At 43.0% G+C, this 67,125-nt stretch overlaps 3 protein-coding genes across 4 annotated transcripts; 2 read left to right on the forward strand and 1 right to left on the reverse strand.

The window, feature by feature from the left end:
• The first annotated feature begins 11,211 nt into the window (after positions 1-11,211).
• On the forward strand, positions 11,212-22,540 carry LOC130208549 (SAM pointed domain-containing Ets transcription factor). The gene is made up of 6 exons (XM_056437740.1): positions 11,212-11,521; positions 17,312-17,744; positions 18,394-18,591; positions 19,252-19,299; positions 19,531-19,665; positions 20,286-22,540. The coding sequence occupies exons 2-6, from the start codon at positions 17,321-17,323 to the stop codon at positions 20,462-20,464; spliced, it is 984 nt and encodes a 327-aa protein (XP_056293715.1). The 5' UTR covers positions 11,212-11,521; positions 17,312-17,320; the 3' UTR covers positions 20,465-22,540.
• A 4,212-nt stretch (positions 22,541-26,752) lies between these two features.
• pacsin1b (protein kinase C and casein kinase substrate in neurons 1b) lies at positions 26,753-47,906 on the reverse strand. Of its 2 annotated transcripts, none has more exons than XM_056437990.1 (10): positions 47,803-47,906; positions 34,600-34,729; positions 32,762-32,918; positions 32,422-32,657; positions 31,655-31,810; positions 30,248-30,423; positions 30,025-30,145; positions 29,319-29,443; positions 28,170-28,408; positions 26,753-27,665 (listed from the first exon to the last, which is right to left on the reverse strand). In XM_056437990.1, exons 2-10 carry the CDS (start codon positions 34,657-34,659, stop codon positions 27,556-27,558), a joined length of 1,380 nt encoding a protein of 459 aa, XP_056293965.1. In that variant the 5' UTR covers positions 34,660-34,729; positions 47,803-47,906; the 3' UTR covers positions 26,753-27,555. The 2 variants fall into 2 exon arrangements, with proteins under 2 accessions (XP_056293965.1, XP_056293966.1); XM_056437991.1 differs by lacking the exon at positions 26,753-27,665 and adding an exon at positions 27,695-27,743.
• A 908-nt stretch (positions 47,907-48,814) lies between these two features.
• rps10 (ribosomal protein S10) lies at positions 48,815-53,501 on the forward strand. The gene is made up of 6 exons (XM_056437992.1): positions 48,815-48,892; positions 49,335-49,484; positions 50,348-50,522; positions 52,590-52,667; positions 52,964-53,019; positions 53,418-53,501. Exons 2-6 carry the CDS (start codon positions 49,335-49,337, stop codon positions 53,457-53,459), a joined length of 501 nt encoding a protein of 166 aa, XP_056293967.1. The 5' UTR covers positions 48,815-48,892; the 3' UTR covers positions 53,460-53,501.
• Positions 53,502-67,125: the final 13,624 nt, after the last annotated feature.

Below are 67,125 nucleotides of genomic sequence, written 5' to 3' on the forward strand. Positions count from 1 at the left end.
ACAGAAGTCCTTTCAATAATATTAGTACACGACCAAATATTCACATTCCTCTGTTTGTTTAGTATGCGAGACTCTTTATACATTCATCGATATCCAAAGAAGGAAAGCATCACCAAACGTGAACAAGTATCTTTGAAATGAAAAATTGATGGATTTTGAACCAAGTATATTCATCTCTTGGTGTTTTTAAATGCACTTCCTGCAAAACCAGGGCTAACCACTCAAATATCAAATAAGAAAATGGTTCCTTTACAATGAACTCTTGGGTAATGTACATCCCTCAACTTAAACAACACCAACAATAAAGTTAGTTGACCAATTTATCTTCTTCAAATGTGGTCATATGGGATGAGTCTGAAGGTGCATACAGTAATACAGCCATATGGTATCTGTGTGCGTGTGTGTATGTGTGTGTGTGTGTGTGTGTGTGTGTGTGTGTGTGTGTGTGTGTTCATGCAGGTGGAGAGCACTGAGGCCTTTATTTGAGTGGGTCTTGTGTCGACATCGTGTGACAGGGTAACTGAGAACAAATATTGACTTTTGCTTCGGCGAGGGCTCTCCAAACCTCCCGTCGTATACGAGATCCCTCATCGCACTTGAGTCAACAGGTTTGTTTTGTTAATGGTGGATACCTACCCATCGTTTCTGCAAAGACAAACAGACCTTTAGCTCCAGGCCTCGAGAGCAGAGTGAAGGAATGAAACACAGGTGTCGGGGAAGGACGGTGGAGAGAAAACTATAACATTACTGAACATCCGTCTGTTTGTCAGCAGTACTGTGGAAAGGAAGGATTGTTCTGCTGGTAAAAAAAAATCATCAAATTGTGCATATTTCTATAACTTGGGATTACAGGCGATTTAAGATTCTAAAGTGAAATGATAAGGAAAGAAGTGGTTCCTGTAAGACACTGTGGAGGGGGGGGGGGGGGGGGCGGTGCTTGAGGCTAACTATATTGTTTAAATTAAATCTCTCCCGCTGATCTTTATCTGTCGACACTGAAACTCCGTACTTTCTTGCCCCGCAGCAATGCACAGCAAACAACCACTCACCTAATACACAGCCGTGATACTCGATTTCACTTCCTCGAAATCAGCACTTCTGAAAAAAATCTAATGTTCCAAGACGACTCTAAGACAAGGTCTAAAGACTGTACGGGGACACCGACGGGGGTCAAAAAGGTTCAGACCGCGTCGGAGACGGGAAGCAGCCGAGTGTCGTCGTACGCCATCTGGTTGATGGAGTTCCTTCAAACTCGGAAGTATCAGCGTGATTAGATTGCGGAGGTTATTTGTCTGGGTGGGGCATCATAAACTATGAATAACGTGTGCCAAACTTTTTGGATACTGTGGCTCATCGCGAACAGTAAGAGATCATATATACTATGAATAATACTGCATTGCAAACAAAATTACTCATTCAAACATTCCTAATAGAAAAATGTAAAGAAGAATTAGCATCAAAATGAATGAAAAGTAGAAGTATAATGTTTAAAAACTGTCCCCTTTTGAAATATTCTTGAATACTTAACAGCATTTCGATCTTGTAACTGGCCCAGGTGCCAAGTTTTACAATGTTATGGACTCATCAGTCGCAATATACAAGGCAACATATGTTATGAGACCATGAGAAGTTCTGTCTGTGAAATCTTTATCTCCAAAGGTAAATATATTCTCGACAGCTGTTGGGTAATCAGAGTTAAAAATTAAAATGCAGATCCGTCTTAAGCGAAGCAGAGTGCACGTATAAAGTTGCACAAGAGAGGAATACTAAAGCAATTAAAGTGCCTCAGACGCTTTATTTCTGGATTTAAAGTTGAACTGTGTGTAATACAATTGGATTAAATGACATGTCCAGCTCTGCAGTTTGCCTCATCTCGTGTTTGTATCTTCTTTTATTTACTTCTGAAGACAGCATTAAAAAAAATTAGAAAAAGCTCAAATAAACTAACTGTCTACTTCCTGTCCAGCACCAAGCAGCAGATAGACACAGTTGGTAACTAACAGGTAAACATTGTGCAGCATTTAATGGGCCAAATATGTATACCAGGAGTTAGTGGAGACGAAAACAGAGCTAAAAGCAGAATAAAGTGAATATTAAGCTGCATATATGTGTGTGTTAATGCATTAGAGACTCTCTCACCGTTGAAAAGTAATAAAACATCGTAAATATGTTTGACAATGGTTATTTAACTCACAAGTATAGCTGATGGTATTCAAAATATTACCAGAGCACATGTTGGGCAATGAGCTTAAAATCCATTCGTTAGTTTATTATGTTTTGAACTAAAGCACAATCAAACATATTTTGATTCTTCTGATTGTTTTTGTAATGCATTCTGACTCAAATGTCACGTCCATGTCCGATTTGATAGGATTTTACGATCAATAATCGATACCAAAAGTAGACTAAGGTCAAAAAGGAAGGTCGTCTCTGCCGCTCTCGCAGTAATTATCAACTGCTCGTTGTCTTCATGCAATGCACCGGAATTAAGAGCCGTGTACGTTTGAGGTTTCAGGCTCCTTTGACTCGGATCCAAACCACATCAGAGACCCGCTTCCAAAAACAAGGGGGAGAAGCTTTTTGAACAACGCCTTGTTTTTCCAATGAACCGTAATAAACCTGTCTGTGTCTGCACGGTTCACCTGCAGAGACAGTTGCAACTTTAATAGGTGCCCTCCCCCCAGGCAGGAGGGGTCCCTCCCTCCTCTTCAAGTGTTGGTGAATACGGTTGCTGCACGCTGGCTGCTGCGTGGGCTTGGAACCAACTATTGTTCTCTCAAAAAGGGTTTCTGTCGTTGGGGAATTTCTTCTGTTGGAAAAAAAAGCTCTTCCTTCGACTCCCGAGATTCTTAACTTCGGGAAGATTCCTTCAGTCGGATGCGTGTCATGCTGCAGGACGCCATCAGAAGCCTCCAGCGTAGCTTAGCTTGTTTGCTTGCTTTGGTTAAAATGCATTCGATAAAAGTGTGACGACTTTCGAGGAGGAACAATAACAACACAAACAATTCAAATACAAAGACAAATGTATATACAGCTTTCGTTGTTCAGGTGACGCAAGCGCGTCGATTTGTATTTAGGAAGTCGTTCCTTGCCGTTGGTCTGTGGGACTTTATAAATGATTTAGCCCTGTCAACCAAACACAGATGAAACCCCCTTATTAATAATAATAATAGAGTAAAGACAGGGAAGAAAATATGAAGTGATTAACTAAAGAGACTCATTTGCCTTTAGGGAGGGGGAGGGGGGGGGGGCATCTCAATACTTCTTTCTTCATTGTTTGTTCCTGGCTTGAGGGCATGTCAATGTCAAAATACTAATACTTGATCATTTAGGCACCATTTGTTTTTAGGCTAATTCTTTATCACTTCATACATTTGTATTTTCAATATCATGAAAGAGGCTTTCATCAATATATTTCTATTCACGGTGTATTTGCATGACGTGAATGTGGAACCCGACTCTGCACTTTACGGAGCGCTTCAGCGTCCTTAGGCTCATTGTTTTGTTTGATCTCACATCAGCGTTCTTCATGCACATTGACATACAGTAATCGTTTAGGCACAGCGGATGTTTTTGTGAGTTCAAAATGCCGGATGAAAAAAAAATTACGCGCTGTGGCAAATCACATATTTTCTTCAAATTTGTTGAAACAAGTTCCCGTTGTGTGAGGGCCAAAAAAACCTCTTCTTTTGGTTCGCCTGCTGATCATTCAGCTTGTTACATAGAATACATATATAAAACTCAAATATCCTATCTCTAAATATTAGAATATCATGAAAAGTATACTAGTAGGGTATTAAACAAATCACTTGAATTGTCTAATTAACTCGAAACACCTGCAAGGGTTTCCTGAGCCTTGACAAACACTCAGCTGTTATAAATCTTTTTACTTGGTCTGAGGAAATATAAAATTTTATGAGATAGGATTTTAGAGTTTTCAATCAGCAATATTAAAAGAATAAAAGGCTTGCAATATTTCAGTTGATAATCCAGAATGCAAAATAAAGAACTTTATCACAATATTCTAATTTTCTGAGACAGTCCTATATACACTACCGCTCAAAAGTTTGGGGTCACTTAGAAATGTCTTTATTTTTCAAAGAAAAGCACTGTTTTTTCAATAAAGATAACATTAATCAAAAATACCCACTATACATTGTTAATGTGGTAAATGACTATTCTAGGTGGAAACGTCTGGTTTCTAATGAAATATCTCCATAGGTGTATAGAGGCCCATTTCCATCAACTATCACTCCAGTGTTCTAATGGTACATTGTGTTTGCTAATCGCCTTAGAAGACTAATATCTGATTAGAAAACCCTTGTGCAATTATGTTAGCACAGCTGAAAACAGTTATGCTGGTGATATAAGCTATAACTGGCCTTCCTTTGAGCTTGAAGTTTGAAGAACAAAATTAATACTTCAAATAGTAATCATTATTTCTAACCTCGTCAATGTCTTGACTATATGTTCTATGAAATGTTCAATTCATTTGATAAATAAAAGTGAGTTTTGATGGAAGACACAAAATTGTCTGGGTGACCCCAAACTTTTGAACGGTAGTGTATATATTTAAGCGTTCTGATATTTTTAACTTTAGGAGCCGGAATTTTATAAACTCATAACAAAAACCTTCATCCTTACACATCCATTCAAAAAACTCCACACACTTCCCTCACTGCATGTCTACAGCCTTCTATGACATAACATTTCACACCATTCACTTCGCCCTCACATCTGGTCGTTTGGTTTGTTGCACATCTGCAGGACCGGGCACGTCTCCGCAGCGCTAACTGTTTTACGAGCGTCGCCGCACCCTGGCAAGCGGCCCGGCTGTTGAAATGAATCGTAACTCGATCTCAAACTGTCCTCGAGGAGAGCAACGTTGAAGTTGAACGCAGCGCTGTCAATAAACACCTCCGAGAGGAAGACATTTAAAAGCGCTCCATCATTCAAAATGTACAGTTGAAATTTAATTCGCTTTATCAGTGTTGTTGGTCAGGTCCATTCATCCCATCATGTAATCTATCAAGGCGACGGGCATGATGCCACATGAAGGTGACATCATCATTTTTGACAAACTGACTCGGAACAATCGCCAACAACAGTTGGAGGAGTTGTCATAACGATCTCCCACTTCATACTCACATTCTAACAATAGGACTCTCATTCACTCAACAAAGCTTATTTAATAAAGTCGATATAATATTGACTGCCCTGGATGGACTGGCGGCCTGTCCAGGGTGTCCCCTGCCTTCGCCCTATGTCAGTTGGGATCGGCTCCAGCGCCCCGTGACCCGAATGAGGATGAAGCGGTATTGATGATGGATGGATGGATGGTATAATATTGACTTTGCTCAAACAACTCGGGTCGCTGACACATGTTTACGGGAGGAACGCCTGCACAAGCGTCACTCGCTCGCCGATCACAGTGGGACGGTTGTGGCTTCCAGTGTGTTTCTTCTCCTCGCTCGTTGTCTCGTGTGTTGTTCCGGACCCAAGGTAAAGGTCAAACACTTGATGAAACTGCCATGCAAATTTTAGTGACGGACTGGATGCGCGTGAAGCCGAAAGCAAACAGACGTTTTCTCCCCGTAGAAATATGTCAATATTTAGTCTTATTTAAGTCTAAAACGGCTTTAATTACAAAGAGATTAAAGTGTACCATGTCATAAATTACAGATGTGTGCGCGTAAGCACGCCTCACAAACGAACTATGTGTAAATTAAACACACGCATGGGGTTCATGCACAAGCACGCACAAATACATATATACGTTCAGTATATATACATATAACTGTCCAATGAAAGGACTTTGTCGTCGCTCCCAGTTTGATTTGGTGTGTCTACAAACACTGACTACCATGACGCAGTTCGTGCTCACCCTCCCAGTAGCTCACAATTAGTCCATTCATACTGGAGCAAACAATATTAAACCCACAGTTCATGAAGTGGAGAGAATAGAAAGTATGGGCAGGGCGACTGTGGATAGCAGGTCCTTCTGTCAATCAGAGGGTTGGCGGTTCAATCCCCGCCCTAGTCGATGTGTCCTTGAGCAAGACTCTTAACCCTGAATTGTTCCCCGTGGGTCTGCGGTGTATAAATGTAACATGTAAGTCACTTTGGATAAACGCGTCAGCTAAATGTAATGTAAATGTAATGTGTTGGGAAACAGGAAAAGAGAAAGAAACTTTAGGCGGGCGCGATGGTTGGTCAATTAAAAGCAATATAAAAAGGAGCAGATTAGGGGTGCAGTAGTCTTAAAGTACTTTTATTGTTGTTGGTTACCACAGTTTCTCAAATAACAAGCCTTTTTATACAAACACCTGTTCTTTCTCTGCTTTTGACGGAGCCAGATTGTTCAAAATGGGTTAAACTGTAACACCCGGTTCTGTTTCTCCTGTGTTCCGTGTCTCCTGTGTCTCCTCTGTGTCTTCTCTGTCTTGATTGTTTCATTCCCTGCACCTGCCCTCAGACACTCTTGTCTCGTTACTGTCTGATGTCGTACACCTGTTTCCCCCCCTATATATTGTGTCAGTCTTTCTCTTGTCTCCTGTTGGATTGTTGTCTATATTTGTTGTCTTCGGTTCTGTCGTCCCTGTGCCCTGGATATTCCTGACCTGCCTGTTTGACCCTGCCTGCCCGCCCGCCCGCCCTGACCCCCGATTCTCTGCCTGCCCCTTTTTGGACCTTATTGTTTTTTTGGTAAACTTTTTGGCCTCAGTAAAGAGTGTTTTTTTGTTATTCACATTGAGTCCTGCCTGTTTCTCTGCGCCTGAGCTTCACCCCCTGACAAGAACCTGACATAAATGAGGCATTACAATGAGACAAAGAGCTCCTCTAAAACAAGCGGTTCAAATAGAAATAGACAGTTTCCACATCTCTAAGATATAATTAATTTAAGGCAAATATTCAACATTTCAGAGGCGTGATGGTGTTGTTGACAACACTTTCTTTGTCTGTATAAAAGTACATATTTTAAAGTACTGCGCAGTTATAAAGATCTCACAATATATTCTTTTCTTGTGTTATTGTTATTGCCAGTTATGAAATGATCCATGCAACTCAAATGCTTCAATCTTATCATCCCATCGTCTCTAATGGAGTCACTTTATGATTATAGCCTGTGCATCATAGAGATGATGATACATCTGAATGTAAAGCATATTATTATACTCTTTTTTTAAAACAAGTTAAGACACCATTTTAACAATCATTATCAAACTTATATTATGAATAATTACAAAAACAATAATGCATAATTTTAAAACATAATATAGTCATATAAGCACAGGACGTAAGTCAACATGGATGAGAAGTTTTGCCAATTAATGTCTCATTAACAACATACATTGTTTTTTAGCTGTTTAAAAATATATTTTTTTTCATGCAAGCAGCTCTATGAAATAATTATTTCTGTGTAGAAATTTAATAAAGTGTATATTTTTCACTTAAATCGTAATATCCGTACCTAACATTTGATAACATATAAATGATTATCTAATAATGTATAACCTATAAGTTAGACAAGTTGACACTAAACTAAACTGATAAAATATTGATGATGAACAGCAAACCGTTCAAAGAAATAAAAATGTAATGTTTTTTTGATAAATGTAACCATAATAGTCACAATGACGAAACATTAAACAGCTAGCTGCACGTTAACTGACTAAGCTGACACCTGGTATCTTAGCTCACACTCATCGGTCCCTTGATGAATCGTTACAGTTTTCAAGATGAGTAACTGAACTCAACTAATAATACATTGTGTACAGACGGAAACGAAAACAATAGAGTAAGTCATGTAATGTGATAAATTTAACTACTAGCTACATTATACAGCTACTCGCACGTTAGCGGCTATGCTAGCGGCTATGCTAGCGGCTACGCTAGCAACCCTAACCGATGCAAAGCTAACGCTGACCGAAGATGTTGATAATAAACATTAAACTGTCCCAAGAAGCAAAAACAAAAGCAAGTTGTGTTGTAATAAATACAGAAATAGTCACAATGACCAAGCAAGCAGCATTGTTACATTACATTACATGTTATTTAGCTGACGCTTTTATCCAAAGTGACGAACAATAAGTGCATTCAGTACAAACTCAGGTTACTTCCTTGATTATAACACGTGATGTGGTTAAAGCCCTTTCATTACCAGATACGTTCACATACATTCACATATTTTCAAGTCTGTCTTAAAACCAGTATACACAGGAGGAACAGTTAAAGCAAACACTCGGGCCGATAGGTGTTTTCATTTCAGCGCCATGGTAAGACTTCTTCTCTTTCACTTTTTAAGTAGTATATTAAGTTTGGTGACCGTGTGTGATTTCCAAAAGAACTATAGCCAACTTCACATCTTCAACTTTTTATGTTCATTTCACCAGGATAAACCACTCAGAAACAACACTTCTTTCCAGGGAGTCCTTCAGGTCCTGACTCAGCTGATGTGTCATCAACAAGTAAAAACACCTGTAGACTCAAGAAAGTAATATTTCTTCAAGAAAGCCAAACTACAATAATACCATAAGTAAGTGCCACTCAAGCGCACTGAAGTGTGAATCTGTTTAGCAGCACAATCTATAAAAGCATCAGTAAAACATTCCTAATATAAGCTGCACAGTAGTTGGAGATATTTTCTATGGTCATGGGGAACTTGTTTTTTCTATGTTTTTAGACATACATTTAGACTGAGCACAGAGACTATATAGGCGGCTCCATAGGATGGAATCTACTGACCATTTAAGTCAACAGGAGGTATATTTTTAGCCTACTGACACATGCAAGCTATATATTAAACTAAATAAAATTTTGAGGTTGACTTTCCATGTATTTGAATAAATAAACTGCATTCTACTTCCCTTTAAACATTTCAGGGGATTTTGTATGTTTAAATTGAGTACTGAACATATGCAGTATAAAGCAGTTTGAATTATCTCCACCTCCATCAGCTACAATATTAAAAGCATGGCACACCCACACAGGTGTTTTTACTGGTTGATGACACATCAACTGAGCCAGGACCTGTAGGACTCCCTGAAAAGAAGTGTTGTTACTGAGTGGTTTATCCTGGTGAAATGAAAATAAAAAGTTGAAGATGTGAAGTTGGCTATAACTATTTGGAAATCCCAAAAGGTCACCAAACTTTATCTAGCCTAAAAGTGATTGTAACAAAAGTCTTGGGACAGGGATGTCTATGTGTACAGATTGTAAAGCCCTCTGAGGCAAATTAGTAATTTGTGAGAATGGGCTATAAAAAATAAACTGAATTGAATTGAAAAATGATCATGAAGCTGAAATTAAAATACCTATAGGCCCGACTGTTTGCTTTAATTGTTCCTCCTGTGTATATTGGTTTTAAGACACACTTGAAAATATTTGAATGTACAGTATGTGAACGTATCTAAGGCTTTAACCACATAATGTGTTTATATTTAATTTTAGAATATTTAATATTTAATTTTAAAGCTAGTGTATCCAAGTTTTTTAATTACATTTTAATAGTTTTTAAATATATTGTATAAGCCGAATCCCCAGCTATTTATTTCTCGTCACTGTACACCTGATGGTCTCTGTGAAACCAGAAACCTGTACTGACATCCAGGCAGGTATGAGAATGTAACAACTCAAAGTATCAATTCCACAGAGTAAAGATAGTCATATACATAGAATAAAAAGGTAAAGCTGCATTCAAAATCCAACTTTATACGAGATAAGAGATTGAGAGTATTTTGATTGCCTCTCGATGGCTCTCAACACGGATACGCCTGAACTCCGAGCTAACGGTGCTAACGACGCTAACAAAACAGACTCCGGTAAACATGCTGACAGCTAACCGTGTTTATCTGCGTCAACTGTAGCCGCCGGAGCCGTGCAGAGCGGGGGCCGTGAGCGAGCCAGTGGGCCACGCTGACATGCACTAACATGCACGCGCACTAAGAGCATGCTGGCTCGGCTATGTGAAGGAGAACACACACACACACACACACCTACACACACACAGCGTCATTCTTTGCTCAGGTAGATGTTACTCCACTGCGTCTTTACTGAGCTAAGAGTGATCTGTTGCTATATTAATGTTCAGAATGTGACATGTTGTTTGTCTGAGTAATAATGCAAAGTATTGTCAGCAAATTCTACTTAAAGTATAAAGTAAAACATGTAAAAATTACTTGTTTGACAGAAAAAAATGGCTCCTGTGACTAATATATAATTATGTATGTAATTATTAGATGTCTAAATAGAATGCAGTGGTTGCCAACCTGAGGGTCAGGGCCTTCCGTAGGGTCAACACACAAAACTGAAGTGTGTTGTGAGATTATAATTAAAAAAATTTAAAGAGCCGTTTTTTATTTATTTATTTTTATTTCTCGTGCTATAATTTTTTCTTCATTTCTGTATTTTTTATTTTTCTTGCTTTTATTTTTTTTCTTCATATCTGTATTTTTTATTTCTCTTGCTATTATTTTCTTCTTCATTTCTGTATATATGTGTCTATCTGTGGTGAAAATACAAAAATAAAGTGTTAAAAAAAGAGATTTTAATTTTTATGAATATAAATCTAAATCTTTGGGCCTTTCACAATTATTTAAATTCAACCATGTGAGACATCAACAGCATCATCTGAACTCATGGATTTGTTTTGTGTGGGAACCACTTGTTTAATCTTTAATAATGTAAAGTATTTCATAAGCGTATGCTTTTTAAGTTTAACATATTATTTTTTAGGAACAGGTGAATCAGCTGTCAAATATATATAGTTGAGTAAAAAGTAGAATATTTCCCTCTGAAATGTTGTGATGTTGTAAATGGAAATACTGGAGTAGAGTGTATCTACTTTAAAAGTGAGATTAAGGAGGCCCACATTATTCATTACGTATTAGAAAGTTTTTTTTTGTATAGACTTAAAAAGAAAGTGTTTTTTAGTCTCTTATCTTGAATTGTCTGGCACCTAAGTACTGAGGTCAACTAGTAGTGTTTGAGGAGGTCTCAGCTCAAGCTGCAAGACACATGGCACTTAACACACATGCACACACACACACACACACACACACACACAAAGTAAACACGACGGGCCTATAAATATAAATTGCAGTCAATGGTAACTGGAATTCCTTTGCACTCACTCACTGAGTCACTTGCTTCTTTCCTCTCGGTACACACCCCCAGCAGGTGCTTTCACTTGAAGTTTAGTTTGCAGTTGAGCTTTAGGCTGGGACTTTCAGTTTAAGTTGGAATCCACCAAAGAGCAAGGGAGGCTCCGAGGCCTCGAGGCTGGGGGCTCTGCGACACCCGCTGTGGAGGGGTTTTGGGGGAGGGAAACATATTGAAGGGTGCCCACAGCCCTACTGCACCTCCGTCCTGCAGGTAGCGCCCGGGGCGGCCCGTCTGAGCTGAGCGTCGGTCTGCGAGCGGGGGCCAGAGGCCATTCTTCATCCTTCAACCCGGACAAGAGCTGCTTCTCATCTTTTATCTTCCGGTCGCCGCCTCTGTCCATCAGAGCATCTTTGCCTCGGTAAGAAGACACCGCTTCACATAATCGTCATGGTATTTTTATGGCATCTTCTGTGCAATTTATCATCTGTGTTTATTTATTTATGATTGTACAAACTTAAAACGTCGGCAGTGAGTGACAACATGATATAAATAATCAGATTTATTGACAGAATTGTATAATTTCCGTGAGAAAATGGTCTTTGGCTTCGCAACACAGGATTATAACCAACGCAAGACACATGATGAGGGTAGAAAAACTGTTATCTTAATAATTTACCAACTCTTTTCAGTTTAGTTTTCTTTGTGTTGTGCAGAATCTTTGTAACGCTTACCTGTTTTTCTTGTTTCTGTACGTGTAGAATTTGTGTCAAAATGTGGTCAGATAATGTCTGGTGGTTTCATGCCCAGAAACCACAACGACAAACCGGAACATTTCAAATAAACAGTTCACTGCTGTGAAGGGGGATCACATGAATATTGTGAGGTGTAAATTAAAGATGACGGATCAAGACAAGACTCTAATACGTGTAAACTACAAACACAGAACTGTAATACAGAACTGGACTGTTGTTTTTGCGCAGGTCTCTATTCCCCCTCTCACTCACATCTATTATGTCAAGCTGATCTTTATCAATACTCAACAGCATAACTCTGGTGTACGCTATTTGGATCTCCTTCATGGAGTGTGTGAAGCTGACTCAGTAACAGACTACTTTATGTTATACTCACACACCATGGAAGGCCAAACCTGAAGTTTACAGCAGCATCCACCTTTCCTTAACCCCACTTAGCCTCTGATAACTTTTGTACCACATGTATACATATATATATATATAGGAATATATATATATATAGGAATATATATTCATATATATTCATTTATATACATTACTGTTCAAAAGTTTGGGGTCACTTAGAAATGTCTTTATTTTTCAAAGAAAAGCACTGTTTTTTCAATAAAGATAACATTAATCAAAAATACACTCTACACATTGTTAATGTGGTAAATTAATATTCAAGGTGGAAGTGTCTGGTTTCTAATGAAATATCTCCAGAGGTGTATAGAGGCCCATTTCCATCAACTATCACTCCAGTGTTCTAATGGTACATTGTGTTTGCTAATCGCCTTAGAAGACTAATATCTGATTAGAAAACCTCGCGGCATTTTATGTTAGCACAGCTGAAAACAGTTATGCTGGTGATATAAGCTATACAACTGGCCTTTCTTTGAGCTTGAAGTTTGTAGAGCAAAATTAATACTTCAAATATTAATCATTATTTCTAACCTTGTCAATGTCTTGACTATATTTTCTATTCATTTGATAAATAAAAGTGTGATTTTTCATGGAAGACACGAAATTGTCTGGGTGATCCCAAACTTTTGAACGGTAGTGTATATATATATATTTATAGATGAATATATATATTAATATATATTTATATATATATATATGATTCTATATTTATATGTATATATATAAAACAAAACTGATGAGTAAGATAAGCGTGATTAAATATGACATTTATGTTTGTTTCATTAATTGGGGGAATGTGTACATGTGCATGTTTCTCTCTTCAGTGGACGTTAAAGTCACATTCTTCATGCACATCATGATTTATTTGGTTCAATTCTCAATTTAGCTGTTTTTATGACATTTTATAATTTACAGCATCTGTAAAATGTGTAAAAAGAAAAAAAACATCTGAAAAGTGACGCGTGTCAGTGTGCACTATTAAACCACGAGGCGACACATACAGTTAGATTCTTCCCTTTCATCTACACACATCACCACACTGCTGTGAGCTCAAACTGGGTTTTACATGGCACTTCTTTAAAGCAGCTGCCGATTATGCCGGATAATGTGTTTTAAACCCCCAATAAAACCTGCTCTTTTTGATCTTCTGACGATCAGCAAATTAAATCCAGCTGCGTGAGCACAGGCCCGAGGCCTCACGCGACTCCGTATCTTCACTATCTCTGTAAAAACAGGTGACGGGTTCACTTCTCCATCCATCCGTGGTACAACTTCCAAATCTCTGGTTCCAATCTCAGTTCATCATCTGCACCACGAACTGTGACTATAGCCCTCTGTCAAAATTAGTTTTCACCAACAGCAAACGTTTTTTTGGTTTTGTTGCACCGGTACGGAGGATACTGGCACGATGCCAGTGCACCTGACTAGCAGCAGAAATCAATCATCACCGAGTGTCAAAACTCCCAAAACCCCCAAAACCTCCAAAACCCCCCCCACTAGCAGATAAACGTGGATCGTGGAGATCTCCATTGTGGAATAAGCCTACTACGAACTATTCATACACTCTGTCATATTCATTGAATGTATTTAAACTCTAAATCTGTCCTTCTGTACACATGACATCTATTGTTCTGTCCATCCTGGAAAGGGATCCTCCTCTGTTGCTCTCCTGAAGGTTTCTTCCCTTTTTTCCCCCTGAAGGGTTATTTGGGAGTTTTTCCTGATCCGATGTGAGGTTTTGGGGCAGGGATGTCTATGTGTACAGATTGTAAAGCACTCTAAAATTTGTAATTTGTGAAATTGGGCAATACAAATAAACTGAATTGAATTGAATAATACAACCACTATAAAGATAGAAAAAGTTAGAAATAAAATGTTATTTGAGTTTTAGAGATGGGGAATGGAGAGACTCATATTAACCTGCTGAACATCCACTCTGGTCACTGCCTTGTGTATGTGTTTAGTTTCCTCTGTATAGTTAGTATTAGTATTGTGTTTTATTTGTATCTTTTAATTACAGCTCTAATGTGCGCCCGCTGCTGTGATCCTGCAATTTCCCCACTGTGGGACTAATAAAGGAAAATCTAATCTAATCTAATATTGTAAATAACGATAAAGAATAGAAGCCTTTTATTTGCAATTCATAAAACAAGCAGCAACCTTCACCTAAAATAAACCACTAATGCACCTCGAGCGAGTTTATAATGTGACCGGAGCACCTGCACATGTCACTGCTGCCATAAAAATAAAAAGTCGTCAGGCAGCAGATCCGAGCCTGAAGACTTTCTTCCCAGCAGTAGTGAGGCGTGTGGTTCTCTTTGTTGGTGGCAAGCAAATGACTCTTCTAGTCAGTCCAAAAAAAAGTAGTGAGAAGGCGGTGGTGTTCTCCTCTTTAGGATTAATTTGACCCATTCAATGTTTAATGTCGGTGTTCTTTCGGTAGTCAACAAACAAACATAAAGTGCCTCACACTTAAACTTGGAAAACAATATTAATTTTTAATTGCTGGCGTCAAATTGAACCCAAAGGGTAAAATATGTTAGCAAATATAAAGGTAACAGGAGGGTGAAACATTGAATCGGATCAAAATGACCCAAAGGCGGGGGGAGGGTGTAATATTGATTCGGGTCAAAATGACCCTAAGGCAACACAAGGGTTAAACGGTATTAAGGTAGATAGATAATCCCAAAATCTCACTTGTGAACTTTTCTTTTTTCTTCTCGCTCAGACTGATCCAGGTTAAACAGACTTTTGCTTCTTTTAATCTCTTCTCATTAACTTTAATCTCAACACTTCAGCCGACTGCTGTCGCAAAACGGCTCCAGCAACAGTGACAAATGGGCTCGCGGGTTCATTTCAGGCTCAATTAGCTGTACCGATCTTCCACTTTCACGTCAGGAGAGGGTTCGGAAGGCATCGCAAACTCTTTTTACTCAATTAAAACACTTATTTCCTGACCGGTCCCTCGTTTTATTCAGTTTTCGTTCATTATTCCCGATAACACGGCTCCAATAAAAATCCAAGGTGACCATACCCCCCTTCAAATAATCACACCTCTCCACGTTAAATGGGACCAAGCATGTGTGAGAAATACGGTTCCCAGGGTGGACGCCGGCTCGGAGGGAATCCTTGGACTTTGCTGAGTAAATGGAGCGAGCTCTAAAGCTCCTGAAATGAATATCAGCGATTTGACCAAACTCATTTAGAGATCAGTCAGGATCTTAAATCCCTCTCTGCAGGGGGGTGGGTGTTTGGGTCTTTCTAGTGTGCTCCCTCTTCCTTTTGGAAGAAGGTAATATGGCTAAATTTGCTTTGCTAATGGGCTTAGCGCAAGCTGTTACAGACGAGAAGTAGCCGGCCTGGGATACCGGCGGCTTTTATTCTGACTCCTGATGGAGTGAAAGGGAGTGTGGGTTATAGTTTACGAGGAATTTGGAGATAAAAGGACGACTGGGAAGGAGGTTTTACAGCGGGGGGGGGGGGGGGGGGGGGTTCAGGACCAAAGTCTGGGAGGGTAATCTGTTTTTTAGGGGCAGGGAAGATTACTTCATTTAACTTTTTTTTTAAGATTTATTTTTTATTAACAAAAATGTTGTTTTACAGAATATTTGTAGTGAAATAGCATTTACAGTTTGTTATGCTGAAAATATTATTTTACAAAATAAAATATACAAATGTATAACCTTATGGAAATCACCACACAAGGATGATGTTGTTTTTTTAATTTTTAAGTAAGATGAAAACAAGGAGGAAAAAAAGAAAGAAAAAAAAAGACAAAACAAAACAAAAACATTACACAAGATAACTTCATTTAACTTTTTTGAGGAGGTTTGGTAAATGTGTCGATTTTCAAGAAAATAATCATCTTTTTTATATCAGGATTGTTAAGTGTTTGGGCTTAAATCATACCAAAAATTAAGAAACTCATGAGGTCCAATGAGCAAAAGAATACGAAAATCTTCTCATTTTTTAAAAACGTTTGCTTTGTGAATTGATAATTTTTGCATCTGTAGATTATTTCCTTTCTAATAAAGTTGTAATCTCGTCCCCTGGATTCCTTTCTAACTCCCTCACAAATGATCTTGCGTCATGGGTGTCGATCATTTAGCCATTTTTTTTTTTTTCCGACGCATTCAATGTCATTGCCGTGTCTCGACAAATACAGCCGTCCCCCTCCTTGAACATGTGGCCTGTGGGAGCACACTTCCTTTACAGTGGCGCTGATAACCGGCCGCGTGACAGCGGTGCGCCTTCCCGCGTGCCAGCTGCGGCAGGTACACACATCATGGCTGCCATATGCGAGCTCGCCCTGAGATTACAACACCGGTGCCACAGCTGACGTCCATAAATGGACGCTTTATCGCGGGCAATTTCATCTACATCTCCGAGGGTCTTCGTGGTTGGGGTTGCTCCGACATGCGTTTTTTTCGGTGGACGCTCGTCGCCGCATTATCTAACTTGATTAAAAACTCCAGCTGACAGTGGAGACAGAAGGCTGCAGAGACGGCACCTTGAAAAGCAGGCCTCAATGCAAGTCACCCACCCCCGACGCATCAGCCCATTCTGGGCCACTGACCCACACATAAGAGACTCAGTCAAATCCATTTTGCCCCATGCCTGTCAGCGCTGTGTGTGTTTTAACTCTCTTAAAGGGTCATTTCCCCCGGTGTCTCCATCAGCCTCGGGGTTCTTTATAGAGCATCGAGCAACTCAACTCACTTGTGCTCATCGCGTTTTACGGAGAAGAGGTCTCCGGCCTGCGGCGGCCCGGATGGAGTTTATCACGAAACTAAAACAATCGCTGGTCTAGCAGCCGGAGAATTGCAGGAGAGCAGCTGTCTGAGAAGGTAGCGTCTACATTTAAAAACCTACTCTCCCATCCGTGTGTCACGTCTAGATCAGTGGATTATTTCAGATCTTTTTTTTTTTTAAGAAGCAATCCGTCACAAAGACTTTTCAATGCTGAACGGATCCTTTAAAAATGTTTGCGTGGCTCTCAGTTCACGTGCAGGTTAGAAATGTCGGGTTTGAATGTGTTTTTTTCTTGTCTCCAGGTACCAGTTATGTCACATTCAGTTGGTGGTTTATCGGAAGGCGCAGCGTACGGGACCCGGATCGGGATGACGGAGGACTCCCTCGAGCTGCTGGAGAGAACCAGAGGCTCTGCAGAACCCTGGGACCTCGGCGACACCAAACAGGGCGTGCCGGGCCTCTACCTGTCCTGCTTCGACATGCTCCTCACGGAAGACGCCACCTGGCTGGTGAAGGTATCGGAGGCCTGCCCGGCGCTGGCTGCACCCATGACTCGCATGGAGCCCGAGGACGAACCAGAGCAGTGCCCCGTCATCGACAGCCAGGAACAGGGCCTCTCTCCTGGGCTGGAGTGTCAAGAGGACGAGCGCTCTCTGGAGCAGGTGCAGAGCATAGTGGTGGGAGAAGTGCTGAAGGACATCGAAACTGCCTGCAAACTGCTCAATATCACCGCAGGTAGGCTCGTCTTCCACCACACCTGTCACGGCAGCTCGTCAGTCCTCAGGAGAGGGTATGATCGTACTTAGTATATCAGCTGCGGAGAAATAAATCTTTAACAGAGTACACACAGCACTCTTCATGCCAGAGAAAAAGCCCGTTATTTCCAAATCAAGGGATATCAACTCAACTTCAGCTGCTGGATCTTGACCACAAAATCCGACACGTACATGCGTGGGTAGCCGAGACAACACGACAGGTCTCTGAGATCACGTCCGTCGTGGTTGGCTGCTCCAGGATCTGTTTAATCCTGACATTTGCATGAGCTCGTCTGGAGTGGGACAGTGATGTTTCTCCCCTGCCAGTGAACAGTGTACTCAGTCTTAAGGGCGAGGTCTCTCTCTCCGCCGCTTGCCAAAAGCAAACAGAGGAAGCATTATGTATTGTAAGGCATCCCGGCTGTCATAAAGCAGGCATCTGATCCACTGATTGGAATTGAGCTGGCATGAAAGGGTGATTACCTTGTGGTTTCAGTATATTTATAATCTGTGAATGAAGCGGAACATGATACACCTTGACTCTATTTGACTTGGATAACATCACACCAGGGTGGTTCTCTAACCGTTTTTTTTTTTTTCCCCCATCGCGCTCTGGTTTTTCTTCTTAGACCCCATCGAGTGGAACACGGGGAACGTCCAGAAGTGGCTGCTGTGGATCGAACATCTGTACCGGTTGACCCACGCAGGAAACGCCTTCGAGGACCTGACGGGGAAGGACCTGTGCGCCATGAGCGAGGAGGAGTTTCGCCAGCGCTCGCCGCAGTGCGGAGACACGCTGCACGCACACCTGGACATATGGAAGTCAAGTGCGTGGTTTTTTATTTCGTGTCACGTTTTGGCCGTTTAAGTGTGTCTTTGTGTGTTTGTGGAGGGAACCGTACATTTTTTTGCGCTTTATTTTGTATTTTTTCTATTTTTTTATAATAAGACAAAAGACAATACATAGACATAACACCTAGAGGACGACATAACATCATAAAGTCAGAGCGTGTGAGCTTTTTTCATTTTTTATTAAAGAAACAAAATACATCGATGAAGGCAGATGTATATGTACGAGCGTATGCATGTACGTGGAATTGAATTGGTTGTCAGGCAAGGGGAAACAAAAAATAAAGGAATTAAGATTAATTAACTAATCAGTAAGATGAGTGGTGTCATGTTTGTAAAAACATAGTGAATGATGACCACATGTCGTGGTGTTCTGTTGTGTTGTAAATGAGAGATGAGGTTTTTCCATTGAAATATATTCTGACATTACATTTCTCCAGTGTGTGATATGTGTGTTATTCCTTGATTTCCAGTTCATGAGGATTGTTTTCTTGGGGATAGTTAGGGCCACGAGAAGTATTTTGTTTTTAAAAATATATATATATAATCTGTACAATAAAATAGTGGAACGAGTAAGAGGAAAACAAATTAAAGTACTTTTGTTTTTTAACTTTGATGTCTTTTTTTCTTCTCCACAGCTGCCTGGATGAAGGAAAGGTGTTCAGTCGGAGAGACAAAAACTACAGGTATGTTCGGTTTCCTCACACACCAGTCAAGTCAAGTCTTTTATTGCCGTGTAATGACGATAATTCAAAGTGAAATGCCAAGAACATTTAGCACTGAACATTTTTGGTAATTTGATTTGATTTGGGCTTTCCTGGTTAGTTGCTTCGTCATCCGTTGGGCTTCTGGCCTCGATGTGTGGCTTTCACTGCGCCGTGGCCTTAAAGTCCGGATGTTGTTTCTGTGTCCTTCAGGCGGCGAGGACCTTTGGTCCGAGGCAGATTCCTCTTGTTCCGGTCAGCCCATCCATCTGTGGCAGTTCCTCAAAGAGCTGCTAAGGAAACCTCACAACTATGGACGCTGCATACGCTGGCTCAATAAAGAAAAAGGTATTTTCATTTTTATTTTTTGTGGCTACAGTATCGGGAAGTACTCTGAAGTTTCACTTTGGAGCATCGTTCTGCTTCATTTCAATTTCAGGATGCATGTTGGAATAAAGGGAAAAGATAAAATGACAACAGTCTCATATTCATTATTGTATTTATTTAAATGTGAGTATTTCAGCTGTGCTTAGCTTACTCAACTGACAGGAGATCAAACCTCAACAGATTTGTATAGGGTATGGTGTAATAAAAAACACAAGAAAAAAAAGAAAAGATAAAAAAGCAGGCCATAGAATATTTTATTTAATCAAATGCCAGTGTAAACAGGTATGTTTTGAGATGGAGTTTAAATGATACCATTGAATCAAGTTAAGTTTAACTTGTTCACATTGTTTAAAATTGTTTAAATGAAGAAAAAATATTTGAACACAAAACCAGGAGGGAGAACACGAACAACATGTGAATAAAATACATTATTTAAAAGATAAATGTAATGCTGCCTTCGTAAAAACAGGTCACATTGGCTCTCAATTAAGAATACAGTTTTAATTCAAATAAGCGTGCATGTCAAGTTCACTTTGTGGCGCCTCGTGCACAAACGTCGTGTCTCTTGTGATTCCCACCAGGCATCTTTAAAATCGAAGACTCGGCCCACGTGGCCAGGCTGTGGGGACTCCGAAAGAACCGACCCGCCATGAACTACGACAAGCTGAGCCGCTCCATACGCCAATACTACAAGAAGAACATCATCCGCAAGCCCGACGTGTCCCAGAGACTGGTGTACCAGTTCGTTCACAAAGTGTGAGGCGGCGGCGTAGTGAGGAGGAGGAGGAGGAGGAAGAGGAGATGGTGATGACAACGTGCCAAACTAAAAAGCCCCACTGTCTCGCCGTGCACTTGAACCCCGACGCCGCAGATGAAAAGGTGACAGTAAACTTGTGCACTGACCAACCCCCGATGGTACACACTTCCACCGCCAGCACTGAGGCAACAGCTGCCGCTTGAAGGCCGATCCGCGCCGAGAGGAACGGGACGAAACCGTGTGGCCGGTGAGACCACACATTAAAAAAGAAGCAAAAGCTAAAAAAAAAGAAAGTAATTTATTCTTTCCATAATGTGATTCTAAAATGATCCTCACTGCAGAGTTCAGGAAAACGCCCACGGGGGCGTGGGCTTTGTCTCTTCGTTTCGCTCACCTTGACCGGTGTGTCTGTTTGAGTTGGAGCCCGTTGTTCCGGCCTCCGTCGGTTGGGAACATCTTAGCGTCTCCTTGTGTTTGGTCCTAAACACACAAGCAGTCCGACGACTCCTGTAATTCATCAATCATATTTTTTTTTCTCATCTGAAACGTACAAAGAGAGAGAGTGAAAACCTATTATCAAACACCGATAAATATATATGTGTTTTTTTTTTTATAGGTGTAACTTGGTAAGGAGGGACACATTTCCTAAATATTGTTTCACCTGGCTTTATATTTCACGCTGTAAACTTGAATGTATTGCTTTTTAAAATGTGTTTGTATTGCTGTATATTGCATTTTATGTCGTGGATGTTTTTTTATTACAAAGCCCCCAAAAGTTCAGTAAAATAAATAATCATCTAAATAAATACAGGACAAAATTGATGAAACCATAAAATTGTAAAATAATCCAATGAATTTAATGTTAATTTAATGGTCGTTTAATGGAGTGAAATATCTTGACAATATCATAACGTTTGGCGGCAGCCTGCAGGTCTAAAAGAAAAACAATACAACGTTCTTTAAACTTGCTTTTTCTCAAATAGCCAAGAGCGATTTCTCTGGTTACAACAATAAGACAGATTGTAAAGAAGTTTATGAGAGAATGACTCGACTTCTCACATGATTAGTAACTGTTGACTTGATGTTCTCTTTTCTAGTTTCAAGTCTTCTTCAATGCAGCGTGATGTTCATTTAGGACATGAGAGTCCCATTTAGAGTGGAATAGACCCTAAAGTATGCTTTAGGGTGGGGCTGCCTTGTGATTGGTCATCGATGTCTCCTTTAAGTGTGTTTTCAGTGAGAGAAGGTTAACTGTAACGATTTGGTGTCTTACTCAGCTTTTAGTTCTACTTAGCTCCGCCCTCTTGTGTCGCTTCTGGTTGCAAAAATACCAAGATGGCGACGGCCAAAATGCCAAACTTAAGGCTTCAAAACCGTAGTCCACAAACCGATGGGTGACTTAGACCATATATATATATATATATATATAGTTTATGACTCAGACGTTCATGGTCCCCAGAGGATGATTTGTAATCACTCTGCCGATGAAGTCTTTAGGTTATAAATCTTGCGCCGTCCTCAGCAGTACTTTGTGTTTTGCGCTAACGAGCTACATTTTGCACATTAACACGCTAAACTCAGAAGTTGAACATGCTAAATATTATATCTGCTAAACTCAGCTCAGTATTGTGAAAAATGACACAGATTTCAGATCATTTTCTCCATTTCACAACAGTTTTTTCCCCGTTTTTAAAAAAATGTCATGTGTCATCACACACAGGGCAGTGTGCACTGTTTGTGATCACAGACAAAGTAATCAAAACATGATTTATCAAAGTGCTAATTGGGGAACAATATTGTTCTGAGTAAGAGCAAACTTTGAAAAGAAAAGATTCTGAAAGAAAATCTGCAATAGTCGTTTTATTGGATTATTTCACAACTTTATATGTCTTTTGTTTGGATGTATTCATATGAATATTTATTTCATGTTTTACTTTTTTAAAGCTTTGTGGCTGCTTATTACTACTTTCAAATATTTGATTTCTGTAAATTGCCTAAATGTCTGCCTGCCTGAGCAAGGAAAGGCTTTATCCAAGCTTCAAGCAGAACTCAATAAACTCTATTTTTCAATTGAATACACATCTGTGTGGCGTCTCTGACTCGGATGTGCAGCGCATGTACATGCAACCAAATGGTCTTTAAAAACCAGGCTAAACAACATTAAACGGTTATTAGGAAGCACTATAACAAATAAAAACTGTTTTCTGATTCATGTCTTTTATTGACATTTTCTTCTCACAACTAGCCGTCTCTTTCAGATAGTCCAACGATTTCTTCTAAGTGAGCCATAAACTGCATTTCTGCCAATAAAAGATGTCCTTAAGCAATGATGAGCGGTTTAATCCTGCAGGTAAGAGTGTTTTGTGGAAGGTATACTTGTCTCTGTATACAATTTACTTCTTTTTTAAAAGGAAATATGGATCTAAGATTTATGTTTTAAGGTGATTGTGTGATGTATGATTATTTAAGTTATCAGAGCCACTGTGGTGTAATACCTGTAAAGCACACTGCGGAAAAACAACAACCGTTTTCAACATCCACCCTGCAAAGATCCATGCCAACACACATCCTAACCAACTCAAACACACACACCATTATAGGAGAATAATCTATCCAGAAACCCTTTTTAAAATGTTTAATTTGAATCACTTTCCCTGCATTATCTCATTCCTGTCTTGCAGAGCTAAACCGGCGTTGAATTAATTATACCTTCCGATTGGTTGAGTAACTTTAGCTGAAAAACATTCTGCTGCTTCAGCAATAGATCCAACGGGGCAACAAGATGAACCTTTTGCACTGACTCTCAGAGACGTCGTGAGGCTTTGGGAGGTAAACAAAAATATATATATGTTAAAAGTAGCAGCTAGAACTGTCTGTTTAGAAGAAGAAAAGAAACACACACACACACACACACACTCCACGCAACCACAACATGTACTCTTGATGTCCCTGTAATACAATTAAATACCAACATATCAACTAGTAATAACTGCAAATGTAGTCTAAAACAATCTGGATTGGTTGACTGGTGTCCACACCACAAACAAGTAGGATGTTAAAAAAACCAATCAACAAATCAATCTGTCCTGAGGCATTGTGGGAAGTTTGTTAGCTTGTGTATGAGGTCCATTAACGGGCAGCAGGTGTGTAGATTTACTGGACTGAAGGATTGTTGTTATTTGTGGGAATTTGACTTAAAACCTGAGGATGAAAGGGTCAACGAGCTGAATGTGGTTACTGCTGCCCTCTAGTGGCAGAACCGGGTATTACGCTTGAAGTTAAACTCAGGAGATTAAGGGATTTTAAAACTCACGGTCAACACTAAATACTCGTTTGCTTTGGTCCCTTGACTTGTTAGTACTCCTTTGACCTCGTGGTTTGGTTTTTGCTCCAACGTGCATTATTGATCAAGAACACGACAATCGGGTCTGATTACTTATATAAATGGTATTTTCAGAGTGTAGATCATCAAAGGAACATTTAATTCAATACAAGTTTAGTAAAGGCTGCAACAAAACGGAGAGCTCTGAATAATTTTCTTATGTACTGTTGATTATTGTTATTGCTTTTACTATGTCTTTATTGTTTTTAACGTTTTTGTTTTAATCATGTAAACTTTTACATTGTTGTATTGGTACTTTTACTTAAATTAAAGCTCTTACTACTTCTTCCACCACTGACCCTAAATGTTTTCTTGTTATTTGTTGTATAGCGAGGACAGATTACGACTCAAGGATGTTGTATGCAGAGAATATAATAAAAATATTTTTAATTAATGAGGAAAACTGCTTTAACCAAGGTCTACTCCTTTGAATGCCCCATATTATTCTCATGTTTAGATATGAATCCTTTTTTAAAATCTTTGTTAACAGATCGGTTTGGGTAGGAGATACATGGTAAAATAGAACTCAGCGCTTTTACTTTGAATTTTTTTTCAAGTAATGTACAATTTTAGTGACTTTAGCATTTCTATTTCCTCCTACTTTACACTTCACTACAATCCTAAGGCAAACACTTTTAAACTCCATTTAATCAACAGCCATATTTACTTTACTGGTAAAGAAGAACAAAAATTACAAAAATCTAATTTACTCGCATACAATTATTTTATATATCTGACTATTTTGTAAAGAACAAACTACTTAAAAGGCAAAATAGCTGAGTGTAGACACATTAATCAATGCATCAGCAATAATAAACCAATAATCTGATATTAAATAGTATAGCGCAGAGGTAATTCTTCTGCACAATGGGTTGTCCGTCACACTTGTTTCCCAGTGTTTCCTTTCTTGTTTCCCAGTTGTCTCCACGTGTCTCCGGGTCGCCTGATTGTCTCTGTGTGCTCAGGTGTGTGTGTGTGTGTGTGCGTGTGTGTGTTTCCCGTCCTTTAGCCAACCTGGGGCCCAGTCTACCTACGCACCTGACATCAATCAGCTCGTCACCGCTCCCGCTCTGCACACACCTGTCAGCAATACACCAATCAACTCCACAGTAACTTGGCGTTCCTCCCGAGTCTCGGTCTCAGTTGCTATAGTTACTATAGTTAACGCCTCAGGCCGCAGTTCTGTGTGTGGTTTCTTAAGATTAATCCTCATGTTTTTTACCTTTTTTTCCACCATTGTTTGTTCACTATAACATCAAACGCTACGTGTTTTTACTTTTTTTTCAGCTCACAGTCTCATATCAAATTTTTCTGATGACATCTTTTTTTTAATTTTCACGTATGAAGATGAACAGGCACAACACAGTTTATAAATTACAGCGCTATGCTAAAAAAGAAGAACAAAAAGAAGAGAAAACCCTCTCAAAAGTCCTTCTCAACATTGCAGATCAATGTTCCCGGACAAAAAAAATAAAGGAAATAAAAAACAAACATGATTTAGCGTCCTTCAGTGTATCACTGGAGTTCACAGTGGATGCCGCAGTTGAAGCTTTTACGTTCACAATACACTTGTTTATCGTCTCTGTTTAAAATAAAGGAAGCTGAAGTCTTTAAATTCATATCTCGAGTCAAACGTGTCGTGTCGGTGTCTGTGGAGCGAGCTCTGGTTCACTTTGTTTAAACAGGACTGTTGAGAGTCTTTGCAGTGGCAGATTTTTTCTTTCATTTATTTAGCCTCCTTCTGAATCCAGTGCTCACAACAGTTTTCAAAAGAGCATACCGAAGCACAAGCGCTGAACAAGAGACGGTTCCCTCCCGGCTCTTTTCAAAATGAACTTCTCCTCTTGCAGCAGAAAAGGCAAACGGCTCATCAATGTTTCAGACGCGGATCTTCTTTCCGTTTTTTTGCTGTCGAGTGCAGCCCATCTCAGGCTCGGTCAGTAAGACTACACCTTACTTCCTCATCGACAACAGGTGTCATTTTCACCTCTACACCCGTGGTTACCAGGGGCAACAAACCAAACGACGGCGTGCCGCGCTGCCACGTGCGCTCCAAACATGTACATTCTCCGATTAAACCATAACGATGTATATTTAACACAGCCTGTACTTGAAATGACCAATCAGGATTCATTATGTTTCACACACACACAACAAATAATCAAATGGCATCCCCATCATCATCCTGATAAGTTTTAATGCGATCAAGAAACTGTTTAGAATCTGGAGGAAAATTAATTGAGGCCTTGTGCGGGATCATCAGCATGCACACAATCACATGAGATAAGAGCTGGAAGCTGATAATGCGGAGTCACCGACATTGACTCACAGTCAACACGTAACGGCCAAACTTTAAAAAGAATACATTTAAAAAACCTCGGTGGGGAAATGAAGCTCGTTTCTGCGTTTGTTCACACGATGTGACCGCAAAGACAACAGGAGGAGCGGCTAAATGAAATGCAGCAGAAACGGGCAGCTTGCCAGCGACGGGTGGGACGGCGGGCGGTTAATGTAAACAATCCTTGCACGTTTTTTGCTAGAGTACATATTTCCACTTCAAAGAGGAGAGCTCTGCTCAGTGACAGTGTGTGTGTGTGTGTGTGTGTGTGTGTGTGTTCATCCTACTGATGGGGAGCAGTCTTCTTTTTGTTTATCTTGGCTCGAAATGCTAATTCAGTGACATGCTATGGAGGCAGGAAAACAACTAAATGCATGAAAGGAATATTTATAGTGCTTATGTTAGGATAAGAGATATAGATTGATGCCACACTTGTTTGTTTATGTGTGTGTGTGTGTGTGTGTGCACATTATGTAGCTACATATGAAGCCAGAGCAGCTGGATAGCTTAGTTTAACAAAAAAAAGACACGGTATGGCGAAAGAAGCCGTCTCTGTCGCCCACTAAATAACAACTTGTATCTTGTTTATTTTCATTGGTTCAAAGAAAAACAAGTTGTATTGTTGGGGTTTGTGCTGTACTCCTTTCTTGGCTCTTTGCCAACAATAACAATGGCTGCAAAAACCGCCATCCCTCCTCCCTCTTTGGATCAACATGGAAGATCTAACAAGTGAGCTTCAGAGCGGGCAGATTGTTGTTATTTTCCACGAGTCAGGCTCGCCGTTTCCTCTTCCTGCCCGTGTTGATGCTAAGCTAACCAGCTCCTGGCGTCATATTTACTGTACACACACACACACACACACGAGAGCGATAATCCGTCTTCACATCGTCTCTCAGGGAGAACGCGAAGAAGCACATTTCCCAACACTATCCCTCTCATGATAAACATGTACACAGTTGTTTGTTTTTACAGAGAAAACACTGTATTCAATGAGGAAAAACAAAAACTGAACAAGTACCCAGACTGTAAAAAAAAAAAAAGATTAAAATATATACATGAAATGCACACTGCTTAGCTCATTCCCGCATGTCATTACGATGAGGACACCAAAGACACTGAAATATGTTTTGTTTTCCTTCAGTTGCAGTGTTTTTGATGATGATGATGATGATGATGATCTCGTTTCAGTAAAGTTTTCTCTGATGTGTGCCGAGATGAAGACAGATCACCGTGCCCGACGGGAAGAGGCAGCTTTGCTTTCAAGTCTCTGGCAATGTGCAGTTATGACTGGACGGTTCAGTCGGGGTTTTTTGTTGTCGTTTTTTTTTTCTTCCCCCACCGCGATGACACCGGCGTCCTCAGCCGGAGCGTCGGCTACATCGGCTCCACGTAATTGGCCGGGTAAAGACCCAGCTTCCCGTTGTCTAGGCGACCTTTACACCAGCCCTGCTCGTCTTCGTCCTCCAGCTTCAACAGCTCGTCCCCTTCATCAATCAACGGAGAGAAAGATTATGTAATTCTGATTAGTATAACACAGAGTCCATGTTACATGGATCCTTTAGCTGCAAGCAAAAAGAATGAAGAAAACACAAATAATCAAAATATTAAAACCAATTTTTGAGCATAATTCACCAGTCGTTTTGTATCTTTTCAAATAGTTAATCTAATTCAACGTCGGATGTTATTTGTACAGAAACGTATTACATTTTTTGGTAAATCTAGTGAGTTGAAGGAATAGTTTGACATTTTGGTAAATACAGTTAGTTGCTCTGCCGTCAAGCGTTGGATGACAAGACGGAGACCCACTGTCTGTTAGCCGCGGGTTAGCTTAGCATAAAGACTGGGAACAGGCTCCAACAGGCAACTAAATAACCGCCATAAAGCCGTCCTGCTTACAGAGTTTTAAGTTTTTCTTTCACTATGTATCGGAGTATCGCCAAACCCTCGTGACTCGTGGCAGTAAACACGCAGCTTCTGCTCACGCTCACCGGCTCTGAAGCTGAGCTCGTCCTGCTCCTGGCCTTCGTAGTCGTACAGCGCTCTCACTCTCACGCCCTTCAGCGCCTCCTCGTCGAAGGGGTTGGTGCCGCCGTTGGTGTCGTTCGCAGAGTCCGGCGCCGTCTGGTCCGAGTCCGGAGCCGCCTGGTCCTCGTCGGGCGCCGCCTGGTCCTCGTCCGACCACTCCGTGGAGGCCATGAACGCCTGGCCCTTCTCGTAGCTGCCGACACTGAAATACCAAAGTGTCCTAATGTTGGGGCTATTCTCATTCTTCTTCCTTTATCCTCTGCAGGGTTCTTACACATTTTGACCAATGGATTTCCAGGACTTTAAACCAAATTTCCATGACCAAACTGAAATCTCGGTATAAACATTAAACATTTAGAAAATTGTGCGTATTGAGAGCGTACGCCGGCTTATTTTTTGAGCGTCTTTCTTTAACCCTTGTGTTGCCTTCGGGTCAATTTGACCCGATTCAATGTTTCACCCTCCTGTTACCTTTATATTTACTAACATATTTTACCCTTGAGGTCAATATGACCCCAGCTATTAAAATCTCCAGAAAATTATTAGAATTAATATTGTTTTCCAAGTTTAAGTGTGAGGTACTTTATGTTTGTTTGTTGACACCAAAAGGAACACCGACATTAAACATTGAATCGGGTCAAATTGACCCGAAGGCGACAGGAGGGTTAAATATTGAATCGGGTCAAAATGACCCGAAGGCAACACAAGGGTTAAAAAAACATTAATTATTTCAAACTTGGCGTAAATGAACATGTGATTTTAACACATTTCCATGACTTTTCCAAAACTTTTATGATTTAAGTTTTTTCCATGACTTTTTCCAGGCCTGGAAATGACCATTTTAAAATTCCATGACTTTTCCAGGTTTTCCATGACCGTACGAACCCTGCTCTGCTATCACTGCTAATACGACCAATATTGTAAATATCATTATGAATTCAGTACAACAGCTTTATTTGTTGTGATTAAAAGATGACAATAGTTCATACTCATTTAGAAAAGACCACACGCCGATTATACTGACGATTCATCTCTGGAAAAGTTGCGACATACATTTTAGGAGATGGAAATCTGTGTGTAAAATGTGTAAATGTGTGGGCGTTCCCTCTCACCTTCCCCGGTCTCCAGCCTGAGCTTGGTCCACCGCGGTTGTGATGTTAGTCAGCATGACTCCATCGGCGCCTTTCTTTGACTTCTCTTTCTTTGAGATGTTGTGGGTGAGCTCCGGGTTGTATTCCTGCACAACAGAGGATCGACGGTTCAGTTCCAGGTGCATCGCTCAGTGTGTCATGTTTAAGTAACACTTATAGTGCGCGACACCAATCAATATGATGCTAATCAATGCTGGATGCTGCATGAATATTTTACAAACAAAATTTCTCTCCTTTTTCGTTTCATTTACAGAAAAGACAAGATCATTTCTCTGTTATCTTTGTGTTTATTGCTGTTAAACCAGGATGGATAGAAAAAATAAATATTAAAGGAATATGTAAACATTATGGAAAAATGCCAATTTGCTCCTGTGCCGAGATTTAGATGAGACTTATACCAGCGCTGCATATAAACTTCGATTAAACAAACAAGATATAACAAGTTCATTAATTAGCATTTGTTACCATTGATTCAGGCTAGCAGTTTCCCTCCGTTTCCAGTCTTTATGCTAAGCTAAGCTAAGCTAAGAGGCTGTGCCATGAGTGGTATCAACCCTTTCATGTAACTCTCAGCTCTCAAACTATTTTTTAAACTACTCCTTTTGATGATCAGCCAATAAATATGGTAGGATACTGCAGCTCTCCAGTGATTTTGCAACATCTGTACCTCAAACTGTGGCCAGTTCATATGCATGCCGGGGCCGTGGGTGTTGCTGAACCACTGCAGATCTTCCTGCGGGCTGGACGACGTGATGGTGCGTTCAAGTTCTCTGTACACTGTAGCATAGCTGTAAAAAGACAGCAGGGTGTGTGTGTGTGTTAGCGTACAGGTAAATGATTCTCCGACCGACGCCTCTCCTCGTACAAACTGTTTTATGACCGTCTCGAACCTTTGGTCCTCCGTGAGGTTGAGGTGGCGTTTGACGTCCAGCAGCACCTCCCTGAGGAAGCTCAGCCGCTTCTCTTCAAACTGCTGGCACTGATCGAACACCTGCTCCATGTTCTCCATGTACTGCGGAGTGCACTTACTCAGCTCGTCCAGAGCCTTCTCGTACTTCTCCTTCGCCTTGGAGGGGGAACACACACACACACTCATTTAATGGGAGAATAAAGATCACCAGGACAAACAAATGTATAAATAAAACAACTTGCTGCTGGGATTCTCCAAAACAGTTATAAGCGCCTCTCTCTCTCTCTCTCTCACACTCTCTCACACTCTCTCACACTCTCTCACTCTCACACTCTCTCACACTCTCACACTCACACTCTCACACACTCTCTCACACTCTCTCACTCTCTCTCTCACCTCACTCTCCTCTCACACCTCTCTCACACTCACTCCTCACACTCTCTCACACTCACACTCACTCTCACTCACTCTCACTCACACTCACACTCACACTCACTCTCACTCACACTCTCTCACACTCACTCACACTCACACTCTCACACACTCTCTCACACTCTCTCACTCACTCTCACACTCACACTCACTCACACACTCTCACACTCACACTCTCTCACACTCACACTCTCTCACTCTCACACTCACTCACACTCTCACTCACACTCTCACACTCTCACTCACTCTCACTCACACTCTCACACTCTCACACTCTCTCACACTCACTCACACTCCACTCTCACACTCACACTCACCTCTCACACTCCTCCACTCTCTCACACTCTCTCTCTCACACTCACTCTCACACTCTCACTCACTCTCACACTCTCTCTCTCACTCACTCTCACACTCTCACTCTCACTCTCTCACACTCTCTCACTCACTCGCACTCACACTCTCTCACACTCTCACACTCTCTCACACTCTCACACTCTCACTCTCTCACACTCACTCTCACACTCACTCTCACACTCACTCACTCACACTCACTCTCACTCTCACACTCTCACACTCACACTCACTCTCACACTCACTCTCTCACACTCTCTCACACTCTCTCACACTCACTCACACTCACTCACACTCACACTCACTCACACTCACTCACACTCACTCACACTCACACTCACTGCGGTCACAAATTAACCTTGAAAGCTTGTTTTCAAGCACAAAGAGGATTCAGAGTTCAAGTGTGCGAAGGTCACGGCGGTCAACAGCCATGTCGGCTGAGTGAGGGAGACACACGGACACGGAGAGGGGGAGGTGTGGTATTCAGTCGCACATTAATAATGCAGCCGAGATGCCTTCGGGACACTTGGCCCGGCGCCACATCTTAAGCGCGCAACGTCGATTTGCCTTCTTCCCGACGAGCTGCAGCGGCCGACGCTCTCACCTTCTGGGAGTCCTGCTTGCATTTGTCCACTTTCTCGTGGAGTTTCTTCAGCTGGTCGGCGGTCACCGAGGCCTCTTCCCGAGCGTTGGCCTCTCGGGTGGACGCCAGCTTCTCCTCTTTGCAGGCCATGTGGTAGGACTTCTTGGCAGCCTCGAGCTAAAAAGGGACGCATTCAATCCGATTTGATCGTGTGAGAAATACACATGAAGGAAAGCAGGGCTGCGACCAATGATTATTTTCACAACTGTATATTCATGCTAATAAAATGAGTCGTGTTAAAAATCTGAAGTTGTTCAGTTTACCGTCGCGTAAGATAAAGAAAAACAGCAAATGATCACAATTTGGAAGCTAAAAATGACGAATGGAAAGAATTATTTCTTTAAAAAGATTTTAATAATTGACCAATAATCCATATAGTTGATTATGTTCTCAAACAACCAGTGGTTGAGTCTATATATAATTGTTTCATGATAAGTAGGTATACCAGTTTTTTTAATTGTAGAAAAATTACTTGAAAATATTAGTTTCAGCTGATATTAAAAGTAACATAAATGACCTGAATGACTTTTATTTGTGAAATATCTGCTGCCACTGGAATTCAAATTGAGGTGAATCGAACTCCTCAACAACACATCTCCTCAGAAAATCATAGAGACATTCACCTCTTATGGCCCTCAAAGAAACAACAAACTTCAAACAATTTGACCCTTTAAAATGAGTTAAATGAAAACATGTCCACTTAAGAGTAAAAACTAAAACCACCGTACCTCTTTCAGCTTTTTGGCCCACGGCTTCTGGGCCTTCTTGAAGCCCTCGTCCGTCTCTTTGGTTTCCTTGAATCCTCCCATCATCTGTTTGTGGTACAAGTCTTTCTGCCAGTTCTTCACCTTCTCAAAGTCCTCGTTGATCAGGTTGTTCTTCACTTCCTGGTGAAGCTCGCTCACCTTCTCCGCCTCCGTCATCACCCCCATCCAGGCTCGCTCCACTGTGCCGTACTGAGGCCCTGGAGGGAGGAAGGGAGGGCGAGGTCAAAAATACAGACTTTGTCATCGGGAAAAAAACACGACGCGGGTGAGCAGAACCTGCGGCGTGTGACGCGGCGCTTACCTTTGTCTACCAGCTGCCTCCACCTCTTGGACCAGTCCGTCAGCTGCTGCGAGTAGGCTTTCTCGATTTTGGCACGCTCCTGGATGCAGTTCATCAGGTCATTGCAGAGCCGGTGACCGTCGTCGATCCGCTTCACCGTACGTTTGTAGTTCCCGACCTGCCACAGACACAGAAAAGGGTAGCTTCGGTAAATGTACATGACCCCAGAAAATCAGTCGTGTTAAAGCAATGGGATTGACATTATGGGACATACACTACCGTTCAAAAGTTTGGGGTCACTTAGAAATGTCTTTATTTTTCAAAGAAAAGCACTGTTTTTTCAATAAAGATAAATAAAAAATACCCACTATACATTGTTAATGTGGTAAATGACTATTCTAGGTGGAAACGTCTGGTTTCTAATGAAATATCTCCATAGGTGTATAGAGGCCCATTTCCATCAACTATCACTCCAGTGTTCTAATGGTACATTGTGTTTGCTAATCGCCTTAGAAGACTAATGTCTGATTGGAAAACCCTTGTGCAATTATGCTAGCACAGCTGAAAACAGTTATGCTGGTGATATAAGCTATACAACTGGCCTTCCTTTGAGCTTGAAGAACAAAATTAATACTTCAAATATTAATCATTATTTCTAACCTTGTCAATGTCTTGACTATATTTTCTATTCAATTTTCAATTCATTTGATAAATTAAAGTGAGTTTTCATGGAAGACACGAAATTGTCTGGATGACCCCAAACTTTTGAACGGTAGTGTACACGTTGCTTTCTTGCTGACGGTAAGAGAGGATCGGTGGAGGCCATTAGCTTAGCATGAAGAGGCACCTGGTTCTAGGTGGGTGCAAGGCTAGCTGTTTCCCCAGGACTCCAGTCTGCAGGCTAAACTAAGAACATATTCTCTTAATTCCTTTGAGATAAACAGATCATTAGCTTAGCTTAGCATGAAGAGGCGCCTGGTTCTGATCAAAGGTCACAAAACCCCAAAAACGAGGTGCTGGTTTTAAAAGTTTCCCCAGGACTCCAGTCTTTGTGCTCCACTACATTTCTTTGAGATAAACAAAAGGTAATCCGTCAGGTTTTGATGTGTGGACATCAGTGGAGGACTTTGACACTGATGCCCGTTTTTACAATCGGGAGTGACTCTTGAGAGGGGCGTGATTTGTGTTCCGTTACCGAGGAAACCGCTAAAACACCGTTTGGCTGCGACAGGAATCGTGGCGTGTGACGGCGCCCGCGACGAGTCGGCAGGTGGGAACAGCAGGCGGTGGGCGCGTTAATGTCATGTAATTTACGACTCTCCGTGGACGCTGTGAGCTTGAAGAAGAAGAAGAAGAAGAGTATTCCACACCAGCCCTCTCTGCTTCAGGCGAGTCAGCACTGCAGCAGCTCCTTTGCTGACGGAGGGACGTGGTGAGGATGCAAAACGTGTGGAGTGACGATGCGTCTGCCTCATCTCGTAAATAATGCGTGCGTCATAAATAAACATGGCAGTCAATAACATCGGCAGCTTCAGACGTTTCCAACCGTTTCCTGGTTTCGAACACCGTGGAACCGGCCTCATATGGAATGAATGGACTTCTGGGAACTTGATCCTTGCATTACTTCGGACAGTTTGAGCTCAGACACACATGCCATCTATTCTTCTGTCCATCCTGGAGAGGGATCCTCCTCTGTTGCTCTCCTGAAGGGTTCTTCTCCATTTTGTCCCTGTGAAAGGGTTTTTTCTATTTCTTGGGAGTTTTCCCTGATCCGATGTGAGGTCAAAGGTCAGGGATGTCATATGTGTACAGATTGTCGGGTTCGGCGAGAGTTCCCCGTTAGGTCGACGCGGTCTCACCTCCCAGAAACTGTCCGTGGTCTCCTCCTGGCTGGCCGACTCGTCGTAGGTCCCGGACATGGTCTCTCCCGATTTGGGCCGGACGGCGTCGGGCGGTGGCGGTCTGCAGCAGAGTGACGCTCCTCACGCACTGCAAGAGAAGACGAGACACGGAGACGGTGAGAAGAGCCGCCGGGGGAAACGAGACGACGGGCGTCTCTGGGTATACTCGCTCTAATGTTGTCGCAATAATCAAACTCGACGGCATGCAGTTTATTTGACAGATGCTGCCATGTTTATATCTGCAGCCCATGTGATCACAGCATCGTAGACTCAGTCTGGACACTCGCTCTTATAAAATACCGAATTCAAAGTGGATGAAGAGAAGAGAGGAAGGCAGCGCGCAGGAAAGGGTTACGCAAGAGATTATGAATCGTACAATAATCAGAACTAATTAAGCGGTTATTTGTTTTTATTACAGTAGATAACGTCACTCTGTGGCTGACGAATTAGTGACATGGAAAACTATTTTTGAAATATAGTCTAAATCTGGCATAAACAATTGTTTGTACTGTTTTTCACAATTTCCTAAAGCTCAAAAGTATTCAGTTTACAATGATACAAAACGCATGCTGGCAATTTTAATATTTTAACACAATTACTCCAAAAGGTTCATCGCTGATTAAAATTGTAAGATTTTCTTTCGAAACTGTAAATGTAATAGTTCATAAACTAATCTTATTTTTCAGCTCTTGCTGCAACTAACACCCGTTTGTTTTGTTGATTAAAATATATATATATATGCCCCTCATCATATGTGGTAGCCCAAAGTAATTGTTTTGTATGACCAACATTCAAACGCAACGATAATAAAAAAACAAATGATATAAAATGGGAACATTTTATTGAAGTCGATATTTTTGCTCGATTGAATTCCAGTTCTGTTGCTTCAGACTTTCACAGTGTTGCAGACGCTGTAGACAACACGCAGCTGCATTAGTGAGGACGCCTTCGTACAAAGTACAAACCAAGTGATGAGCTCAGTGATTATCAGCGGTGGAAATAAAAAAATTCCCCTCCCAATCATTTTCCACTCGCTGATATCAGGAAGGTGCAGAACCACCTTCACCCCTCGTAGCCCGGTTCTCTCTCTCTCTGCGATATCTAACCGGCTGGTGACTGCCATCCACTCAGCTTCAGTCAGATCTCCCTCACTGCAGAGGAATCACCCCTCATTCTACTCAGTGGACGTTATCACAAGAACACACACCGTGAAGTCCGTGGAGAAGACAGAGAGGAAGAAGTCAAAACAATCCATCGATCGACCGGGCAGAGGCCCAAAGGGCTCTCGCTGGGAAGTCAGTCAACGACAAAGACACACAAAACTACCACAGGGATGCACTATATGTCATAATGTTTTCAATACATGAGCGGAAATATGATTTCAGAGACGTTTGTAAGTTTACTGTACAAAAAGCTAAAAAAAAAGATTAAAAGAAGATGTATTCCTATTGTAGGTGTCAAATTATGGAACAACGTTAAAATGGATGTAAGAATGGTCAACTCATTTTTGCTTTTCAAAAGGATTATTTCTAAAAACAATTGTTGAGGCTTATAAGTGTGATTGAAACGTATATGTATATATATTATCTGATTTATTTGATAATAATAATTTAGAATAGGAATATATAAGCGTTTTTGCTTCTACCTGTACCTTTTCAGTCTGTTTAGTATAATATTGAATTGTATTGCAATGATTGACTGAATAAAACACACAACAACTATTATCGCAGAACTACAAAGAAAAGCAAAATGACCATAAAGAGAAGTAAAATCAAGAGATGAAACGCGTCAACAAAGAGGCGCAAAATGACCACAAAGCATGAACGCATTGAGAAGCCACGTGACCACAAAGATACACGACATGACAACAAAGAGGTGAAAAATGACAAATGCACCGTCACGCAATAGGATCACAGGGCTCCATCAAATGACCACAAAAAGATGCAAAACGACCACAAAGAGACACGTCTCGAGAGATGATGCACAATGAGACGCAACACAATCACAACAACTACAAAGGGAAACGAAACGCGACTAGAGAGAGGAACAACGACCAGAGGGACGCAACGAAATAATCACAAAGCGAAGCAACAACAAAGAGACGCAAAAACGACTAATGAGAAATGCAAAACGACCACGAGGACACACACACACACACACACACATTTGTCTGTGTTCAAAGGACCATTGGCTCAAATATGTCCATGTATCCATCTGCACAGGGATGGTTATCACTAGAAAACAGCCTAAATAACAGAATAAGTGGGCAGTGATCTCCGTCTCGTGATGTCGAGCAGACGAGACTCTCAGCGTGAGAAGTGAGGAAGACGAAGGCGGCCCGAAAACAATATCCTGCTGCAGCCTCCACGCGCTCAGGTTTAGTGGACGGCCGACACATTTAAAGAAAGAGACCACGAGCCGCCGGAAAATGACGACGCGCTCCAAGCGAGAGGTAATTAGCCGCTGCTGATGAGTTCATGAAACCTAATTGCTGAAAACTTCTGTTCTTGTATTGATATTTTTTCGTCATTTACAAAACTGTTTAAGTCCATTAAATTAAATAAGAAATAAGGGTTATTACCTTCGCATTGAAAATGCGGAAGGTAATGTTTTGATCGCTATGTATTTATTTATTTGTATGCGTGTTACTCGCATAAGTCAAAAAGTATTAAACCGAATCGCATGACATTTGGTGGGATGATTGGTTATTATCCGGGGACCATTTGATTAGATTTTGGGATCGATCGGGTCAAAGGTCAAGATCAAGGTCATGAAAAGGTCAACATCTTCTTTTTACCATAGCACGGTCAATTTCTATCCAATTGGCATGCAACTAATGCCAAAATGTTCATAATTCAATGCCCAATCTTGTGATATGTGAAGGTATGCGCTCTACTGAGTGCCCGTTCTAGTTTTTGTTGTTTTACTACATTAGTTTGATTTTGCAAATTTGTTTGGCACTATTTATTCAAGATGGGCTTCGCGTAACACACCATAAATCAGCACGAGCCTCCTAAAGCTTCCCAAATAAACTTAAAGTTCACATGTATAACTTTCAGCTGCGCGATGATATGATGACAAAAGCCCAGACGTGTTGTTGCTTTTAGATATTCACGCACGCTTTAAATCACTGATGGGATACACTGAGATGAAAAAAAAGAAAGAAGATGACACAAAATATTAAGTAGGATGTGCTGAGGAAAACAAGGAAAACACACACATCCAGATGAGATGCAAATCGAGGATGCAAATGAGCCGCTATCTGACTGTTATCAGCTCAGGGAAATGCCAGCTGGGAAAACAAAATACCAGTGAACAGAAAATACAGTGAAGGCATTTGATAGACGTGTGTGTGGAGAAGTCATCAACATTTAACATTTGCACGTTAAGAGAATTAGTTTGACATTTTAGTGAATGAGCTCATTTACTTTCTTGTAGAGAGATCGATGTGAAGATCAATACCGCTCTCACGTGGCAGTACGGTGAATATGAAGCTACAGTTAGCTTAGCACAACGACTGGAAACGGGGGGAGGGGGGGGGGGGGGAAACAGCTAGCCTGGCTCTGGTAACATAAAAGTAACACAATCGGTTTACATCCACCATATTTTTATGTTTAATCTGCACAAAAAGCAAATTGTAGCACGGTCAATTTCTATCCAATTGGCATGCAACTAATGCCAAAATGTTCATAATTCAATGCCCAATCTTGTGATATGTGAAGGTATGCGCTCTACTAAGTGCCCGTTCTAGTTTTTGTTGTTTTACTACATTAGTTTGATTTTGCATACTTGTTTGGCACTATTTATTCAAGATGGGCTTCGCGTAACACACCATAAATCAGCACGAGCCTCCTAAAGCTTCCCAAATAAACTTAAAGTTCACATGTATAACTTTCAGCTGCGCGATGATATGATGACAAAAGCCCAGACGTGTTGTTGCTTTTAGATATTCACGCACGCTTTAAATCACTGATGGGATACACTGAGATGAAAAAAAAGAAAGAAGATGACACAAAATATAAAGTAGGATGTGCTGAGGAAAACAAGGGAAACACACACATCCAGATGAGATGCAAATCGAGGATGCAAATGAGCCGCTATCTGACTGTTATCAGCTCAGGGAAATGCCAGCTGGGAAAACAAAATACCAATGAACAGAAAATACAGTGAAGGCATTTGATAGACGTGTGTGTGGAGAAGTCATCAACATTTAACATTTGCACGTTAAGAGAATTAGTTTAACATTTTAGTGAATGAGCTCATTTACTTTCTTGTAGAGAGATCGATGTGAAGATCAATACCGCTCTCACGTGGCAGTACGGTGAATATGAAGCTACAGTTAGCTTAGCACAACGACTGGAAACGGGGGGATGGGGGGGGGGGTGGGGAAACAGCTAGCCTGGCTCTGGTAACATAAAAGTAACACAATCGGTTTACATCCACCATATTTTTATGTTTAATCTGCACAAAAAGCAAATTGTAGCACGGTCAATTTTTATCCAATTGGCATGCAACTAATGCCAACATGTTCATAATTCAATGCCCAATCTTGTGATATGCGAAGGTTTGCGCTCTACCGAGTGCCCGTTCTAGTTCCTGATGTTTCCGGGCTTTATGCTAAGCTAACCAGCTGCTAGCTTATATGAAGACATATTTCAAAAAAATACCAAAAACAAAGTTGATTTCAGCTCAAAGTCAACAACTTGATGAGTGACACGCGAGCATCGGGCGGCTGATCCAGGTCACAGCGCTCGACGCGGTGTACGTCCGTGTTTCTGTGGGCGGCCTACTTCCACCAGCTGATCGGAAATTGACGAGATTAAGAGAAGATCGTAATCGACGAAAATAAGAAGAAAAAAATCTCACTAAGACCAAATCTGCAGATGGAAGAGGGATTTGGCGCAGAAGAGACACAGGTGAAAAACAATAGAAGGAGAAAGGCAGTGCTGTGTTCTGATAGGAGGTCAGGGGGAGCCGCGTGGGTATTTGGGTCAACCGCGCTCCTCCGGCGCATGGAGCGACACTTTTTGAGGCCGAGATGAGATGACAGAGGGAAGTGAACGAAATCTAAAGAAATCACCCCAAAAAAAATCACGTTAATTGAGGGGAGTTTTCGCGGCGGACGAAAAACCTTCGGGCGAAAACAAACGCCTGGGCCGGATGCGGCGTGGAGCCCGGGTGGGCGTTTCATCACGGTTGGTTGATCCATCAGCTCCGTGCCGAGAGGGGGCTATTGTACGGTTGGCAGATCACAGAGGAGGAAAGCACAGTCACACACTTCAGCTTCTTCCACTTTTTCAATTTTGTTTGTCGAAATTCAGCCATCAGAAAGAAATAATGACATCATGACTGTATTTCCTCCTTAGAGTGCACCGTCTAGTGAGTTATTCACTGTGGTAAGGCAAGCAATAACCCCCCTCCCCTCACACACACAAACATTGGCAGTACCCTCCAATGTTTCGTCACCAGCACATAGATCCACTCTTCTTCTCCTCCTCTTCATCAACACAAGGGTTATACCTGCAGTCCAAGCATAAGAGCCACATCCTCAAGCACAACGAGCGCCGCAGACTCAATAAAGCACCATTGGGGATCCCCGTCCCTCGACAGCGAGTGCACACGGGGACCGGAACGCACCACGGCGTCGAGAGAGCCCGAACCCCCCCAGACAAAGACCCGCAACACACCCGAGAGAGAGGGAGGACGCAGCCCCCCCACCACGGCAACAAAAGCTTACCCCCGGTCCTCCATGAACAGCGGCTAAGGCTGCGGCTCGGAGAAAAGAGACACGTGGGCTCCCCCAGCAGTCAGCCCCTCTCCTCCTCCTCCTCCTCCTCCTCCTCGCCGACCTCTCTGACTGGCTGGCCGACGGAGCATGAGCGTGCAGCGCGGGAGAAGAGGAGCATAGATCTGAGACCTTCCTATCCGGCAGGACAAATACAAATGATGCGTGTGCGTGTGTGCGTCTGTGTGCGTCTGTGTGTGTATGTTTCTCACAATGAGTGAGGGATAATCATGTGATGCTTTGCTTGAATGGCTCAGACAGAGCAGCAGGCCAGTGAGACGGGAGAAAGAGAGATAAAGGGGGCGGGGGGGGATCTCTGAACACTGCGGATGCTGTGTGAGGTGTTTAACGATCAGAAAAAGAGGAAGTCATTTTTCTTCCTGCAGCTTCCACAAGACGAGGAGGCTCTTGTAATATTGCACGGTCATGGTGACGATGGCTCATTTTGAAATCCGCACACACACTCAGGTTGCAAAGAAACGTGGTCGGTCCGGATTATTTGGGCTCCGGTGCATCGGGTCGTGCTGATGCGGCTCATTTGGTCTGCAGAGACGCAGCTGGTTGATCTTCTGTGTGAGGACCTGAACTGTGTTTAAATACATGCTGGACTTGTGTGTATTTTTATGAATTAGATACATTTTTAGTCGTCCGACAACAGACGTCTGTGAGATCTGCTGTTGGAGATTTAAAATGAGAGATCATGAAGAGTATACATCATAAACCTTGTCATCTTAGTTTTACTGCCACTCAGCCCTCAGGGTTACCTCATCGGGTTACCTCATTGTCTCACTAGAGTTTTATATAAAAAGAGCAGCTGGTGTTTGATTTATACAGTCTTTAAAAAACAATGGACATTTTGAATGTATTACTTCGTTTCACTAAGTACGGACATTTTCAGTGAGGGAGGAAGAGAAGAACGGAGAAGAAGGTGGAATGAGAGAAACTTTAAATTGTTTGGTCCGGATAATAAAAAAGAAGCTTCATTCCAATACACCATAAATAAATATATATATATATATATACACATACATACATACACACATATATATACACACACGCAGGTGTGTGCTGTTGACATGGCCGCCATAAAAAGGGTAATAATTAGACAACTTGTCATAAAGGTCGGAGCAGTAAGTTCAGCCGTACAGCCGTAGTGTATAAAAGAGGGTAAAGCGCCAGATGCAATACATTCCTAAATATGCTGATGACAAACGTTAAGCACAAAGAAAATCGTCCTCAGGGAGAAGAACATCGTTTTGACAGATGGAGAACATAAACAAGTAGAGGAAAAGAGATTTATCAATTAGACTAAGAGTCCAAAGCATCGCTGGTCAGCCGGTGAGCGTGCCAATCTCTATAAACAGACCAGATTTGGGTATTAGAAGCAACCTGGTTTCTGTTTGTGGGCCGAGAAAAATCGACCAATCACGTTCGAGCAGGCAAAAGAGGAACGCGTGCAATCTGAGAACCCATTGGCTATCGTCCGACGACGATTTAGCGATTTGTCGGTTTAAAATGAGCCCGTGAACTCGCTACTTTCAACATCTCAAGTTGCTAATCGATGGATTCGGCTTTTAAAGTCTCGTAACAGATGTCTGGTCTTTGGGTATCAGCCGCTGGTTGTTTTTGTCAGCCCAACATTAAATGACATCTTGCAGAAAAACAAACTTTTTCCTCACACTTAACTTTTCTCCCTTCGTTTACTCCTCAGTGGAAATACAAGAGAAACCGGTTCACATTTCTTTGTATCGAATTCCTCGGCACGAGAATAAGAGTGTTTAAAGATTTCCGACTAGGTCACCGAGTTTTTGGGGGAAGAATCAAAATCTCAGCAGGTGGAGAAAAACAAACCGATTAAAGTGAAGTTCCCATTTCATACTCTGGAGTAAACAAAACCACAAAAAGGGAGGAATAGAAACCGTTTCTCTGGCTGGACGTCACCTGACTGACAATGACGCGATTACAAGGATCGCCATCGATCACCGCTGACACGCTCTTTTATTATATATCCACGCCGCATGCTTTTTCTTATCGGCGACAGATAAAAGCCGTAAAAGAAATAAAAAAATGTAGCAACAGTGCACTCAAGCTTCAGTCCATGCATCATATTTAATGGGAGAATAAAGACCACCAGGAAAAAAAAATGTATAAATAAAACAACTTGCTGCTGGGATTCTCCAAAACAGTTATGAGTGTCAAGAAAAATCTATGTTGCCTCGTAAGCGCCACACACAATTTTTTTTTTTTATCAGTTTACTATGTTTGAGGTCCAAGCTGAAACTTTGAGAGAAGCATTTTACCACCCTCTAGAGGCCATATCAGTGAAAAGAAAGTGAGGATCAGCCTAAATGTCCTCACTTTGCATTTTGGTCCTCACTCCAAAGGTTAAAACCCTCGACTGTCCCCACACCCACCCACACCCACACACCCACACACCTTGAGGACGTATCAGGGGGTCAAAAACACTACACCTGTGTACTTTGTGTCCCGTCGACTAATAAACATCGATGTGCGATGGCTATTGTGCAACAAATACACTCTCCTCCAGTTTACGATCGCACAGCGGCGAGCGTCGAAGGTGAATCAGACGGGTGAGTCACTGAGCAAGCCTCATTAAAAGGCGTTTAACCCTCAGCTGCTCTTGTGGCGTTACTCAGTAGCCACATTGGGAGCGTTGTCGTCGTTGTGCAATCACATATATTAGTGCAGCTGTGTGAAGGAATGAGGGAAAGATCAAAGACACACTTCAGGCGGCAGGATATCTGAAACGCTGCAATATTCACGTATATCATCAATAACAGCGACGCTGTGGACGCAGGCAGTTAAATACCCGCACAGTGCTGCTGCTTTATAGCTGCTAGCAGAGCACACGCGTACCCCCCTCCATCAAACTGTCAGCGCACAAGTTGCATCGTGGGTAATGCAGGATTTCATAGACTAAGAAAGGCGATATCTTTGGTTTTGACGAGTTTTTTGTGCGAGCGACAAGAGTTCAGAGCGGAGCGCCGCCGTGTCGCTCCTTTAAAGTCCATCCCGTCAATAAGGTTAGGCGACACAGGGCAAAGGTCGAGGTCCGTGTGTACCGAGCACCGCGATGACTTTCTTGGCTTTTTTTTCCCCTCCTCTTTTGCCCACGACCCGTTTAAAAATCACACACACGACAATCCCCCATTCGCTCATTCGGGTTGGAATTCATCGGACGCAAGACGGAAAGAAAAGAGGAAGCGTGGTTACGGATCGGAGAGGTTTACTGACCCTGGTCTGTCCTCTCTGCGGCCGCTCTGGTCCTCGCCGAGTGCTCTGTGACGGCCGCCGGGAGAACCGACACCCGAAACTGAGTCGAGGAGCGTCAGCGTCAACCGTGACGCAACCTGCGGCCCGCACACACACACACACACACACTGAACTTTGACATATGCCTGAGAAGACACATTAACCCATCAATCATTTGCAAGCTGCGAGGAAGGGTGGAGGCTGGAAGGTCTCTCCTCTGGCCACACACACACACACACACACACACACATTGGTGACAGGAGACTCGGAGACAGGCCGACGCACATGGACGAGAGGAGACAAAAAGTCACTCGGGGCAAAACAAAGCTACTGGCGGCAGACAGGAAGGACACCGAGAGAGGAGCGTGGAGGGCGGACGGGGACGAGTCGACACAGATGTGCCGATCAGGGATGGAATCGCCGAATCGTTTTCAGCCGAGGAGGAATCACGTCTACGCGGGGGAAAAAAGAAAAATAAATCGATTCTCTCAAAGTCACAGAAGCGACGCCACAACACACTCTTTGTGTGTATTCATACAAGGCGGACACTCGTCTCCCCGCCATGCGCCATCTGTGCGTCGTCTCGTCGCGCTCGGCCCCGCGGGGCTCGCTCCCTTTGACCCCTGGTGTTCAATCCCATTACGGCAGGAAGTAATCCACGACCCCGGTGCAGGCCGGAGGAGGAGTGAGAGGGCGGCAGGTCTGGTCTTGTAAAGGAAACGCACTCTTGAGATTGGGTCGGTCTCCCGCTGCGATTGGACAACGTGCGACATCCTGAAGTCATCAGTCGAGGTGCCCCTGCCCCGTTCCTCTGAAAAACACTCAAACGCCTTTCAAATCGGTGGGATTATTCTTATTTTGTTCATTCAATTTGTGAAAGTGTGCATTTCTAGGTAAACTCAACACCACGAAAATGAATGTATTTGTGCTGCCGCTTTCCTGCTTTCAGCCTTTATGCCGAGCTAACCGTCTCCAGCTTCGTATTTAACGGATAAAGGATGGTTTCCACTTTCTCATCTCACTTTCTGTGAGAGGAAGAATATTTTCCAAGATGATGACCTATGCGTGGTGCTGTGGTGCCCGTGAGCAAGGCCACATGTCCCTATATCGAGAAGGATTAACATTTAATAAAGTTAACAAGCTTAAGAATCTGACTTGCATACAAAATACTATTTTATATACTCTGTGTTACACATGGTTTGGTGGGTATGCAATACATTTAATTAACATTAAGAAAACATGGCTGTCATATGTGTGTGTGTGTGTGTGTGTGTGGTTATACACCACTTAATATTCTGTGTAGAGCCAATTCTCATATTCCAGGGTTTAAAACAAATTTAAATCAATATTCCAGGGCAAGTGAGGGAGACCTCTGTGCTTTTCATTTTTGTTGTAATCAATAACCTTTTTATTTGATGATTTGCTTGAGTTGCAGCCAACAATCCCTCCTGGTGAGGAGGAAACTGAGATGTTTGGACACCATCATTAATTTTTGCAGATATAGAGTATAAATAATTAAAACAAATAGTGTTAGCAGAAAGTAATTACTTTGTGCACCATAAAGTGCATTCATTTCCAAGATTCAAAAAGGTAAATGTCGTGCACTTTGTATTTAAATGCCTAATACATAATTAAATACCTTACAGGTTGCATGAGTTCTACAATGAAGTGATTATATTTTAAACTGCCGAGAAAACCAGCAGCGTGAAGACATCGGCAAATGTTATATTTTGAAATATGTACTTTTTGTTAATTCTTTGGGACCTAATGGTCACCGGATAAATCAAGAAAATAATTAGCAGATGAATCAATTAATTGTTTAAAAAGAAGGTAAAAGAAGGGCCAATGTCCTATATAAAAAACCAGCAGTAGGTTTAAATCATATATAATATCATAAACATCCTGGCTTTTCTTTTTCCATCCAGATCGGCCATGTTGCATAAACAATAATAATAATAACTTTTTTAATATAGCACCTTTAAAAACAATGTTTACAAAGTGCTCCACAGAGAGTCAAAGCGAAACAAGTTGAATAGCAAGAAACCAATATTACATTTAAAAGTATATATAAAAAATTAAAATTAATAATAACAATAATAGGCATTTATTCGGTTCCGAGACAGGACAATTATTCTTACGCAATTGGAATTTCCTGGACGTCTGCAACCCCCCACTTCATGAGTTGCATAACACCGATGACCGTGGTACGTAATGGCAGCTAATTGCATTGATCCTCAACCCGGACAGAAAGACGGCCGACAAAAAGGACTCCCAAGAAAATAATAAGTTTAATAGCGTTTTTTTAAATCCGCTCGCGTCAGCCCGCGAGCGCCAGATGTGACACGCCGAGCTCGTGAGTGCAAATGGAAATTGCCAGTTAGGAATGTCCTCGTAAAATCCATAGTTATTCATTCAGAAATAAAGAAGATAGGTTTCAGTCAAATTAATTACATTAGCCATGACGGCCCGTCTGTCACGTGCTAAACAGAACTGAGTTCAACCTTCAACCCGGCGCCGCAAATCAAATGAGTGTCCCTCATTTGTTACAAGAATTAATCCAATTAGGCACGCTCTCTATCAAAAGCACTTCAAAATGTGTGTTGGTGTGTGTGTGTGTGTGTGTGTGTGCTCTCCCTCTCTCTCCCTCCCCCCCTCTCTCTCTCCCTCTCTCCCTCTCCCTCTCGTGATATTAAAGCATATCTGGGATAGATAAAGCTTTATGTTGGTGTGATGATCAGAAATGGGATGAGATAACTTCTTCACAAAAAAACGCGTAGGAGGCCGAGGATTCCTTATCAGTGTGTGGACACCGAGTGGGAATAACCGTCATTCATGCAATATATTCATAATCACTCTGAAACCAAACAGAGAAAGCACCAACATCCTCATGTTTGAGAAGCAGCAATGAGACGTAATTAACAGTGTTATCAATGAATGATTAATCAACTGGTCATTCCAGCACCAGAGAGAATGAAATGTACTTTAACAGTCTTTGTGTCCAGCTAATTATGCAAAAATGTCTGTACAATAAATGTAAATACGACGATCTCCAACATGCAGTTCGCGTAAAATGACGGTATTAGTCCGTTGAAAAACAACAGACAAGTCCGGAGACTTTAAGGACTGCTCTTCCACTCAGTTGGGAGACTTCAATGCAGCAACTCAATAGCATCACCGCGTGGGAAACGCAAACGCCTCAGATTTGTGACACGCTCCCGTTCAATCACGTGTCGACTCGTCTCTGGAGGCAAAGATGATATTTTCGACGCGTCAACGTGAAGAAGCTGGTCCAGAAACACGAGAGACATGAAGACAACTGTTTTCAGCAGTGAACATCATGTGCAAAACAACAGTGCAGTGGCCCTTTAAGACATCAAGGAAGGACACAATGGGCTTTTTTTAACAAATAAATTAAACTTCAGTTTAAGGCATGCGCCAAACTTTTGGTTTGATGAGAGATGTGTCCAGCAGCTGTACTGTACTGTAATGCACGAGTTCAGAACCGTGGACAGAGCTCCTCAGTCTACGTTCACATGGAGGTCAGCACCTCGCAGCTGCTCTCCGATGATGAATCAAACACATAATGTCTGGAGGAAACACAACTCTCTCTCCCCAGTGATAGCCTTCATTTTTATTTATTTTTTTACTCCAGACATCCCTCCCTATAAACCTGTGCTGCAGCCGCCACAGGCTGCTGCTGCTGCTGCTGGTGCTGGGTCTCTCGCTGCACCCGGTGCACAAACCAAACTCCCGCTAAATGGTGTCCGACGTGCATTTAGCTTGAAGCGTGAAGCAGATCCCTTCTGAAGCAGCAGGACCTTGCAGCCGGGCAGCGGCTCAAGTGACCCCCGCTCGTCAGCCCCAAACTGCAGGTTGCGTGTGCTACAAAGAGATGCTGCGACGATGACTTTTCCTCTTAACGCGATGCACGTTACTTTCCTGGAGTCACGGAGACCGTCTCAACACGCCTGTTCTCACCGGTAACGGACGTAACGGGTCACAGTAAATTAAGCTACTTTCCCCCCCCACCACCACAACAACCTGCAAGCTAGCCGTCGGTCGCGGTTATGTGTCAAATAACCACAAAATAAAAATGTACGTACCACAACGATATTTTACAAATCCAGCTTCTTTGAAGATTTTTTTTGATTTTTATTATAATTTAATCATTGTCTTCATCAGCTGCCTCCGTTGTATCGCTGGTAGATCTATCGCTGTGGGAGCCGCGGGATGGGGGATGGTCCGTGAGTCAAGGTAGCCATGGCCTTAATGACACAATATCACTTCCGGGATGCTCTTTCAATATAAACGTGGGAACGATCGGTGGAAATGGTCAAATAAAAAAATAACAAATAAATTCAATTTTCAAAAGTTTTAAAGTTAGATACATTTGTTTTAATTAATAATTTAAAAAAAGAAAGTTTACAGTAAAAAAAAACATGTGAAACATCTTTTCACAACAAAATGATGTTCATAGTTGTTTTTCAATGTTTGGACAAAACAATTTGGAGAGGTTGCATTGGTATATTTTGTTTAGACATGTGACATGTATTTTTAATAGCAATACCATTAAATTTTAAGGAAAGATATATAAAGTTCTTTGAAAATGATACTCAAGTCGGTATTAGTAGTGAAATGTACTTGAAATGTAAAAGTAGGTCTCCTCCATTTGCCAACAACTCCCAATTTAATAGAGAGTACCTACAATCTGTATTTATGTGCAGTGCCTAATTAAATGTACAGTAGTTACATTTCACTAATAATTATACCAGATGTCATCTTGTTTTGAAACCAATTATTTTGTACAACTACATGATAATAATAATATAAATATTATTCTTATGAATATTAAAAATAAATAAAACACATGGGAAATGAAGCAGTGTTCCAATATAATTTATATTGTGTGTATGCTTTTATTTTGATGGAATTCAGAGAAGCCTTGAATGGAAATTGACATGGCATGAAGACCTTTTAGTTTAACTTTTATTTCTTAAAATTAATAACTTAAAACGTTGTTTTGACTAAAGCACAATAAATACAGTATTTGGCACACTATTTACAATAGTACTTTACGGTTATTCATCTGACTGTTCTTCCCCTCCGCACCGACAGGGGTCAAGTCGCGAGGATAAACCTTCCCGGTCAACAACAGTCGTTCCTTCCGGCTCCGGTCCCGTATCAAGTGGAAAGGTAAAGAAATACCCGGCGTAGTAATCTAAATATATCTTAAACATCTGATGGTCTATGAACCAATAATTCTCAATCTTCGATTGATTTTAATGTCACAACAGATTCTTTCGATGTATTTCACCCGCAAACGAGTTACAAACGTGGATATTAGACTTTAAATTGGCGAAGTGACTGGCCCCGATATTCACGAACGGCTGCCATTTTTTCTCGATTAACGCGGGCCACCTTAGTCCACGTTTATGTCAGTATACAGTGTTTGACTAGTGGTGTTAACACGGTAAAGAAACCTAGTATGTTCATTTAATAAAGCGGTAGTTTGTAGGCTTTCGCCTGCATCGATTCGTATCGGTGCATGTTGTCGAGTCGGCTAACATGCCGTCAAAGTGTAGCTAACGCTAGCACTTGTTGAAAAATAACGGATAATATATGTCACCTAACACAGATGCTGATGCCCAAGAAGAATCGCATTGCGATCTATGAGCTCCTCTTCAAGGAGGGAGTCATGGTGGCCAAGAAAGATGTCCACCTCCCCAAGCATCCAGAGCTTGCGGACAAGAACGTGCCCAACCTTCATGTGATGAAAGCGATGCAGGTGAGATGCATTTTTATTATTTTTTATTGTGGCTATATAGCTTGAGCCGAGCTGTCCAGATGAACGGTGACCTGTCGTTCTCCGCTGAGCAAAGACCGGGTAACTGTGACTATACGAAGGTCGATTATCAGTGCATCTTCAGGATAAACACGTGTAATGTCACACAAAACTAAGCAGTCAATTCAGACACTGTTTGTTGCACTTGCTGAAGCAATTGTTCAGAAAAAAGCCGTGAAACTCCTAACTGGTGTAATGCACATGGCTAGGGGAAAACCTTACGGTCATGGAAAACCTGGAAAAGTCATGGGATTTTAAAATTGTTATTTCCAGGCCTGGAAAAGTCCAAAACCTTTGGAAAAAGTCATGGGAATTTGTTATATTTATATGTTAATTTACACAGTTTGATTAAAAGAATAAAGATTTTTATAAATAGTTATTCTTTCAATCAAACTATTGTTTCATTTAAGCTATATACTCATGTATACACTGAGATTTCACAAATGTTTGGTCATGGAAACTTGGTTTAAAGTTATGGGAAGGTCATGGAAATATATTGGTCAACTTGTGTATGAACCCTGGTGTAGTCTGTTTCATTTTGGAACGATATAAATGCAAACGTACTTTGATGCAGGTCAGAAAGATTAGATGACGAAAGCAGAACGTGTGCAGCTCTACGGCATCTTAGCAGAGAAAGAGAAAGGGTGTCTGGCCGTTGTTTCCAAATGTAACCATTTATGACGTAAACCCGTAGCGTGGAAGCTCAGTGTAAACTTAACGAGAGGTGTGCGTTTTAAAATGGAAATGTAGTTCTTACAATAATGAGTTGGTGGTACTACAGTGTGACATTTGTTTTCTTCCTCCAGTCTTTGAGGTCCTGTGGGTATGTCAAGGAGCAGTTTGCCTGGCGTCATTTTTACTGGTACCTCACCAACGAAGGCATCCAGTACCTGAGAGACTTCCTCCACCTCCCCCCAGAGATTGTGCCCGCAACCCTGCGCCGCCAGACCCGCCCTGAGACCGCAAGGCCCAGGCCCAAGGGTAAGCTCACTGATGTACATGGGATTGGTTGAATGTTGCTGTTGGAATATATTGTATTAAGTCATAATATGCAGCAAACCTGTCATGATAACTTTTAATGTTGCTTTTTAAATGAATCTTACTAACTAAAAACAAGTCGGTATTGTTAATGTAAACCTGCTGAGGGGAAGCATTCCATTGAGATGAACCTCATGTCGTCAAAAGGGCTGCAGCCAAAGCTCAGTGTTGAGTTCAGCAACTCTGAGTTCATTGTTCCCGTCTCCGTTTTAGCCCGACGTGACCTTTAACTGCTATTTTATAAAATTGGCGAATCCAGTTTCCAATCAAGTCTCAATTAGATCTTCTGCAGATTTAGAAGGATTCCAGACGTTAGTCAGAAATCACAACGCAGATGATCATCCACCCTTTAGCAATACGTGATGTTTAGCGAGCTGAAACTTGGATTGAAAACTTGATGCCTTGTTTAGAACTGATGCTTTTAAGTTACAGTGTAACTTTAATATAATTTAACATTCTTCATATTTGCTCAAACTGTCACTAGATTGTGACAGTAGTACATGAAGGCAATTATAAATGATAAACCCAGATTCTTTTTAGTTCTCCTAATGCCGTTGGTTAGATTCTACCACACCCGAAGAAAATAACCAATCACAGCCGAGGATTCTAGTAAAACTAGAGAGCACTCATCAAATATCTGTATATTTCTTGTTTTCAACACTACAGCCAAGTCACAATTTATCATTTTACCATCTTGCCAATTTCCCTATAAACAGTAGGGAGAGCAGCCAAATGTTCCCCCTAGATTATGTCTCATGCACTACAGGTACTTTTATTTTCCAAGTTACCATCTGTAGCTTTAATATTTAAGTACCTAATATCCTCCGTTAATACTTTGATAAATCCCCCAAATAGGGAGTTTTTTGTAATTACAGGCTGAGAAGAAAACAATTGGACACTTTTACAAAAGCGTATTTTACTGATGCAAAAATAAGATTTTTCAGAATTCTTTTGTGTTTTACAATACAACAATATACTTGTGAAATATTTTAAAACTTTAACATTTACAGCCTTCAACATTGAAGAGGGTTGAGCTCAACACATTTTGGTAATCAGGCTCAACCATCAGCTACAACTAGCATCCCTGAACCATTCGCTACCATTAGTGTTTTAGTTGTGCATTCGGATGAAGCAGAGGGGTGGAAGATGTTGCGTTTCTGTTTGATAAATTGTTCGAACACGGTTCTGGCCGACTTTGTTGCACTTTAGGACGAGCACTGTCCTCGCTGCCTCGAGTTGTTCCTGCCTTCTGCCCTCTAGTGGGTGTGTTTTGGAGTATAATTGTCAGCTAAAATTCCATTATTGGCACACTAATTACATTTTCTTATCGGCTTATAAAATATCTGCTCTCAGCTTAGTGTTTGTCCCTCACTTATGCCGCGTTCACACAAAGCGCTGCAAATCCTCGCGTTAACACAAGGCGTTGCGACGCTCCGTAAGGGGCGGGGCTTATCTCTGGCTTTACTGTGAAAAGTTATATTTTTCGCCATGGAAGAACTAACCACTAGTTTTTCTTTATACTTGTGGACATCCCACAAAACGTTGTTTTAGTCTCTGATTCCGGTACTCATAAGAGGTTGCATTCCCAAACCGCAACGATGAGCGCGTCCTCCATCTTGTTCTGATTCAACGACAGTGATGCGGAGCAGCCCACGGGCTGATTGTCCAGAGGTGTGAAATTTCGGCAAAAGTCTAAATATTTCATCGAGAGGCGAATCTTCACAACGCGCCGCCCGGAAAAATGTTGCGCCGCAACCACGCGCCTTTGACTGCGTGAGATCGCGTCGCGCAAAACATTCGCACCACTTTTGGTGTGAGCGCAAAATTAAGAGTTTAAGTGCAGAATAAAATGTCAGTCTATCACACTGGTGCAGCGTCTTCCAACCGGTCATGAATAAACCGGCTCACGGCACTGAAAGTGTTGTTTTTAATGCGGTTTGTTATATAGCACCTCTTTTGTTCTATGCAGCAACGCGGACCTGACTTGAATGTTCTTGTGTGTTTCTGCAGGAATGGAAGCAGATAGGCCCGCCCGCCTTAACCGTGGAGAGACTGACAGAGATACCTACAGGCGCTCTGCTGCACCCCGTAAGTATACTTGGAACTATATTTGTCGGCTGTATCAACTGAGTTGCTCTTATGAAGTGGTGTGGAAATGAGCAGCAATTAGTCTTTGGGAAATGGTGTCCTAAGTCCATTTCGCATGAATTGTTTCTTGTTAGCAATTACACAACAGTAGAAAAATAGTTATTTACTTTGGATATCTTTAATTTAATGTTGCTGCAAGTGTGTATAGAAGATCCTTTTATTTAGCTGGTTTGTGTATTGAAGATTGAACTATCACGGACGTTTACTGACTTGTTCTTTTCTAACTTCTCCGTCAGCTGGTGCCGACAAGAAAGCAGAGGCCGGTGCTGGAGCTGCCACCGAATTCCAGTTCGTAAGTACTGCGCTTATAGTGTCCCTGTAAACCCTGTGACTCCTGATACATTGTTTTCCCTTTTGTGAGAGTTGTATTGTAAATACATATTTTTGGTGTTGAATTTTTTAATTGCTTATTCTATATGAGGAATGTTTTATTCAGCAATTGTTACAAGATTGTAATTAATTATTCTATCAACCCCAGTTGGCTTGTGGTGTTTTTATAACGGTCTCAATAAGAATGCCAGCATGCTGAATGCAGTCCTGTTCTGAACCGGTCCTGCTCGAGGTCCTCTTGCATCAGATAGAAACGTTACAGACTTTATCGGGTTGTCTCGGCGTCGTGTGGCGATGAGACGTAATTGTGTTGTTGACCTCGGGGTGACCAGTTTATTGACAAACGTTTCCCTGTTGCAGAGAGGTGGCTACGGACGCGGCAGAGGACAGCCGCCTCTGTAACTTTCTACGCTGCTTTCTGTACAATAAAGAAAATCAAAACAACTTGTTGGTCTTCAGTGTTTGTATTGAACACCCGGCGAGAGGCGATCCCGCCCACGTTGCTGCTGCCCTGCACCGCTCGCCTCAACGTATCTGTATTAAACGGGTTCTGAGTCTCCGTCTCCTTAACCATCGCACGTCGTTACTTTTGTCTATTCTAAAAAGCGGTCGTGAATGTTTCTGGGAACGCAATGAACCGCTAGTTCCCACAAAGATATGAAGTCACTATGAAATGACCTTTCTTGACCTCTAGGATAGCCGCCATCCATCATCCGAAATGTTTATCCTATTTAGGGTCGAGGGGTGCCACTGGGCCACGGCCGGGTTCTAACTCGTAGATAGACAACCATGTTGAGAAAGGCCCGTGGCTTCTTTGGCTGCAGATTGGCTAATCTGGGTCTGATGAGGACAGGCTGATGTCACCCTGCACGTTTTTGTTTTGCCCCATCAGGTGTTTGCACCCCATTATAATTTATTTGGCATAGCGAGTGAAAACGGAGTGGGCGGGGCCTTTTAATACTTGCAGTGGGGCACGGAGAACACTGACATCTGTACAGTAAGTATGAAGCGACAGAAGGAGCGGTTTGCCTCGCTTAGCATGACAACTAATAACACATAAACAACCCTCGCCCACTTAAAAGTTGTTTCTTGGTGTCAAACATGAACGATGAAGCTTCAGTAAGCTAGCGCAGCACGAAGATTTGAGGCAGGGAGAAACAGCTGTAGAGAAGGTATTAAAGAAACGTCCGCGCGCTTTGGGGTGCTGTGTGCTGATAGAGTTAAAGAGAAAACAGTTCATTAAGGCTCGCGCCGTTTGGCTGGCGGACAAGACATTCTCCGTGACGTCACTGAGTCACCATGGAAACGTCTGCGCTTTGGTGACGTCGCTCGTAGTCGTGACGTCGCGGAGCAGTTAGTGTAAATAGCAGTGATTCCCAGCAGAGCAGCACCGTGATGTGACGGCCTCAGGCAGGGCCGGAGTGGGGCCACTTTTCAGCCCGGGAATTTCAGGCTCAAGACCAGCCCACTTCTTTCATGGTATAGTGGAAATTGGATAAATGAAGCAACAGTTCAGCTCTTACTATCCTGTAGTTCTTTTATTAAGACCATGGTCCAACAAATAATAATCCACTTAAGATGAGAAGTTAACAAAAAATATGCACAACATTAAAAAAGGCAGAAGGGCGTAGCAGGGGTGTCAGACTCAGATTAGGCAGTAGGCCAGATTTGTTGGAGTGAGACCTCGTGGGGGCCGTCATTGTCATGGTCATTATCATTTTTCTGCATGAGTATTATATAGTGGTGATTTACTCCTTTACTACACCCACTTCTGAGCAAACAATGTATATTGGTTCATCAAGTACTGTCATATACTGCTCTTTCTTAGAATATATAACGTTAATTCATATTGTTTCCTCTGTTATCCTCTCTACCTGTCCCTGTAGTCATGGCCTCCTCATTGCAAATGTCGGGCTCATCATTTTCAGCAGGAGACTATCTTATCTGCTGCTCCGAAGCTACAAAGAAAAATTAAGTCATATTACTGCATACTTCAATATCAATATCAATAGTATATATCAATATTTGCATAATATTTGCAAAGTCTATGGATCACCATATTTTGGGTGATATAAAAAGGCTAATATTTTAATTCAATTTAATGTTTTGCTTGGGAATAGGTTGACAACGCTACAAATGATTCAGACCTCCACAATCCATGAAACAGAAGGAGAAAGAGAGAAGGGGGGGTGGGGCGCATCAGCAGGGCCATGGCAGCAGGCCGGCCCACCAGGCAGGAGGCATCGCGAAAGAGACATGAGTTTAGGGTCTCAATACAACATGATGTTCATTTTGTAAATGATGGTCCATTTCGAGTCAAATAGACCTAAAGTAGGCTATGCTTTAGGGCGGGGCTAATTTAGGATGGAGTTGCTTTTTAAGCCAGCCTCAAGTGGCCATTTGAGGAACTGCAGCTTTTGTCACTTCTGCTTTTAGGTTCATTTAAAAAACTAAAAAAATCGATTCCCTTCAAGACGAGGACTGTTGCATACATTGGTTAATAGAAAAGCAGGAAACTGGTTGAATGCGTCATTCTTTAAAACAAATCTGAGTCTAACTTGTATAAAATGTAATTCTTTTTTTGTTGGGAAGTACTTGTGGGCGCTCCTGTCACTTGACTCTGGGCCGATGCAATGAGGAACAACAAAGGTTCTGAGCGCTGAGAGACGAAGCATTGAGACTCCGGGTGAAAACACGGAGCTTTCATCTCTTCAGAAAACGGCAGGGCTTGATTCCAGAACATCTTGCGTCACGGACCTTTATGTCTGCAGGCTCGTAGTCTTCAAAAGAGTCTTGCATTCACATTGGCATGCTGCCTTTATGTCACAGGTCATCAACTTCACAGCTATAAATGGCTCGTAATTTCTTTTATTTTTGACATTTCATTTTTTAAACACTTGCTGAAATCAGAGTTCAGAATGAGTCTCTAAGTGGCTTCTAACGCTGCACAGGGCTCTTGTGTTTCCGTGACATTGTTACATAATGGGATAAGCATTGGTACAATTGATAACAAAAACCAATGCCTCCGTTACATTTGGTGTTCCAGTTAGCTATTCCAGCACGCACAGTACCCGATCCTCCTCACAGGGGAATGCAGCCATCGGTCCTGTTATTAAATAGATATATTTCAGCTTCTGTAGCTCGATGCAATCTCTCATCCCGCATATCATACAAACACAAATTGGCTCCATAACAAAAGGAATTCAAGCATTTATGTTTTAGCAGTGATTATTTTGTAAGCACAGAACAGACTGTAAGCGCGGCAGCATTGGCACGATGGCAACTTTAGGGTTCGTCCATATCTTTCAAAGTTACCACCACACTCTCCTAAAGTCGTCTTTCATTGTGATCGCTGCCTCCTAAAAACGATCACAGCTTCAGACGGAACGTATGATCCGTGACGTATAACTCCTAAAGGTCTAAAAACTCTAAAAACCAAAGAAAGGAAATAACCATATTACAAAGTAGTGTTTTCAGTGAACCATCAACTGGTTAACTACAGAAAGTATTATATAAGTATATAAGTTAGCGGCGCGTCTAGTCTGTCCTATAAGGTCAAAAGGAGGCTTCGGGTCTCATGTTGACCTGAAAATGTGGCAACAAACTTCAGCGAAGAAAGAAAAAACACGACTTTTACAACAACAACAAATTAGTTTTAGTCCTGCTAACTGGGTGTGGCTTGAAATGAGGGACCAAAGCTCATTGAGTTCATGGATCGTTGAAAGAAAGAAAGAAAGAAAGAAGAAAAGCACTTTTTTCCTTTGGTATTTTCTCCGCAAAAAATATACAGACTAGTGACCGTGTATTCAAGAACACCTAAAGAGAGACCAGGTCATTAGCAAGACTAGAGTGTATCGAGACTTAGACATGACCAAGACTCTGAGGGGTTAGGACCGAGTCAACACCGGGACCAGAGTCACCGAGTCCCGCGATGCAGGACATGCCTACACTGTGTAACATTGAAGCCAGAGGCACTCCTCACATTGATCAGAAAGATACACATCCCCAAACACCAAAGACACGCCCATAGGAGACAACTGGCCTCCTCCACCTCTTCGGCTGTGGCTGCCGCCTACGACTCCCCCCTGCCCTTCAGTTTTCAGGACGAAGGACCCAGCGGACTTGATCAAATAACACCGGAGCCCCTCCTGTTGAGAGGAGGCATGGCACCTCCTCAACATTTTTCTGGATGAAAACCAGCTTTTCTTTTCTGTTGAAGCTCTCGCCTTGGATGCAAGCGCAGCGTCAATGTCACGATCAAATCGTCACCGACTTAATGTTTCCTGTCGAGGTCCCCCCACTTCACCGAGCCGTTGTCCACCAGGTTCTCCTGACTCACCCTCACACTCTCGCCTCCCATCCGGGGGAACACTTTGGCTGTGTCTACTACCGGACACTTGAGCACTTGGAGCACAGACTTTCAGTGCTTAGGGCGCCACACTGACAAAACCAGCAGAATTCAGTGCACTGAAAGTACCCGGATGGCGCACTGCAAACGGGCAAAACATGCAGCGTAAAACGATGGACACTACTGGCCCTAAAACGGGCGCCATCTTGGCGACGTAGCGGAAGAGGAGGAGCCCTTTCGCCAGCTTTTCGTTTTTTTTCTAAAACAATGGCGGACGAGATGGCGACGGTAGCACAAGCGGTCGACCACGGAGGCTCCTGCCGCGATGGTGGAGGTATCGCAGTTTCCACATGTCCGGTAGTAGACACAGCCAGTGTGTCCCACCAGCGCCACTTGTAGTGGGAAAAGGCTAATAACCTCTCACCGTCTTCAATCGGAGGGAACTGGGAATAAATCAGAGAGGATGGTGATGATGAGCTTTGTTTAATCCAGAAGTGCCTTGCTTGCGTCTGTGTCATTCTATTCTTCTTTTTTTTCTTGGCAGCGTCCTTTACAGCACTTGTATCCCCCCCCCCCAACCTTTTCTTCCCGTCTCATCTCTCTCTCTCCCCCCCCCCCTAACCTTTTCTTCCCGTCTCATCTCTCCCCCCCTAACCTTTTCTTCCGTCTCATCTCTCTCCCCTAACCTTTTCTTCCCGTCTCATCTCTCTCCCCCCTAACCTTTTCTTCCGTCTCATCTCTCTCCCCCCTAACCTTTTCTTCCCGTCTCATCTCTCTCCCCCTCTAACCTTTTCTTCCGTCTCATCTCTCTCTCTCCCCCCCTAACCTTTTCTTCCGTCTCATCTCTCTCCCCCTAACCTTTTCTTCCGTCTCATCTCTCTCCCCCCAAACCTTTTCTTCCGTCTCATCTCTCTCCCCCTAACCTTTTCTTCCCGTCTCATCTCTCTCCCCTAACCTTTTCTTCCGTCTCATCTCTCTCTCCCCTCTAACCTTTTCTTCCGTCTCATCTCTCTCCCCCTAACCTTTTCTTCCGTCTCATCTCTCCCCCCAACATTTTCTTCCGTCTCATCTCTCTCCCCCCTAACCTTTTCTTCCGTCTCATCTCTCTCCCCCTAACCTTTTCTTCCGTCTCATCTCTCTCCCCCTAACCTTTTCTTCCGTCTCATCTCTCTCCCCCCCCCCATAACCTTTTCTTCCTGTCTCATCTCTCTCTCCCCCCCCCCCTAACCTTTTCTTCCCGTCTCATCTCTCTCCCCCACCCTAACCTTTTCTTCCGTCTCATCTCTCTCCCCCTAACCTTTTCTTCCGTCTCATCTCTCTCTCCCCCCCTAACCTTTTCTTCCCATCTCATCTCTCTCCCCCTAACCTTTTCTTCCCATCTCATCTCTCTCTCCCCCTCTAACCTTTTCTTCGTCTCATCTCTCTCCCCCACCCTAACCTTTTCTTCCGTCTCATCTCTCTCTCCCGCCCCTAACCTTTTCTTCCGTCTCATCTCTCTCCCCCTAACCTTTTCTTCCCGTCTCCTCTCTCCCCTCTAACCTTTTCTTCCCACCTCATCTCTCTCTCCCCCTAACCTTTTCTTCCGTCTCATCTCTCTCCCCCTAACCTTTTCTTCCTGCCTCATCTCTCCCCCACTAACCTTTTCTTCCCGTCTCATCTCTCTCCCCCCCTCTAACCTTTTCTTCCGTCTCATCTCTCTCCCCCTAACCTTTTCTTCCGTCTCATCTCTCTCCCCCAACCTTTTCTTCCTGCCTCATCTCTCCCCCCTAACCTTTTCTTCCGTCTCATCTCTCCCCCTAACCTTTTCTTCCTGTCTCATCTCTCTCCCCCCTAACCTTTTCTTCCCTCATCTCTCTCCCCCCCTAACCTTTTCTTCCGTCTCATCTCTCTCTCCCCTAACCTTTTCTTCCGTCATCTCTCTCCCCCCCTAACCTTTTCTTCCGTCTCATCTCTCTCCCCCACCCTAACCTTTTCTTCCGTCTCATCTCTCTCCCCCTAACCTTTTCTTCCCGTCTCATCTCTCTCTCCCCCCCCCCTAACCTTTTCTTCCCGTCTCATCTCTCTCTCCCCCCCCCCCCTAACCTTTTCTTCCCGTCTCATCTCTCTCCCCCCCCCCCTAACCTTTTCTTCCCGTCTCCTCTCTCTCCCCCACCTAACCTTTTCTTCCGTCTCATCTCTCTCTCTCTCCTCCCCCTAACCTTTTCTTCCGTCTCATCTCTCTCTCCTCCCTCCTTTCCTTCCCCTGAGCTCTCTCTCCCTCCTGGGCGGTCCCGGGGAAGTCTTCCTGGCAGCCTACAGCTCCACCGTCGGCCTCAAGTCCTCGGTGCCCAGCCCCTCCGGGCGCCATCACCCGGCCTGCTGGAGCAGTTTGCCCAGGCGGCCTTCGGGGCACCAACGCCATTGTTTGAACCCTCCCAATGTGACTTCAGACCCTCCTTTCCGCTTCCATGCATCCACAGCCGACACAACATGCCTGGACTCAGTACAATAAAGTGCCAAACATCTCTGTTCAGTTCAGGGGTGAAGCATTTATTTCTGTTTTTTTTTCTTCTTCTCGAATTCCCCTTTCCACTTTTACACGCTTGGATTTTGATTTTTTTCACTTTGCCTGTGCTGCGCCAACTTCTCTCCGGACTTTTAATCTTCCATCTTCCATCAGTCACATTCAGGGAGAGAAATGTTCTTTCAGCCACAGAATCAAAAAGGGATTTTAAAGTCAAAGTCAAAGTCAGTTTTATTTGTCAATTTTCCATATGTGCAAACATACAGAAGATCGAAATTGCGTTTCTCTTCTGTCCAACATAAAGTGAATTGTGCAACATATAGACAACAGAGTGCAAAAATAGTAAAAAACTTGTGAACATATAGACAACATAAAGTGCATAGACAACATAAAGTGCAAAAATAGTAAGAAACATGTAAACATATAGACAACATAAATTGTGCTAGCAGCATTCAGACATGTGAGTCTGAGAGAGGACGGAGTGGGAGGATGGGGAGAGTTCAGCTTCCTGACAGCCTGGTGGATGAAGCTGTTGGACAGCCTGGTGGTGTGAGCCCGAGGCTCAGTATCTCCTCCCAGAGGGCAGGAGGCTGAAGAGACCGTGTGAGGGGTGGCAGGGTCACTCACAATCGAGGTCGCTTGCGGGTGAGGCGGGTGTTGTATATGTCCTGCAGGGATGGGAGGGGGTGAGGCACCATGATCCTTCCAGCTGCCTTCACTATGCGCTGCAGGCGTTCCTGCTGTGGTCTGTGCAGCTTCCGCCCACAGTGATGCAGTTGGTCAGGATACTCGATGGTGCCGCGGTAGAAGGTGCACATGATGGATGGGGGCTCCCTGCTTTCCTCAGTTTCCAGAGGAAGTAGAGGCGCCTCTGTGCTTTCTTTGCCAGCGATGTAGTGTTGGCTGTCCACGAGAGGTCCTCACTGATTTCCACCCCCGGAAATTTGGTGCTGCTGACCTGCTCAATGTCCGCACCGTTGATGGTCAGTGGTGGGTGATGGGTGTGGCCTTCCCGAAGTCAACAACGATCTCTTTGGTCTTGCTGTTGTTGAGCAGGAGGTTGTTGGCTCCGCACCACGTGGTCAGAAGGTTGACCTCCCTCCTGTAGAGGGTCTCGTCATCCTTGGTGATGAGACCTATCAATGTTGTGTCGTCTGCAAACTTGACCATGTGATTGGTGCTGTAGCTGGTTTTGCAGTCGTGAGTCAGCAAGGTGAAGAGCAGGGGACTGAGCACACAGCCCTGAGGGGCCCCTGTGCTGAGTGTGATGCTGCTCGAGGTGTTGTTGCCAACACGTACTGCTTGTGGCCTCTCACTCAGGAAGTCCAGCAGCCAGTTACACAGCGAGGTGTTGAGCCCCAGCTGGTCAAGTTTGCAGATTAGTTGTTGTGGGATGATTGTGTTGAATGCTGAGCTAAAGTCTATGAACAGCATTCTTACATAGGAGTCTTTTTGTCCAGGTGGGTGAGGGCTGGGTGGAGAGCAGAGCAGATTGCATCCTCCGTGGACCGTTTGGCCCGGTATGCAAACTGGAAAGGGTCCAGAGTGGGGGGGAGAATGGATTTGATATGCGACATGACTAGTCGTTCAAAGCACTTCATGATTATGGAGTCAGTGCCACTGGACGATAGTCGTTGAAGCAGGACGGAGTGGATTTCTTTGGCACAGGTATGATGGTGGTTACCTTTAAGCATGATGGAACAACAGCTTGTCTCAGAGAAGTATTAAAGACATCCGTGAAGACGTCCTTAAGCTCCTCTGCGCAGTCCTTCAGCACACGACCAGGGATGTTGTCTGGACCTGTTGCCTTGTGGGTGTTGATGGACGAGAGTCCTCTTCACGCTGGCAGCAGACAGGCACAGAACCTGATCATGGGAGGAGGCGAGTCTTGTGTGGACGAGTGCTGTTCTGTGCTTCAAACCGGGCAAAAGCTGTTAAGGTTGTTTAGCAGAGAGATGTTGCTGTCGCAGTTCTGTGGCGTGGGTTTATAGTCTGTGATGGTCTGAATGCCCGCCACAGGCTGCGTGTGTCTCTGCTGTCTTTAAAGTGCCGGGTTATCTTTTTGTGTAGGAATTTTTGCTTTCCTGATGCCGTGGGACAGGTTGGCTCTCTGTTTTCAGGTCCGTTTGTCCCCAGCTCTGAAGACCCTATTTCTAGTCCTCAGCAGCCGATGGACTTCCCGTTAGCCACGGCTTCTGGTTAGCCAGTGGTGATGGTCTTTACATGAGTCACATCATCAATGCACTTGCTAATGTAAGAAGTAACAGTGTCTGTGTACTCCCCAATGTCAGTGTGGTCGTTGTATGTGGCTGCCTGTTTAAACATTCCCAGTCTGTTGAGTCAAAGCAGTCTTGGAGGCGCGGAGGCCCCTCTGGCCACACCTGCACTGCTTCAGAACCGGTCTGGAGGCTTTCACTCTGGGTCTGTATGCTGGCATTAGCATGACGGTGATGTGGTCAGAGAGACCTATGTGGGGAGGGGAGGCCTTGTACGCTCCTTTGTGGGTTGTGTAGACCAGATCCAAAATGTTGTCTCCTCTTGTAGGGAAATCAACATGCTGGTGTAGTTTGGGAAGGACAGTCTTAAGGTTTGCATGGTTGAAATCTCCAGCAAGATTGTGAAGCCGTCTGGGTGAGCCGTCTGTTGTTCGCTGATGGCCTGATACAGTTCACGAGTGCATTTCTATCACTGTTGTTGGAGGTCGGGGATGTAAACAGCGACTAGCAGAATCCGTGAATTCCTCTGGCAGATAAAAAAGGACACCTTATGATCATAAACTCCGCCAGTGGTGAGCAGTGTTTACATACCACGGCAGCGTCCGGCACCATGCGTCCCGGATGTAAACACATACCCGCCGCCGCGTTTTCCCTCCATCAGCGAGGGCTCTGTCCGCCGGTAAGCATGTTAGCTCCTCCAGTCTCACAGCAGAGTCGGGATGTTGTCGTTTAGCCATGTTTCCGTGAAGATAAGCACACAGCAGTTCCTCACGTCGCTGCTCCGTCTGCAGCAGTCTAATGTGGTCCATTTTATTGTCCAAGGATCGCACATTAGCCATGATAATGGATGGTATGGCTGGACGAGTTGGCCTAGCCGCTAGCCTAGCTCTCGGATACCTCCCGCCTACCCTCTTCTGCTTCCTCTCACAACGCTTACGGCGCCTCCTTTCTGGGGAGGAGTGGCAGTCGAGTCCGTGTGGTCGGTGTGGTCGTGGGCCGTGGTAATCCGTGCTTCGCGAGTGTTTCCGCTTGTTCAGCGTCCAGAGTGCCGTGTAGTTTGGTCCTGCCGATGGTTAACAGAACCTGGCGACTATATTTGGGTTCAGCGTAGACAGAGGCGAGACGAACAATTTTTGGACGAACTTTTGCACAAACATTTAGAAACAGAACAAAACACCAAATGGTCAGGACAGAGAGGGGCCGCTGCGTCCGTGCGCGCCGCCATCCTACATTGCGTTGTAGCTGCTGAAATGTGAAAGGCTGAGCACATTGTGTCTGAGCCGGTTCCCTCGGACCCTAATGAGACCGTCCCACGTTCAGGCGAGGTGTTTCTCCTCATGTTTTGTGCTGCTAAATTAATTACTGATCCAAGCAGAGGAATTGTTTTTTTGTGTCTTGTAGGTGATTTTTGAAGATTAGATAAATACAGCACTTACTGTGTTCTGACAGAAATGGCCCCATTCGGTTTGCAATTAGTAGATTACAATTTTGATTATGTAATGCGTTCTAGAGCTCACAGCTTTGGGGTCTAGACTCAAAGGACAATGATTGGTTTTTACAAGTCTGTCTTAATGCGATAGTCAAATGCAGTGTTTAGGCTAAAAGAGTCATTGGCTGCAGGAATGGTTCCTTCAATCTGTACTGGCGCCGAAGGGATCCCTTAATAAGTGAGGGGACTCGCCGTAGAGTCTTTTTCTTTCTTTCCTTTTTATACTCTAAGGCTTCAGCGGTTTGAGTTAGTGCCACTGTTTAGTGCATCACATTTTGATAAGGAATGGCAAGATCCCCGTTGGGTTCAAGGGTTCACCAACTGGTCCATTCCACACGCCGTCAAACGGCAAACGTTATTGTTCATGTTCCCAAAGACCACAATCGAAGCCGGCTGTCAGAGAGCGGATCAGAGGGTTGAGGGGGTTTGTTGTTGCAAGCGTTCGTGGTGCGTTTGCAACCCCGGGGGTCAGTCGCCGTGTGTGTGCGGCCTCATTGACGGTTTCGGGCAAGCTTCCTGTCCAAACTGGTTTTGAAGGCAAAGCCAGTATGGACAGAATGGATGGAGGAAGATAAGATCTGATCTCATCCTTGTGACTCGATCACTTCCATGTGCAGGGACTGCTCCCGAACGCCACCGCCCCTGGAATGAAGCGACAAACATACCCCAGCGATCGTCTTCGCCCCCTCGGCGTTCTGATGTCTCCATATTACCTCCTTGAGTCCATATCTGGTCATTTCTTCTTCTTTCTTCTTCTTTCTTTCTTCTTCTTCTTCTTCTTCTGATATGGTAGCACAAGAGGCACTGAGCATCGCGGTAGCGGACCCGTGCACGGTCTGACTCCGGTGAAGCGAGGTCCACGTGATTCCTGTGATTTCTGCCCAGCTGTTATCGCACAAGTTTGTTAAAAAAAAGCCTGTGACATTTCTACCTGAGCTGCTTTTGTGTCGATTCACACGTTTTAAGTAATTTTCTGATTAAGAGTCCTGTTGATTTGGAATGAGCTTGTCGGCGTGGCCAATACGGTTTAGACGGCTGCTGTACCTCAGGACCTTTTGTTGTGCCTTTTTTTATCTTCAGTAACACTGGGTCGGATCTCTTCTTCTTCTGGACCAGTGTCGGGTGTATTTTTTTCTCTCCTTAATGGTTCTAAGAGCTTGGGGTGTCTGCGGCTGATCGTTAATGCAAGTTTTGACCGTAGAGCATTAGCAGCGTTAGCTTTGCAATAAAGCGTTCGGCGCTGTGCCCTGTAAGACTTTTTTTATTGTACGGCAACATAGAGCTGTCGGGTCTTATCGAGTCTCACCTCTGATAAGAATAATGAGAACATATTTGTATTTGTGCTTATAAAAAGATTGTAAGAGAAGAGGATTTTATTGACTTTAAGGATTAATTCTAGTTGGAATTTTAGGAAGTGCATTTATTCACTGAGAAGATTGACACCAATATGTCACTGAAGCCATGTAGCCATTTGCATATTTAAATGTATATTTTGAAGTATAGCGTTTGAATTTACTGGTGGATTACATCATGCATAAAGCGTAGCCTGTAGTTCCCACTTCTGACCCAACTACGCTGAAGCCCAGTTCATTTGCTCTAAACCAGTGAGTGGAAAAGCGGCTAATTAACTTTCTTTTTTGGCGACATTTCAAAGGTTTTCTTAAAATTAGCTGAACTTTTAAACGGAAACACGGCCGGTGTTAAATCCGGTGCTGGAGCCGGAACCTATTGACCTTAGATTTACCGAGAGAGGGGAGGAAACCTCTCGCTTAAACTGATTAGACGTGTTGGTCCGTCAGTTGTTGTTGTTGTTGTTGGGTGCATCTGTTTTGAGTCTTTATGCTAAGCTAGGCTAGCCATATCCTGACTCCAGCTCTGTACTCAAAGCTCAGACATGAAAGTGGAATTGATTTTCACAGCTCTCTCTCAGAGAGAATTAGAACACACGCACTTACCAAAATGTTCAAGGGCTCTTTAAAACTGACAGGATTTGCTGTTCGGCTACATTTTGAACCACGTTCTGCTTTCTGTGTCCCACAAAACCACATTTGCTGAGTTGTTTTTAAGCCACGGGAGTTTCATCCCTTTTATTCTTAATGCATTAAGGAACTTTTGAGCATTTGGGTCACATGGCTGCATGTATCAGTTCTCTGCCCGGGCTGTCGAAGTGGTTTCATTTTGTATCCCTCCAAGACGTGACAGTCGAACAATCTGCCTGACTTTCAGGCGTGGCCTCATCTCCGTGTCGGTTTTAAGCTTTCTGTCGGGCATACCTTTCCTGAAAAGGAGTTTTATTTCAGTCGGGGTTACATATCGTTTTAACATACATTATTTGGCATAACTTCTTCTGCCGGACACTTAAAATAACATTGTCATTTTCACTGCTAAGAATCGTCATTACAAGAAGCATTTCACCTCTGGAGTTAAAAATGTCACCGCAGAAGTGAACATATTTTGTAAAGGGGGTGGAGCTCATGTCGGAGCAGGCGATGAGTGGGCCCAGGTACTGTTAGCACAGCAAACGCTTAATTCCCAGCTAACACTAGTACTAGCTAGCTAGCATTTTGCAATACTAATTTTGATTAGTGAAGAAACTGTCCGACAACAAAGATGTTCTTCCCGTAAAGAGCAGAGGAGTCGCCCCCTGGAGCAATGGCTTCACTTTTCAGGTTGACGACTGGGTTAAATAGATGGGAAGTCAACTGTTATAAAAACATTTTAAGCAATTAATGCTGATTTAATTCACTTCCTCCATGGAGCTACTGGAGCTGTCATGTAAGTAATCTTCTTTTTCCTTCACAGATTGAACGCCTCTTCCTCTCCTGAGATAAAGTGACCAGGTTTATATATATGTGTGTGTGTGTTCTGTTGAAATCAGTAGGCATTATACCAACAAACACTGTGTGTGCTGAGGTTCTGTCCCCACCTCCACCTGTCCCCACCTCAACCTGTCCCCGCCTCCACCGTTCTCCACCTCAACCTGTCCCCGCCTCCACCTGTCTCCACCTGTCCACACCTCCACCTGTCTCCACCTCCACCTGTCTCCACCTCCACCTGTCCCCACCTCAACCTGTCCACACCTCCACCTTCACCCCCCCCCCCCCCCGGAGAAGGGACAGGGGGAAATGGAGTCGGCTGGGACGGAGACAGAACACCGGGACAGGGAGTCGGCCGGGACTGAGACGGGACAGGGGGAACCGGAGTCGGCCGGGACGGAGTCGGATCACCAGGAAGCGGCGCCGTCTGGGACGGAGACGGGACAGGGAGTCGGCAGGGACAGGGAGTTGGCCGGGACGGAGACGGGATAGGGGGAACCGGAGTCGGCCGGGACGGAGTCGGATCACCGGGAAGCGGCGCCGTCCGGGACGGAGACGGGACAGGGAGTCGGCCGGGACGGAGCACCGGGAAAGGCGGTGGCTGCAGGGGCGGCGTTAAGGTTGGCGGGGGGGATGCAGCGGCGGCTGCAGCGTCAACCATTTCAATATCATTTGGAAAGGCGGCGAATGCAGGGG

Source organism: Pseudoliparis swirei, chromosome 18 (genome assembly GCF_029220125.1).
Source record: "Pseudoliparis swirei isolate HS2019 ecotype Mariana Trench chromosome 18, NWPU_hadal_v1, whole genome shotgun sequence".
Classification (NCBI taxonomy): Eukaryota; Metazoa; Chordata; class Actinopteri; order Perciformes; family Liparidae; genus Pseudoliparis; species Pseudoliparis swirei.

What these genes read in the sequence shown, in the direction of transcription:
- LOC130208549 (XM_056437740.1), top strand. Translation starts at nt 17,321, where the DNA reads ATGTCACATTCAGTTGGTGGTTTATCGGAAGGCGCAGCGTACGGGACC. An exon ending in CGGAGAGACAAAAACTACAG is followed by an intron (nt 19,300 to 19,530) that starts GTATGTTCGGTT and finishes TGTGTCCTTCAG; the next exon opens with GCGGCGAGGACCTTTGGTCC. An exon ending in CTGGCTCAATAAAGAAAAAG is followed by an intron (nt 19,666 to 20,285) that starts GTATTTTCATTT and finishes GATTCCCACCAG; the next exon opens with GCATCTTTAAAATCGAAGAC.
- pacsin1b (XM_056437990.1), bottom strand. Translation starts at nt 34,659, where the DNA reads ATGTCCGGGACCTACGACGAGTCGGCCAGCCAGGAGGAGACCACGGAC. An exon ending in AACCTCACGGAGGACCAAAG is followed by an intron (nt 30,146 to 30,247) that starts GTTCGAGACGGT and finishes GTCTTTTTACAG; the next exon opens with CTATGCTACAGTGTACAGAG. An exon ending in TGAACTGGCCACAGTTTGAG is followed by an intron (nt 29,444 to 30,024) that starts GTACAGATGTTG and finishes TCTGTTGTGCAG; the next exon opens with GAATACAACCCGGAGCTCAC.
- rps10 (XM_056437992.1), top strand. Translation starts at nt 49,335, where the DNA reads ATGCTGATGCCCAAGAAGAATCGCATTGCGATCTATGAGCTCCTCTTC. An exon ending in ATGTGATGAAAGCGATGCAG is followed by an intron (nt 49,485 to 50,347) that starts GTGAGATGCATT and finishes TTCTTCCTCCAG; the next exon opens with TCTTTGAGGTCCTGTGGGTA. An exon ending in CGCAAGGCCCAGGCCCAAGG is followed by an intron (nt 50,523 to 52,589) that starts GTAAGCTCACTG and finishes GTGTTTCTGCAG; the next exon opens with GAATGGAAGCAGATAGGCCC.